Source organism: Aulonocara stuartgranti (genome assembly GCF_965226115.1).
Source record: "Aulonocara stuartgranti genome assembly, chromosome: 6".
NCBI lineage: Eukaryota > Metazoa > Chordata > Actinopteri > Cichliformes > Cichlidae > Aulonocara > Aulonocara stuartgranti.
In genome coordinates, this window is record NC_138944.1 from 6,196,971 (window position 1) to 6,269,059 (window position 72,089).

The following is a 72,089-nucleotide window of genomic DNA, read 5'->3' on the forward strand; positions in this document are numbered from 1 at the left end:
GTCTTTGTGCATCATTTATATCATGACATGTATATGATTTGCATGTTTTATTTTAGCCCTTTGTAATGCAGTCTGAACAGTGTTACACCAGAAAAGCTTACTAGACTTGACATTATTGATACCATTTGAGAATTTTCATTGCATTTGGATGCAACCCATCTTATTTCTTCTGCATTTTCACGTTAGTATAACTTAATTTTAACTCTAAGGAAATTAAAAGTTTCCCCCCAGATTCCCTATCCCTATCAAATACAAGTAAAGTATGGCATATTGTTTCCTATTATTGTGTTGAAATTGGGGCTATTTTTTTTAGCTATTTGAGGGTCATGTGACTGGCTTAATTGCCTTAACATACGCAAGAGGCTTCTCATTTTTTCACAGTTTTTGTTTTCCTAGGAAAGTTTGTGAATCTGCTATCTTTTTAATTGGGACTATTTATTTATTTTCTTATTTTAGGGTCATGTGACTGGCCTAAATGGCACCTTTTTTGTTTTCCTAGGATGGTTTGTGAATCTACTTGTTGATCTATAATAGACTGAGAAATCTAAACATAAAGAGAGAATGCTTAAAAAAATAACTGTACATTGTGCAACGCGGTAGTCGTGTGATGCGGTTATCATAAATCACTGGTTGCTAGAATACATGTATGGAGGAATACATGGGGGGAGGTACAGAATTGCAGAGAGATGAGAAAACCCCATGCAAGCAAACCTTGAGCTGTAATCATTCAGCAGGTATGCTAAGATTCTCTTCCATTATTCATTACTCCCTATCTCCATCCACTTCTCTGGATCTCTGTCATCACACATCACTGTCTTCACATATAGCTTTCTGTCACTGCAGCATTACAGAGAACACAGGCAACAGAAAAGTGAAAGTGCTATAGGACAGTTTCATATGAACTCCTGCTAAAGTCAAATCTATCTATCTATCTATCTATCTATCTATCTATCTATCTATCTGTCTGTCTGTCTGTCTGTCTGTCTGTCTGTCTGCCTGCCTGCCTGCCTGCCTGCCTGTCTGTCTGTTTATTTTTTCCTGCACACAGAGTACTTGATTGCTTTCCTGCTGTTTTGAGTGGGCTACCGGCATTGTACAGCACACCCACAATGGGAGAACTGCTTTCTGATGTTTATTGTGTGCTGCTTGAAGTGCATCAAACCTACAGGCCAAAATAAATTAGTAAACCAAATTACTGTGCTGGCTAAAAGGCAGCGCCACCTTGTTTTCTGAATTTTTTTTGAGGCGGCAAGAATCAACAAGCCTCCCAGTGTTGTTTACAGCTGTAACATCACATCGACGAAAATAGCTTGATGCACTTGTGTGGCCCTCCTTTCCGTTTTTTTGTGCCATAAGTCCATTTTAAGTAAAACCTACATCGGCTGGTGCATTTTACAGCAGAGCCCCTGCGGACTCAAGTTCCTCATGCATTAAATAGTCAACATTAGAATTTCAAACTTAAGTTAGATGACTCATGCAACAAAGCTGTCAGACAGCTTCTGCAACACATGATCCTTTGGCAACCTTGAACATTAAAAACGCTGGAAAAAGTAATTAATGTGTTTTCTAGTATGACCTGGATTACTCTGAAAAAGCGTCAGCATTAGATGAAGATAAAATGTGTGTGCATGACCACTGTGTATGTATCTTCATATCTATTTGAGGAACTCATTCTCTTGTATGTGACCTCTGTTTATTCTCAAAGGCTGGTGCCAGGATGCTCATGGATTTCATTTTCTCTCGCTCTCTCGAGCCTGTCTTTATCAATGTGTGAAGACCTCCACAGAGACCTCTACAATTGTGAATTACAGGCACATGAGCACAAAGAGAGCTCAGGTCGGAACCCCTGGTGATCACATGAGGGTGGTGTGGTGGATTAAAGGCCAGTAAAACTAATTCTGATCCTTCTTAAGAATAAAGGAAATGTAGGAGGTACTGGTTGAAATGGTAAGAATGGACTTACCACACAAAAAAGAGACACAGATATACTGCATACTTCTGAAGGAATAGAAAAGAATATCCAGTACAAATATAAAGTACAAAATAAAATCCAAGCAATTACTTATGGCACTGACAACACGAGCAGTACCCAATAGATTTACATTCCATGGCTATTACTGCTATTTTGTGGCTATTAACATGCAATTTCCTGTAGCTTCCATTATTTACATCCTAATATATCTTATTGGTATTGTATACCACATTTTTAAACACAGTGAATGTTTTACTAATATCCTCCAAAATCCTTTTAAAAGCAAGACTTTCCATCACGCTTCTGTATTTTGGGTTAATAAAACGAAACACATCCATATGGATATGAAAAATGGCAAAACTTTAATATCAGTGGTCACTGGGATAATGAAGAAGTCCACATAACTGCTACTGCATAGAAACTCATCCTGATAAACAATACACAGTCCTGATGTCCTCTAGTTTGTTAATGTTTAAGTACAGTATCAGAAACTGAGGGACATGTAAGATGCTGTCCCAAAACGTCCCTTAGCTGGATGACCTGACTGTCTCAGAGTCTTTTGAAGTCTGCCTGCCAGTACTGAAGCACCCACTGGAGAGGAATATAGATTAATTCAGTGAAAGCAGGTATAAGGAAGTTGCTGAAGTGGAAGTGACTTCAGCATACTGTGAGGTCGAGTAGGTGCCCCTTTGTCTCATACTTTATATAGTGAAGAGAGGTTTAGTCATTTCAAAACTATGGATTCTTAAACCAAAGCTTGAAGCTAAGACCACACTGTCTTTGAATTTCACTGATAACTTGTGTGACAGATACAGGAAGGTTTTGTCAGGTGTTGTCAATCCTTGAAAGCTGACGTCTTCTTCAAAGATTGAAAATGATTTTTAAAAGGGATAAAAAAAAAAAAGATTATTTGCATATATTTCATGTAGGCTTAGAGTGGCAATTATTCACATTAGAATAGAATAGAATAGAATAGCCTTTATTCATGATGCAGTGAAGGAAAGAAACCAACACATTGAATACTTACCATTACTACAGAACCTTAACAATGACACTGAGACTGAAATGAAGACTGATTACTGTATTTCACAAGGGGAATATCAGATGGAAATAATGCACTAGTTTTAAAGCCACTTCGTTTTCACCATAGAGAGGTAAGGCATTCAGTACGTTTTTCTTAAGTTTGCGAGAGTGTAAGAATTAACATTTCCAACTCACAGCTCCTGCAAAGCACATGCCAACAAGACCTGAATTTTAGTATAACAGCTTTTCAAATGCTGTTTTTTGTGGTCCTGTAAATGAAAGGAAGGCTGTGTTAACTACTGTGTCTCACTGCCTCTCCTTATCACGGCACCGGCATAAGTCGACTATGGAATGAAGCAATCCTGCACTTGATGGTGACCTGTGCACTTGGCTTGAAGTTGGCATCTAGTGTTTGTTTGCAACATCCCCATCAAATCCCTGATGAAGGTATTATTAAGTTCTGTTGGTATTGCATAGATCTAGGAATTCTAGGATGCCCCACATTGGGTCATAGGCTTACAGTTTTTCTCAGTCGCTTTGGTGCATTTCTCACAACAGAATTGAACTCTCCACCACTACTAAGGCACTTCTCAAAACAATTAGTGCAAACTGCAAAACATGGTGGATAACTTGCAAAAGTGAGTCACTCCATCAAAAAGAAAAGTCAGGTGTCCAAAATAAGTTGTCAATGCATCAACAACAAATCCCTTGAGCAAAACAGACAATACATTCATCAAAAGCAAGTACTGATACCAAACAAAGTGTCAGGGCTGTCACAATTACAAGTCATTACACCAGCACCTTTGGTCACAAAATCAAATGGTTTGAACATGTTCTCATTGTGACGGATTTCTTTGTAGGTGCTTCCCAATGACATGTCAAGTCTGGACAGCATGCATGGCATGTTGAAAACCATAAATTGTAAAGGAAAATCAAGACACTCCATATGCACTCTTGATAATATTTAATTGAAACTGTTCACAGCATTGTGCAAACTGGGGAAATACAGTAAATCAAACATTTTACAGCAAACATAAACTCACTTAGACAGTAAACCTCACTCCAGTGGTTATGAAACAAAAAAACAAAACTGAAAAACAGACACTGCTGCATATCAATCATTGATATCTAGACGCTCCCGTCTGTCTGCCCACATATTTGCATCAACATCACAGCGAATGTCAGCTCTATCGATGCATCGGGGAAAGTATCTTCTGGAGTGTCAACTCCACTCTCTGCAGGACTCTGCTGTGATGTCATCACAAGCTGCATCCATAGCTGCTAGCAGGGTCATTTGGGTATGTGGATGCCTGTCATATACCTTCCACCTCCAGGAAGAGAAAAACTCCTCAATTGGATTTAGGAATGGAGTGTAAGGAGGAAGAAACTCCATAAGTATCCTGTCGTGTGCTGCAAACCACTGCCCGACTACAGCAGAGTGATGGAAGCTAACATTATCCCAAACCACTACATACATTGTCCGATTGTCACCAGGATCATCCCTTTCATTTTGTGGGATTAGGTCCCTATAAAGAGCGTCCAGAAAAGCCAACCGGTGTTGTGTATTGTATGCACCAATACGAGGAATATGGGTGTGAACGCCATTTTCTGAGATTGCTGCACACATTGTAATATTTCCTCCTCGTTGGCCTGGGACATCAATGGTGGCTATTTCTCCAATGTGATTTCGTTCACGCCTTTTGCAAGATTGAATCCCGCTTCGTCAAGATATACAAACGTGTGCAGGGGTTTCATGGAAACTCCTTAAAAATAGGGTTTTCAAAATGGGTGTACAAAGTGTTTGACAAGATGTTCAACAATTTTGAGTGCACTGACACAAGCAATGCAATGAAGACTATTAGTTGTAAGGACAATGACTATTCAGCCGGTACAAGTATAAATAATTGTGACATTCATGATAAAAGAAAGGAGATAGTGATGAATAGGAAGTCAAACGTGACCATTCTTTAGATATTTGTACTCACTCAACTGCTTCATGTCCAAAGGCATTTGCCTTTGGACGCAGTGAACGTGAAACCGCCACAGGGTTGTGCCAAAACGACTACATGTTGTGGTGGTTGAACTAACTGTTGTGCAATGTTTAATTCTGTTGTGAGAAATGCACCAAAGCGACTGAGAAAAACTGTAATGTGGAGCATCTTGGAATGAGTCATTGACTTACTTGTAATCAATCCAGGCAGTGCATAGGTTGGCAAGCCCAGTCTTGAAGTTTCAGGCGACTGCTCTGTTTAATGGTAAACAGAGCAGTCCTTACTGTGCTTTGCTCATGTATTGAGCTACGTGCATGGTCATTTAGTCACTATGATGCCTGACAGGAGCTTCCATGTGATATGGAGACAGGTTATTGACCTCCGGTAGTTGGATGGAATCAGTCCCTTCTGGGGATCCTTGGAAATCAGGACTGTCCAGCCTTCAGTGAGTCATTCCGGGTGTGTTTCATCTGCTAGCAGCTGGTTCATTTGTGCGGCCATACGCTCATGGAGTACAGTCACATTCTTCATAATAATATAAGAGAATACCAGGTGCTACCTCACAGTCCATACAAATCTACCCTGTCTTTTCTCCTACTCCCATTTTTTTTTTGCCTAGCCTTTGAGTTGCTCTAATCTACATAATGCTACCTTCATCCCCATTCCTCTTTCCTTGTTCACTCTGACTGTACCCTTTGAGGGTCAAGTCTTCAAGTAAGACACAAGTAGTGTATTGTGTGTGCGTCCTTTAAATAACATTCTTCTGTTTTTCATCATAGATCCAGTGTATCCCTCCCAAACATGGCCTCCACCACCTACACACAGTCTAGAGGGATGTTAATATATTATCCATTATACATGTCTTTGGCTCCAAAGCTGCTATAGACTAATTTGTGGCGAGTAGGCTATAATAAACAGTCTTTGTGGGTAGGAGGCAGGGCATATTCTTTTAATTTAGTTGAAATTTGATGCTCCTTATGCTGCTTTGCATTTGCAATCTCATTATGTATTTATGCACTTTCGTGCTGCAAGAACATAATAATAATAAAAATAATGATACTGATTAAAATTTGAGCCCATATATTGCCTTCTTCGCGTTGTCTTAGTTTTTGGTGGAATTTTTACACATAATTCAAATATTGCAGACCTTGAAGGAGGAAAGGAGAGGAAGAAATAACAAGAAAATGAAGACAATAATAAAATTCCAACCATATCTGCAGCTCCAGATTTTCAAGTCTGTAAATAGCTGATGTATGGAGAAAAACAGGATATAGACATGAGAGTGATGGGAGGAAGAGATGAGCCATGTTTAAAATGAGAGAATTACAGTAGCACACACACATGCATCCACACACATCAGCAATGATTTAGGGCCATGGCCTGCCGTCTCTATGACTTTCAAAGCAGGCAGGAAGCGGAAATGAAAAGGCGATAACACATGAAATAATACACAAGCACAATAATGCACATAATATCACACACACACACACTTGTGTTAAATGTCACTCAGCTCTGGTTATATTGAAGTCCAGCGCAGACAGCATTGACTGACAGAGTCTGACTTCTGGTGTGATTTACACGACAGCCTGAAACAACTCCACACCGCAAGTACGCACATTCACAAAACCACTCGGACACACATATAAAAGGGCAATTTGTAATGATGGATGATCATTATTGAAGGTGGTGCTAATTGGCCGTTGGTCATTGCGGTCTGTCTATGTTGGTGTTTTGTGTGATTGTTTGTTATGACCTAGCAAGCATATCTCACTTAAAGTACCAACCGTGAACATTGGCAGGTTAATATTGTCCCAGTTTGATCAGAGAGTATAATAAGAATTTTGGATTGGTGTCAGAGTGGTACATTACGGCCTCGTTTCATGCAAATGTGTGTGTGTGTGTATGTGTGTTTCACTGGTACCAGACTGGAAGCCACAGCAGGTGGGCAAGCAGCATTTCAGAGAGGCATGCACACTGCTAATTACTATCTGGATCAGTCATATTGTTGGTTGGCATCTGTGTTCATGTGTCACCCTAGTGAGAGGAAACAAAGATAAAAACTGGATGCTGCTTACGTTCTTCATTACATGGCTGGTGGTAGCCAGATCGGAGTTAACAAAAAAGTCAGAGTTTCCAAACTCTGGTGCTGGAAACCCTATGTGGGATTGCTTTGTATAAGGTGTGGGGGATTTTCTTATATTAAATCCACGATCATTTCTATATTTCAAGGGCTGTAGAATTAGCGATGGTCTCTTTCCTGATGTTAGGATTTTTCTCATTTTTAATGAAATTTTGATTTTGATGAACAGCCCTGATGCTAATCTAAAAAATCATGTAAAAAAAACTGGACATTTTTCTTAATATATAATAATTTTATAGCATTTTGTAAATGTAAACAAGGGGTGGCCACTTTTGGCCACGAACAAGCTGAAAGGGGTTTTTTATGTTTTTCTGCCACTGCAGAAAAAAACAATGTTGCACAAATGTCATTGATGGTGTTAATTATTGCTATGCATCTAACCTTAATCATGGTTAGCAAATAAATCAGATGGCATGTATTATTTAGAAAAAAACTGGGATTTTATGATTTTCTCTATTTATGAGTTGTTATGATTATGTGCTCTAACTGGTATTTAAAGGGTTAAATTTCAGAATTTTAATGAAATTTTGATTTTGATGAACAGCCCTGATGCTAATCTAAAAAATCATGTAAAAAAAACTGGACATTTTTCTTAATATATAATAATTTTATAGCATTTTGTAAATGTAAACAAGGGGTGGCCACTTTTGGCCACGAACAAGCTGAAAGGGTTTTTTTATGTTTTTCTGCCACTGCAGAAAAAAACAATGTTCCACAAATGTCATTGATGGTGTTAATTATTGCTATGCATCTAACCTTCATCATGGTTAGCAAATAAATCAGATGGCATGTATTATTTAGAAAAAAACTGGGATTTTATGATTTTCTCTATTTATGAGTTGTTATGATTATGTGCTCTAACTGGTATTTAAAGGGTTAAATTTCAGAATTTTAATGAAATTTTGATTTTGATGAACAGCCCTGATGCTAATCTAAAAAATCATGTAAAAAAAACTGGACATTTTTCTTAATATATAATAATTTTATAGCATTTTGTAAATGTAAACAAGGGGTGGCCACTTTTGGCCACGAACAAGCTGAAAGGGTTTTTTTTATGTTTTTGCTCTCTCTGCACTAAAATAACAATGCATTATAATCAATGTTGATGTGAATCAATTACATGCCCCAGACTCTACTATTAATAATACAAGAAATTTCAGTAGCCCTCAGGGCTGTGTTCTTTCTCCTCTGCTCTTCTCCCTGTACACCAACTGCTGCACCTCCACCCACCAGTCTGTCAAGCTAATCAAGTTCGCAGATGACACCACCGTCATTGGGCTCATCTCTGACGGGGATGAGTCTGCCTACAGGAGGGAGGTTGAACGTCTGGTGTCCTGGTGCAGCCACAACAACCTGGTGCTGAATGCCCAGAAGACAGTGGAGATTATTGTGGACTTCAGGAAGCACACAGCCCCACTCCCCCCCATCATCCTGACTGACACCCCCATCACCTCTGTGGACTCATTCCGCTTCCTGGGTACCACCATCACCCAGGACCTGAAGTGGGAGCCCACCATCACCTCCGTCATCAAGAAAGCCCAGCAGAGGATGTACTTCCTGAGGCAGCTGAAGAAATTCAACCTGCCAACACGGACGATGATGCAATTCTACACTGCAATCATCGAGTCCATCCTCACCTCCTCCATCACCGTGTGGTACGCTGGAGCCACTATCAGGGACAAACAGAGACTGCAGCGTGTTGTGCGCTCTGCTGAGAAGGTGATTGGCTGCAGACTCCCATCTCTGCAGGACCTGTACACCTCCAGGACACTGCGGCGTGCAGCCCGGATCTCAGCTGACCCTTCTCACCCTGGACACAGTCTGTTTGACCTGCTCCCCTCAGGCAGGAGGCTCCGGTCCATTTGCACCAGAACCTCTCGCCACAAGAACAGTTTCTTCCCCTCTGCTGTTGGACACATGAACAATAACCACATGACTGCCCCCGCCACTGACACATGACCCTACGCTGTGTCACTGCATCATTTCATGTCTGGCACTGATCACCACCTGCACTCATGTATATATCTTTCTACGTAGCACTCATAATTCTTATTCTCATGTATATCTCATGCACATATCTTTCTTTCTACATAGCACTTTAATTCTTATTGTTTGCACTGAAGCACCGCAGCAATTTCCTAATGTTGTAAACCTCAACATCTGGCAATAAACCCATTCTGATTCTGATTCTAAAATTGCGAGATTTGAGGTTGTCGTCCAGCTGGTGCAGTGGACAAACAAACTGGTGTTTAAAGGGTTAAAAAATAAAAAAGTAATAATTATTTTATATTTATGGAAAGAACTGAAGTTACTTAAAAGCTTTATGCAAAAAAAAAATGGCAAAAAAACAAAAATAATAAAAAATTACAGACCTAATCTGTAGGTGGCCACTTGTGGCCATGAACAAGCTGAAAGGGTGGTGTTTTTGAACAAGGCCTGAGAGTTAAGAACTTAAAAAAAGAAAGAAAAGAAAGAATTAAGTTATCAATGTTAGAAGGTACCACCTTTTTTCAGTTTGTGTAGAAAAGCATCTGTTACTCCCTGAATCCTGGATTGATGTATATAGATATACTAAAGTGTTTGGTCCAGGGATTTTTCATCAGTGTATAACAGTGGAAGTTGTAGAAGTAGTCAGATGTCTCTAGCAGGCACTCAAGATTTCTCTGGCTAATCTGGCAACCGTAGCCGATCTCATGAAAACACCTGTACAAGACTTTTTTCTTTGTTTAACAGATGGAAGATAGCAGATTTAAAGCTGTCTACGAACAGCATGGACAGCATACTGTCAACTGTTGTGTTGATGTTGCTGTGAAGCAGAAAGACATGATGCTTGAGCATGATGCAGATGTTGTAGGAGGAGGAAGGTGCAAAAAAGTGGAGCAAACAGGTGGACTACTTCTTATGCAAAAGGTGATACATCTTATATACGTCTTACAGGTGGTGGCAGGGGAGAATGTACCTGGCAGTATCACAAAATAGTCTGCAGGATGGCTTTGAAAGTCAGGGAGAGGAAGCAAGTGAAAAAGGGAAAAGGATTTAATAGCTGAAGATAAAGACTGAAGGATGTTGCAGAGCTCAGGAAGTTGAGACAGGTGCTTGGTGATATAGGGAAGAATTACCAGATGACTGGGAAAGTGTAGCTGGAATTGTGAGGGAAAAACAGTAGACAGTGGAAACAGGAAAAATACTTGACTATGGAATGAAGAAGTCCAGTAAAGTATTTAAGAAAGAAGGTAACAAAGAAAAAGTGAAATAAGCAGAAAACTGAAGAAAGTAGACTGAACTACTAGGAGGCTATTGCACAGCAAATCAGAATCAGAATCAGAATCAGAATACTTTATTGATCCCTGGGGGAAATTATTTTTTGTTACAGTGCTCCATTTTAAACCAACATTAAGACAAGACAGACAATACGCTAACTAAGAATAGTACAATATATACATATATATACATACATACATACATAAGTCACTTATAAATAAATAAATAGTGTCATAATCTGGCTGTGTGCAGGCAGGAATTGGACCCAAACGCAAACTCACAGGAAACAGGACTAAACTCAAATACAGCTTTATTTCTGAAAGAAGGAAAAGGCGATACAAAGTAATACAAAACTAAACTGGGAGATTCTAAAGGAAGTGGCTGACGAGGAAACACATGGAGGGGCACACAGTCATGAGGGAGGACGCGACACAGAACTGAGGGAGACGCAGACATAAATACACAGAAGGATAATGAGGGACGTGGGAGCACACAGGGGACACAGCTGATACTAATAATTATAACAAGACAGGGCAGGAGCAACACAACGTGACGTACACTGACGGGAGACTATCAAAGTAAAACAGGAAGTACACAGAGACGTGGACGGGAGGGAGAGAGAGAACACGGGGCGAGCACAGACATAACGGGCTGGGGAAAACATGGAATAAAACGCAAGGTGGAGAAATGAGGCATACATGGAGGGGGACACATGGGGTAAATACACGAGGGGGAATCAAATAAACTAACTGAATAACCTAGGAACCATGGAGTAAATAATGAACAAAATACAAAAACACAAGAAAACTAAGAACACTGGGTCAAAATGACCCAGGACCATGACAGCAAAGACAGAAGTAACAAAGGGGGGAAAAGAGCTTGACATGACTAAGACGCCTGGGAGTGACAAGAATGGACAATGTTAGAAATAAGTATATCAGAGGGACAGCTTAAGTTGAGGAATTTGGACACAAAGTTAAGAGAGGCAAGGCTGAGATAAATCAGATATATACAGAGGAGGCAGTGGATATATTGGACAAAGGATGTTTAATATGGTGCTGCGAGATAGGAGGAAAAGAGAAAGACAACACAGGAGGTTCATGGATGTGATGACGGAAGACATGCAGAGGGTTGGTGTGACAAAGGAAGCAGCCAAATGAAGAAAAAGAGTTATTTATAGTTCTAATTTTATAGTAGATTTTTTTAAAACATTATTTGATAAAATATTATAATAAATTATGATTAAACATTGTTTCAGCAATATAAAGAATTTATAGTTTGTTATCTGCAGTAAGCCACAGATGAGTTTACACTCAGATATGAGAGCAGAATACTGTCCAAGTAGAGAGCTTTATATCTTCTCCTCTTATTAAAGATCAAGGTGCCTTTATCCCAAAAACATGCTTGGCATATCCAATGGATTTTATGGCCAGAAATATTTACTTGCTATTGCTACAAAAGCCCTCTAATTACCATATCACAAAGCCAAACCAAAGGAATACAGTTTTACATGGAGGATGAATCAAAACTTTTTTGTATCGAGCTGCTGCCAAGAAATATTTAATACAATAATAAGTAGTGTAAGAACTTTTTTTTCTTGGCTCCCAAATAAAACTCTGATTTTGGGTAATGCCAAAATGGAATTAAGGTTGATGTGCCCTCAATAGTCAGAGAAAGTAAACACACACTACACTGCAGTGACCAAAAAAATAATGTTACCATAGTAACAACATCATCCGTGATCTTAATAGTAGATTTTGTTAGGATTTGTGTTTGCTTTGTACAGTTTTCTTGATGGAATGATGTGAAAGTGAATTTTTAATTTGCTATTTTTTCACCCATATGCAACCTGAGGAAGGTGTATGATCTCAGCAAAAACAAATGTGTCCGTAGGTGGAATCAGAGTCAGGACTATTTCTAAGAATGCAAAAATTAGGTAACAATATTGCCTGATTGTAAAAGAAACAACTGCTACTGCAGTAGCACTTTTCTGTTTGTTTGACTATATAAAACCGTTTCTTAATACACGCCTAATTTACACAACCATATCTATATAAGCATGTTTTCCTATGCCTGAGCACTTTTAGCTTAACATTCACACACTCGCTCCTGATGGAGAGAGCATTGAGGAACTGGATAAGGCAGTATCCAGGATTCCCAGCAGTGAAGGACTGTACCTTTTGGAAGACTTCAATGCTAAATTGTGGGTCGATTTTGAAGCCTGAACATTTTGCCTATGTCACCATGGGGTAACATGGGCAGGATAAATGACAATGGACAGAAACCGCTTGACTTTGCTTTCGTATGGTCTGCATGTTATCACAGGAGACACTGTAGACACCCAGTTTCCTGCCACTGGACCATTTCAACCTTGCCATCACCAGGTATGCGGACCTGAGCAGCATCTTACACACTCGCTGTTACCACAGTGCTGACTTTAACACAGACCACTCCCTTGTTGTCACCAGTGTGAGACTGGTGTTCAAGAAGAGCCACCATCCCAGAACCAAAGGCTTTCAATACACATAACCCCTGCTGTGAAACTACCCTGTATGATTAAAGGCACTTAAAGACACCTTCAAAGAGAACCTGAAGACCTCAATAACTACTGACAATGATGCTGAAACTAAATGGTCCCAACTCCAAGATTCCAAGAATCCCAGGTTTTGGAAGGAAAGAGCACAGGAACACAGTTTGGTACAAAACACACTGGACAGAGATGCAACCAGTATCAGAAGCCAAGAGGAACATACTGCTAGAGAACAAGCAGAACCCCTGCCCTAGTACATGTGATGCTCTCCGAGCTGCTCAGAATAAGACCCAGCAAACTGCCTTCCAGTGTGCTGAAGCACACCTCTGAACCTCTGCGGGAGGATTCAGTCAAATGCAGACAACGGAAATATCAGGGGCAAGGGGTATCAAAACAGCTACAGGCCACACAGCCATCAAGACCACACTGCTGAAGTCCAAGATAGGAGATGTCATCACTGACAAGACCAAACAGTTAGAACACTGGGTGGAACACTAGCTAGAGCTGCATGCTACCCAGAATGTGGTGACTGATGTTACCCTGAGTCTCCCAGTTGTGGAGGAGCTTGACAACCTGCCTTCCTACTGAAGAGCTCGGCAAAGCCATCGACACCCAACCCTTAGCGCTGTATAATCATGTCATGAGATAAATAGAAGTATATCATACACTATACACTATTTTCCATGATCACAGTAAAGTTGAAACATCAAATGTAAATCAAATTCCAGCATGTGATGGCTCGAGGTAGCCAACAGACAGATGTTAGTGTTCTTCTTAAGATAGTTTATGCACGTGTAACTGAAGTTATGCAGAATTACACTTTTTGGTAGAGTGGAGTGGGAGGGTATAGGAATAAGAATGGTAAATAACTCATGTTATCACCAACTTGAAGATCCAGAGAAGGAGCTTACTGCAGACAAAAATTTTCTGAAATTTCTATACTAGTTAGGGAGATTCTAAGGATTTTAAAGAATATTTTATATTAATATTTAAGAATCGCTGTGCTATAGGTACTAATTCTGTATGTAAGACTCTTAAGCAAAAGTTCAATGAGGAAGCTATGTAATCACTCATGTGCCTGCTCTTCTGGGTGTTTGGGTCCTTTTCCGTTCTTTACATCAAATAAATGTTCAGTTCTTTCAAGTGATCTCTCCTTATTGAAGTGCATATGTGGATATCACCCAGCATTTCTGTGCTTTACAACTTCAATATGAAAATTAATACGCAATGATTTTTCATTTGTTTATTTATTTTTTTAACGTCGGTATAAAGAGACCACTAAATTAGGTCACTGTCAAACACCTCATCTGACATGCTATTGCAGTTTTAAACCTTTCCACTACTGATAGCAGATGGTTTTTGTTTCGTTTGCCAACACATCTAGATTTTAAATCATCGTACAGCCCTTTTACTGACATTTCACAGATTTTATCATGTTCATTTTAAGCTTTCCACATCCTGTAAACATGCCATGATATTTCTACATTGTTTAGTGCCTATCACTGACTGCAGAAAAAGCAATTAGCTGCAATGGCTTGGACTGTAAAGGACGTGTTTTTAATCGGTAAGGTCAGAAGCAAAAACATGGTGAAATAATGGAACCTGACTTTGAGTCCTTTCCACATTTTTTCCATAATGCCACTGTTTCACAGCAGCATTCTGCATCCATCACAGTATCTCATCTGAGGAAAATCATGACATTTACCAGACTGTGGTGGAGAAGGTCTCGTTTTTCAAAGACTCACAGTTTGATTGGTTGTTGTTTGACCTGCAGAATGATACAATACTACCGTATTTCAGTTGAGGTATACGTGTTATTTGTAAGACGTATGTGCAAAGTTTAAGTATGTAGAAGAGAAGTTTAAAAAAAGTATTTACCATAATGACTACTGGGCTGGAGAAAACCTCATGTATTTATTTTAATTTTTCCAGCATTTTTCTTTAAATACACCTATTTGATCTTTTTTCTTTGAGGCTACTATTTAGATGTTTTCTTTTTCTTCTTTTTTTTTGTTGGATTGTCCACATAGGGTTCTGGGTTTCAGGGGGCAAGGGAGGACTCAAGAGTGCTGCTAAGAGTGGAAATCACACAATTGTAGGTCATTCTTTGTTGATTTCAATGTTTCGTAGTTTTTGTCTCAAAAAATGTTTTCAGTTTTAACCACTGTGATTGCTTGCAACACAGAAAAATAAGAGGTGCCGTGAATAGACAGCTTCTTCATAACAATACTGCATTATCTCTACAAACATGATGCCAGCCAATTTCCAGTGAGGAAACAAATGTTACCCCGACCTTTTAAAGCTGATAAAAAAAAGCAGTTTCATTAGAAATGTACTGATTGCCAACTTTTTGCTGCCACAAAGGATTTACCAGTACCAGATGCTCCTTAAACAGGCGCTGCTGTGAGTTTATCATATGGTATTTAAAGTGTGTCTCTCTCATATATATAGATTGAAAGAGAAAGACCACCCCACAAGTTGGATTGGGAATGTATTTATTTATTTTTTTAATTTACCCTATTTCCCGCACTATGAGGTACACTTAAAATCCTTCAATTTTCTCAAAAATCTACACTGCGTCTTATAATCCAGTTTGCCTTATGTATGAATTCTGGTTGTGCTTACTGACCTCGAACCGATTTTATGTGGTACACGGTGTTCAAAAAATGTTCTAGTACGACTATGGTAAGCTACGAAGCCACACTGCTTGATAGATTGACTGAGCATTACTCCTTTGTGAGGAGCCTCACAAAGTAATCTGGGTCCAAAACTCCGCCACTTCAGGTCACAAAGTGAAACGAACACCGCGACATCACTGAGCGTTAAAAACTGTCTAAATTCTTTCATCTTTAATAAAATGATCGGTGTTGCTGCTTTACCAGGTGTAACAATTAAAACAGAATGAAAACAGAATTTATTACATTTAACGGAGTTAGAAGTTAGCAGGAAGTTAGCTCGCTACACAGTAAAATTCACTGAGTAAATTTTACTCAAACTGAATAAAACTTTACTCTAAGAAAGACAGTATTTGGTCCCAGTCTAGATGGAGTAAAATCATGACTCTGGCAGAGTCATGAGTTAAATATACTCTATTTAGTGCAAATATTTCCAGGGTGCTGGAAAGGAGAGTTCGTCCGTTAGTTGAACCTCGGATACAGGAGGAACAATGCGGTTTTCGTCCTGGTCGCGGAACACTGGACCAGCTCTTTATCCTCTCCAGGATACTTGAGGGTGCATGGGAGTTTGCCCAACCAGTCTACATGTGTTTTGTGGACTTGGAGAAGGCATTCGACCGTGTCCCTCGGGGTGTCCTGTGGGAGGTGTTGCGGGAATATGGGGTGTCTGGCCCATTGCTACGGGCCATTCGATCCCTATACAACCGTTGCAAGAGCTTGGTTCGCATTGCCGGCAATAAGTCGGACTCGTTCCTGGTGGGTGATGGGCTCCGCCAGGGCTGCCCTTTGTCTCCGGTTCTGTTCATAATTTTTATGGACAGGATTTCTAGGCGCAGCCAAGTGGCGGAGGGCTTTCGCTTTGGTGGCCTCAGAATCTCATCTCTGATTTTTGCAGATGATGTGGTTCTGTTGGCTTCATCGGGTGAGGGCCTCCAGCTCGCACTGGAACGGTTCGCAGCCGAGTGCGAAGCAGCGGGAATGAGGATCAGCACCTCCAAATCTGAGGCTATGGTTCTCAGCCGGAAAAGGGTGGAGTGCCCACTCCGGGTCGGGGATGAGTTCCTGCCCCAAGTGGAGGAGTTCAAGTATCCCGGGGTCTTGTTCGCGAGTGATGGGAGAAGGGAGCCGGAGATCGACAGACGGATTGGGGCTGCAGCTGCAGTAATGCGGACGCTGCACCGGTCCGTCGTGGTGAAGAGGGAGCTGAGTGTAAAAGCGAAGCTCTCAATTTACCGGTCGATCTACGTCCCTACCCTCACCTATGGCCACGAGCTGTGGGTAGTGACCGAAAGAACGAGATCGCGGATACAAGCGGCAGAAATGAGCTTCCTCCGAAGGGTGGCTGGCCTCTCCCTTAGAGATAGGGTGAGAAGTTCGGCCATCCGGGAGGGGCTCAGAGTAGAGCAGCTGCTGCTCCACATCGAAAGGAGCCAGCTGAGGTGGTTCGGGCATCTGACAAAGATGCCCCCTGGGCGCCTCCTGGGTGAGGTGTTCCAGGCATGTCCCACCGGGAGGAGGCCCCGGGGCAGACCCAGGACACGCTGGAGAGATTATATCTCTCGGCTGGCCTGGGAACGCCTTGGTATTCCCCCGGATAAGCTGGAGGAGGGGGCTGGGGAGAGGGAGGTCTGGGCCTCTTTGCTTAGGCTGCTGCCCCCGCGACCCAGACAAAGCGGATGAAGATGGATGGATGGATGGAATAAATAAACCAGAAAAATATATTTTTGTTTTAGCAGCTACCTTTATTGTTCAGAGGAAACAGTATGGTACAATATAAAAACTGGAATCACCATGACTTTATGACACCTGTGAATCGAATGCTTTATAACAGAAAAGCTCTTTGGCATGAATTACATGAGGTCTGTCTCTTTTACACAGAACTTGAAAATCATTGAAATGCTCATTGAGACACGCTGTTTGCAGTGCAAAAGTAATCAACAATAACCTCTCATCCTTCACAACAACATGGTAGAACTTGGCATTTCACAATGGACTTTTATACAAACAACTAAATCTTCACAATAAATATTTCCATGGTGTTTTGCCCAGCTAACATTTAACACCTTGGTGTTGATTGGTAGCTGAAGAGTCTCTGCCATCTCACAGCCCCAGTCCAATGCATTTCAAGAAAGCATTTTACCTAGTCCAGTGGTCAGTCTCTTGGGGTCAAATGTCTGCCAACTGAAAGCAATAGGACTTTGATGTTTTGTTGCCAATGTTTTAATTACATTTTTGAAACTTTTCAATTGTTTTTTTAAAGAAGCTGCGTTTTGCTTCATTGCGTATGCACCAGCTATGCAAAAGTGGTCCTGTTTTAAGTATACATGTAGGATAATGCATCATGAAATGATGCTTTGGTAGCAGCTTCTTGTGTGGAAATAAACCTTTGAATAATCTGTGGTGTTTGGCGATCAAGTGTTTCAAGAAAATAGTGATACCTGTTGATAACACTGCTGAAAATACAATATTCACTATTTGAAACAACAGCAGTAGCAAATACCAGTGCTGATTGTTTGGACAAACTAAGTCTCCAAAGATGAGTAGTAGATGCCGATGTAAACACCAGGACTGGATGCCATTTAACTCCAAGTCATTTGAGTCCTTTCCCAACTTCACTTTAGGTGGCTTGTTGTTTTGTTCCATTTAGCCACAGTTAAAGCTCTTAATTCTCATGTCCACTTCTTTTGATGTTGTATACTGATCTATTGCATGTAACATAATCAGTTTTATTTCATATTGTGTGACTCCCTCCAAGATATTGTGCATAATATCAACAGAGAAATTTTCACATGTATTGAAGCACTGCAATGAGTTTAGAATCCAAAACTGTTTAACACCCATCACATAAGGCAGTCTGGGATTTGCCTCCATTTTTTGGCAATGTTCAGTATGAAGTGCTTGAGTTCGCATGATTATCTTGGGTGAATCCTCTGTAAACTCTTTCTGAAAGTCCTCTTTCTCAGCAAGACAAAAGTAGCAACAATATCTGGCACTAAATGATTCTAGAAAACCAAACAGACAGTGAAGACCAAGGTTGTCAGTAGTAACTTGGTCAATAGTTCCATGTACTGGGTCATCATACAGGGCAATCGTAATTCCATCCCCTCCAGGATTTTCATATGATTCACAATTGGATCAAGTATCTTAGAGAAGCCATATGTTCGGGATGTTGAACTTCTTGGCAACTGTGAACATAATAAAATTGCATTATACATTTGAAATAAACACCAGAACAAGGCAAAGAAAGTGAAATTAAATAAATTGAGCAAAATAAACCTAAACAGTTGGTATAGCAGCTATTATAACATCATCCCCAAAGCTTGACTGATTCACACTATGAAACACGCAGGAAATGTTGACGTTTTTTACTCACCGCATTCCAAATATGATCTGTAGGTCAGCTGGCCCTCAAAACTGATGTACTTCTGTTGTTCTCTGCACTTCACACGCACAGCTTGCATCCTTCATGAAATGAAAAGGATATTTTTAAATAATTAGATTTACTACAAATACTTACAAAATTGAACAAAACACAGGCACACACAAAACACATAGGGCTTAAGAAACATCTAAAACTGCACACTTGTGCAGACTGCAACCATGTATGTTTTTCAATTTGAGTAAAACACACGTGCTTGCTAAACTAACAGCAGTACACATACAAGATTCACTCCATTAAACACACATGCTCCTAACCAAAGATCAGGCGAAAACAGTCGTGTATGTGACTCAATTTAGAGTAAACCACACGTGCTTTCTAACTGAACAGGTGAAACATCCACAAACGTCAATCCTCGATAAAACACACATATTACTAACAGAACATCAGGTAAAAAAGTCAATTTTCATGACTCAGTTTGGAGTAAAACACATGTGCTCACCGACCTTTTTGGATAAAACATTGGTGCACTGGATTTGCTAAAAACACACTACTCTGGTCAATTATACTACCTAAAGCAGCTATTGAACAATGCTAAACTTAGTTTAGTGATATATACCTTAATGCTGTCTGTGAGTCTAACAACATTAATTTAGCAGAAGCTAAGGTAAGCATCAACCTTGCCAATTATGCAGCATGTAAGACCCACAAACTCTCAAGCTGTAATGTTACTTACAGACCTTTCAGATAAACAGAAATCCCCCATTTTATCCTAAATTCAATCATTATTGAGCACTTTACTCACTTACGTGGCTCACCGCTGACAGTTGTCTCTGTTCCACTGTGGGATAGTGGGCGTGGTCATGCCATATTACTCCAATGGAATTTCCTCTGTTTTTTTGCTCCAACTCTGGCGGCCAATCGAAATGAGTACAATCCAAAATGAGTGAAAATGACTCTTTTAGAGGAAAATAATGTTAACTCTGGAGAAATTACTCTCTCCATTTTCCTGTGTAGTTTCCACCTAAACATGATATAGCATGTTCTGACTAAGAGATTTTTGAAAAAAAACAAAAAAACGTAGAGCTCTGCTATCACTTTCAACATAAATGAAGACAGAAAACTAAACAGCAGTGACTTTTGTAGGGTTAGTGAAGTTGGACTAGCTGGTATATAATGATGTGCTCCGTGATCGCTAGCTCACAGCTATGTTAGCATAACATAAACACAGTGAAGCTGGAGGATGAATGCTAACTTTTTTCCACTCCATAAAAGTTAACGTGAGGGTTCCCGATGGTTAGGGACTAATGCAATAGCATGGCAGGATGCTATAAACGGACCAAACTTCAGTCAGGAGAACAACTGAGATAATCCATCCACAATACGACAAGGTTAGTCATTAATATACTGCAACAACATGGGAATAGAGCAGCTGCCAGAGAATTCAACATTAATGAATCAATGGTAGGGAAGTGTAGTAAGCAAGAAGAATGAGTTGAGTAAAGTTTGACTTATCTGACTGTTTTGTTTCGCTTAATGCACCTTATAATCCGGTGTGCCTTATGTATGAAAACAGACCCGTTCATCAAAAGTTGCTCCTTATAATCCGGTGTGCCTTGTGGTCTGAAAAATACGGTATCCTTCAATTTCAATTCAATTCAATTCAATTCAATTTTATTTATATAGCGCCAAATCACAACATAAGTTGCCTCAAGGCGCTTCATAGATACAGAGAAAAACCCAACAATCATATGACCCCCTATGAGCAAGCGCTTTGGCGACAGTGGGAAGGAAAAACTCCCTTTTAACAGGAAGAAACCTCCGGCAGAACCAGGCTCAGGGAGAGGCGGCCATCTGCTGCGACCGGTTGGGTCAGGTCCTTTACCAGAGGTCTAGGAGCTTGAGGGTCCTGCACACTATCTTTCTATTTCTATGAGACAACGATCTTCTAGGCAATGATCTTGGAAGTCGTTCTTGGGATCTGTTCGAGCTACTTGCCCAGTTTGGGCAATATTTATTGATATACAGACATGTTTTCTCAGAGTATTACAAATTATTCATATAGAATTATCAACTTAGTTCAGAACAACCAGACCAAGAAAGAGGTGAGGCGATTCTTGGGGCTGGATGGCTGACTGTTACCACCGGTTCGTGCCCGAACTTTGTGGACCTGACCGGCCCCCTGACTAACCTCAACCAATAAGGTGCTTCAGATCTGATGCCAGGAACTACTGTGATACTTGCAACACAGAAATGGCAGTGTCCTGGCAGTGCTTGTGCAGATAAAGAATGCTTTAGGCATGTGGATAATCCCTGCTCCACACACCTAACTTTTCCCTCCCTTTCATTCTGCAACAGAGGGCAGTTTTGTCCAAGTAGGCAAGTTGGGTTGACCGCCCAATTGTGTACATTAACTGGAAATTGTCAGATCAAGAAGGCCGGTATACCACTGTGGAGAAAGAGTGCTTTGGTAGGTTGTCGACTCTCTTTGTTATTACCTCCTGGACTACAAAATTTTTACCCTCTGCTCGGATCATGCACAAATTTGAAGCCATGCCAAAATACTACTAATAATAAAAGAAAATAAAGCTGCATCAGATACATGCCAAAGGCAGCACATATTCGTGGGATTCCATCCATCCATCCATCCATCTTCATCCGCTTTATCCGAGGCCGGGTCGCGGGGGCAGCAGCCTAAGCAAAGAGGCCCAGACCTCCCTCTCCCCAGCCACCTCCTCCAGCTTATCCGGGGGAATACCAAGGCGTTCCCAGGCCAGCCGAGAGATATAATCTCTCCAGCGTGTCCTGGGTCTGCCCCGGGGCCTCCTCCCGGTGGGACATGCCTGGAACACCTCACCCAGGAGGCGCCCAGAGGGCATTCTTGTCAGATGCCCGAACCACCTCAGCTGGCTCCTTTCGATGTGGAGCAGCAGCTGCTCTACTCTGAGCCCCTCCCAGATGGCCGAACTTCTCACCCTATCTCTAAGGGAGAGGCCAGCCACCCTTCGGAGGAAGCTCATTTCTGCCGCTTGTATCCGCGATCTCGTTCTTTCGGTCACTACCCACAGCTCGTGGCCATAGGTGAGGGTAGGGACGTAGATCGACCGGTAAATTGAGAGCTTCGCTTTTACACTCAGCTCCCTCTTCACCACGACGGACCGGTGCAGCGTCTGCATTACTGCAGCTGCAGCCCCAATCCGTCTGTCGATCTCCGGCTCCCTTCTCCCATCACTCGCGAACAAGACCCCGAGATACTTGAACTCCTCCACAACCCTTACTCATTGTTTGGTAGATTTTCCAGTGAAGCCTCTACAGCCAACTTCCATATGGTTATTGTGCGTACATATATACATCTTTTTGTATATAACCCCCCACACACCCCCACCACCACCACCACCAGCAAGATCATGCTTTGGGGTAAAATAGACCATTTAACAAGATTAACTACAACACAAATCTTCATTAATTATTTTAAAAGCTTGCAAAGGTGGTATTCTTAGAATATTTCCAACCTGATAATGCCATAACTGTAAAAACACTATGTTATTCACCGTGGAGCATCATAGAAATTACACATTTTGCTGTGATATCTGTGCTCCCCCTCTTCATCAAACTATATAACATTACTCAGCATTACTGGGATACACAGTGTCTGTACCTCTGCCAAGCATCCACCTTTTTATCTCTCTCTCTCTCTCTCTCTCTCTCTCTCTCAAACACACACAAACACACACTTTGCATTTCCCATGCAATCTCATACACACACAGCCCCACAAGCAGAAGTGACCTTGCCTCCCATGGGAAGGACCATGTTTAATTGTTCATCAGCACTTTCCTCAGTGTTCTGCGGGCTGGGAATTAAAGGAGAGGAGGAGAGGGAGAGAAAGGGGAGTGAAGTAGAGAAGTTAGCTCCCAGGAGGATACCAAACACAGAGGGAGAGGAGAATACAAGAGAGAAGAGTAGAGAAAACCAAGGCATGTGCCTAATTGTTTTGGAAGCAGATGGACAAACAATCAGGCAAACACATTCTCTAACGTAATCAACTTCAGCATGATGAGCATCCTGAGAATAAGCCCAGTAGCATTGTGAGTAATTGTTCTATATGTCTAGTTAGATTCCAATAAGAGCGCAGTAGCATTGATGTATTGTTAACAATATGGTGAGTAACTGGGGAATGATATGCTATTTAAACCTTCGTAAATCACACTGAAACATTAAACTACTGCTTTAATGGTACATATATTGGTCCCTCAGCTCTTTTGTACCATGTATGCTGACTAATCATCTGCTGACCAAATAGACTGTGATGTGTGAAGTGATATTCACTGATTTATTTCCATCTCTTTTCTCTTCTCTCCCTCCCTCTATGTTCGCTCCTTAGAATGTCTTCTATCACTGCTGTTTTTCTTCCCTTGCTTTCATTGTCTGTGCACCTCACCCTTCCTCTCCTTTTCACTCTCTCTCCAGACTTGTGACTAGATAGGGTGGCAGATAGTGATGAGCCAGCAGTGGCCATGCTCGGCTGCTTTGGCTAATGGAACTCTCCTGTCTCTACAAGGCCTCACAATGTAGTCCAGAATAAAGGCCTTATCTTGTGATCTTTGTGTGGGTGTATTTTCTCCCCCCGAGCATGTGTGCATCATGTCATCCCACAGTGAGCATTGTAAGGGGAAAATAGCACAAAAGAAACACAAGCATCAAGTTAATCATACATTTTAACAAGCCACAAAGTCGTTTTGAGAAAGAAAATGTGTTTGACTTTGACAGCAGGTTTTATCGTTTGCTGATGACCAATAAAAACTGCACAAACAGCAAAACTTGTACAGCTCCCTTTCGGTCAAGTGGAATTGTGTTGGTCAGGCTGATGAAAAAAGGATAATAAACATGGTAAAACTATATGAATGTTGTTTGGTTTATTCAATGACCTAAGCCTCAAGCTGATGTTAAACTTGTTGAATTGAGTAAGAATCTGCTGGGTTAATGCAAGCCAGTTGCTGCATTTCAGAGCTGTGAACACTGTTGACACTCAAAACCAGTGGAATTCAAACACGACGTGCTTAATATGAATTAAGATGTGTTAAATAGTATATTAGCAACACTGCATCAGGTATAAAATAGATTTTAGCAGTGGCAGTAAATATTGAAATAATTCCTGGACTAATAAACGAGGTGGCAAGATGTGTGGACAAGATTTCCAGCAGTGAAGCTTTTTCCATTAGCTCAACTAACATTGACATTATAGAAAATACATGAAAATTCACTTCTATGTTATGGAGAAAATATGAATGCTTTTAACAGTTATAACCACTGTGGTTAAGGCTACAGCCAACTGGGCAACCAGTTACAAGAGCTGGCATTTGTCTCAACTCAACTTGCTCTTTCAAGAGAAAAACAGAGGGTACATTCATATACATACACAATGTTGTCAATACAGTCACACATGCTGTAGCCACAAAAACATATGCTATAAACTAGGATACATGGTAAAACAATAAATCTGTCTTAGATGGCAATCTGTACTAGAGAGATGTTTTCTCAAGGTGCATATGTGGATTAATTAACTCACCGTATACTAGGAAAGTGAAAAATATCCTCAAGCACATTTCTATTTGCCATTTTTGCCAGTGAGATCAGGCTTCAAAGCTAGCCTCATGAGCTCACAAATTACCTCTTTTCAGTTCAAAAGAACTAATGAGAACATGCAAGGAGAAGAACATGTGAGTGCTAACTCCCTGAGTTTAACTTGGATAGGTTCATGCAAACAAAAAACAGTGTTTTTCTCAGTCATGCCACTGCAATTATTGCAGATGCACTTAGCCACTATTATCCAAATAATTAACATGGCTGTTGAGGCAATAACTTATTGCAATGTTTGTGTTGATCTTTTTCATTAACAAACTGTATGACTTAATTTCACTCATCCTCAAGGACTGACCATAAAAGTTGGGCTCAACTGTAATATGCTTTTATTTCCCAAGTAGTACTGATTTATCACCTGCTCAGACATGATAGGTACATTGCAGTGCACCTATCATTCCAGTGAGTGTGAAAAACAGAAGTTTTTCATGCACTGGCAAACAATCACACAGCCGTCAGCTATTGTCAAAATATTTTTATTAGTTTCTTTTAGCTTGAATTTTTTAAACAGTGAACGTGTAGAGGACATCTTGGCCCCAGAATATTCACTGGCCCCGAAATATTAGCGGTTGTCCTCTGAGGCTAAATCATGCGCTAAGCTTTCCATATTGTAGTAGGTTGTAAAAACGTTGGGAAAAATGTTTTTTTTTTGTGACAAAAACATTTCTCCGGATTAAAATCCTACTTCAGATGAACAGTTTTTTGGATTTTCTTACCTTAATGATTGAGCATGCATCATGATAATAAGTTAGTTATTAAAACGTTTTCCATGCACCATTATTCTAGTTCACACATGTTGTTCAAGGTAGTTAGCAAATAGAAGCTCATCTGTTTTGATGATAAATGACTGGAGCCTTTTTTCTGCTAATGCTAGCTGTTTTTTTACACAAGGAACAAATTGTAACGGATCTCAGAGCAGGTGAGCCAACGGCAGCTTGCCTCACACACTGCTCTCCTGTCAGTTTACTAGTGCTTCATCGACAGTGTGCAAAACCACCAGACAAACACTGCTGGCCTCTCAATTTGCTCAGTTCAAGTCATTGTTAACAGGAGATGGACACACCTGTAAAACAGTGAAAGCTATGATTTCCTTTAAGTAGAAAACAAGTACAGGTTTTAGCAACGATAGCCCACTGTGGCAGTATGTCAAGGATGGATGTGAAAAGGTGAGCAGTTTCATGATTGTGCTGTCTGAAATAAAAGGAGACAGATCACTTTACTTTAGTACATTTTAGTTTATGTCAGTTTTTAGATTTGACAAAGCAAGCAGTACTTGCCTTGCTTGTTCTGACAGAAACCCACTGACCTGTACATTGTTGCATTCATCTTTCCCTGATCCTGAAAAGTCTCCCAGTTCCTTTTGCCAAAAAACATCCCAACATCATGATGATGCCACCGCCATGCTTCACTGTAGGAATGTTGTTGGCCAGACGATGAGTGGTGCCTGCTTTTCTCCAGACGTTTCACTTGGCATTGAGGGCAAAGAGGTCAGTTATTGTTTCATGAGATTATATAGAATGCAATTAATTTTGTTATCTTTTCATGAGCAAGCAATTGAAGACCTGAAATTAATTCAATTCAATTCAATTCAATTTCTTTATTGTCCCACAAGGGGAAATTAGTTAACTCAAACAAAGAAGTAAATCATTGTAAAAGCAAGGTCAAAGCCATAAAACTTTGATTAAAAAATGTAGCCTGTATATAACAGACAGTTGCTACAACAGGCAAAGTGCTACAGAGAAAAGACAGAATAATTTATTACCATTTATCATTTTTTCATATTCATCTATTTTTCAGTTTCTCAATCTATAGGTTAACCTCAGTATGATCCACATCAAGATGATATACTGTGCATACTGTGAATGTGTTGGTGTGTAAATGTGTTTATAAATGTGTCTATGAAGATGCTACAGGATGGAAAGGAAGAAATGTTTGGTGGATCAATGTGTGTATTGTGATGCTCTCAATCTTATTCCCTCTACTCTTTGCTTTAATTCACGCCCTTGCCTTGCTCAAGGCTTTATGCAAATGCACACTTAGGAAAACAAATGATATATGAGTGAAATGAACCCCACATAGTACATAAATAAATGTATGGGAACAGCAGCACAGATTGTTTGCACAAACCTATTTTCCCTCCTCTGCCTTCTTCCATTTCCTCACACTTCTCCTGTGAGCAGAAGGAACTGCCCTGTGGCCTTATTACTGCAGTTAAACATGTTTAACTGTGTGTGTATTTGTGCAAATTTGTACTTGTCTGTCTGATGAACTGTTTGTGTGAGCTTGTATTCATTTATGGGGCTTTTTTGTATAAACCTCCTTTACATTTGTTTTGTTGATGTGGTTCTTCATGCAGTACTGTGTGACTTTATTTAGAGAAGTGAGTGGTATGATCCGAAAGAAAGTGAAATAAGGAGATCAAAGGAGGATACAGTTAATGCTGATGATACTTGCAAATTCTGTGGCCGCTAACATGGTTTATTTACTTAATTTTGCACTACAGAGAACTAGGGCTGCCACGATTAGTCGACTAGTCACGATTATGTCGACTATTAAAATCGTCGACGACTAATTTAATAGTCGACGCATCGTTTGAAGCTTTGTAAGATCACAAAGGACGCAGGAATGAGTAGTAGGATTTAAGAGTGTAATAACGGACTGAAACAGAAGATGGCAGCACTGCATGTACAAGGATGCCAGCTGCCGTTAAACCCCGAAGAAGAAGAAGCTGTGTCCCAGAATTCATAGCGCAGCCCAGCGCAGTTGTCAACAATGGCGGCAGCTAGTTAGTTTTAACTTTACTCTTATTATTCTTTCTTGGTCACAAAATAAACGTTTAACATATTTTCAGGCGAGAATGTAGCTGTGTAAACCTCAAATATCTGCTCAGTTTATCAAGACACCACATATTTTCAAAAGCGCTCCGACGTTTTCGGAGACGTCTGTTACCCACTAGCTCGTTAGCTAGGCGGGGGCAAGGCTAACTAGAGCCGTGAGAACACCGGACTCCCGGCAAATCGTTTTCAAACCCACCGCCGTCTTTCGCTAGTCAGGTTAAACATATATATAAGTCACTTAGATAACTTAAAAATGTTATTGTTTGGCTTTCTTTAGTATTTTATTTGTTCCTGAGTAAATCGGTTTGGCTGAGATTAAAGTTATAGTTTTTGCACAGCTAAAACTGTCAAGCAGACAGCTGATTATCAGAAGTGTGAGACGCTGGAGAATATACTCCGGTGTCCTGTTATATTTTAGAAAGCAAGGAGTTTATTAAACTTCACCGAAACAATCTGCAAATTTCATTAAAAATTAATAAACTACCATCTTGTCTTTATTTTTAGTTAGCACAAACACTTCAAGCTGTAAGCTAATGATAGTTATATAAGACCAGATGCTGCTGGTGCAATAAGCTGTACGTCCAATGGATGATGATCTGATTAGTCGACTAATCGCAAAAATAATCGGTGACTAGTCGACTATCAAAATAATCGTTTGTGGCAGCCCTACAGAGAACTTACGTGTGCATGTGTCTACATAAATAGGAATGTTAATCTCTACAGTGCATTGATATGAATGGATTGGCCTGGTCACAAGCTGTAAAGTATGACACATGAACGAAGAAGTCATATCTCAGCTCAACTTTCAGAGGAAAAAAGAAACCGATAGAGCTGAAAACACTCTTCATTGTAATCCTCACAGCATAAAATGAAACCACATCACAGTCACACTCTTTTCTATAGATAGAATAATCAAAACAAACATTCATATGTTTTGAAGACTCAAATACTCTTACTAACACACACAAACACAGGGTTAAATAATCTCTAAATAACTGCTACAGTATGGTCTAATTATCAATTACAGCAAATGTCTGTTAAACCTTTTAACTACTTTGGTCCTCATTAACTCAAACAAAGGCATTCATTAACGGCTTAGCCCTCTCAGGTATGAAGCCACACACATTTATACAGACACATGTGCAGTACTCATATAACACAGTGACATACTACAGTGTGGAGGTTCAGGGGCTACAGCTTCTTACTTTAGTGTACTTGTGATTCATTTTTTAAATATGCATTTTACATGTGATCTTAAAATGAAAAACCGGGCAAATGAACCTTTCATTCCGATCAGCTCCTCTAGTTTTTCTTTCCTTCTTTCTCATCTCTATTCCCTTTGTGACTCACACAGCTCCAGTATGTATTAAAACTGGTATGTTCAAGCATATATTTTTTAGTCAGCTCAGTGCAAATTCCTGTATGATCATGCCCTTCCAATGCTGTTTACACCAACTTTAAAACAAACTTTTCATTAATTCTTGTTTTGTTCAAAACGTACGATACAAAACATGTTACATATCCGATTATGGTATGACATGGTATGACGGTGTGAACAGCACAAATCCGTTATTTTACAATCTGATCCAGGTCATTTTCGTATGTGGTACTGAATCCGATACATATCTGATGTTTTAGAAAGCGACTGCTGTTTGAATGGTCATGTCGCATTAAATCTGTCTTTTACGTTACTGACACAAGACAGACACCAATTATCAGCGCCGGAGAAGACATCGTGAACGCTTACTGGCCATCCAATGTAGATGTTAGTGAAACTGTTGGGAAGACAACGTTGGAGAAACGTGAACATTTTATTTGTACTGTATAATCTGCAGATTCTGACAGAAATTTCCAACTATTCTTTGAAGCACCGCTCCTCTCTAAAACAGCAATAAGGATAATTATTAGGCCACATGTAAATAACAAAATAACTTTATAACTTAAAGCAAAATTGGGAAACGTAAAGTCCGAAACAAGTCTTTATGTTAAGGGCCATCAGTCAAACAATACTGTTTGGTTTGGGTCTAAATAGAGAGCGTGGGGTTGTACATTTCCGGTAGCTTTACTTTGCGGTCAATCGCTACTGCGAAGATATACTCCAAAATCATGTCCAAAACTCGAAAACGGAAAGATCACGTTAAGTTACAAAGAGGAGAAGGTGGGAACACTGACTGCTGTTGTGTCATAAAAAAATCTAATGATCAATTTTGACCTTTAAAAAGTTTAGATCGATCAGTTGCTTACATCACTCAACACAAGCAGAACTGCATTACAAAAATCAGAAGACACATCGTCCACATTCAGAAGAACATCTCTGTATAGTGACAGTTATTATGATTTAAACAGGCAAATGTTCAGCATTCAAACTACAGGTGAAGTCAAACCAGATGTTTCCCCGTTATTGTCGATATCAGCTAGTCAAGTACACACCTACACAGCATGTTAACAAACCGTGAAAAAAGCCACACAAAAAATGAATGATTGCTGGTAAGGGTTTCTATACATTAGTATTTACGAAGGGTATGTTGTGACATACCTTAAAAATTACAGTGGTCCCTCGCTATAACGCGGTTTACCTTTCACCTTGCTGTTTCGCAGATTTTTTAGTGCAAGTTTGCATGCTTTTTTTTTACGTCACATTGTGTCCTGCGTCCTGATCGCTGCAGACGATCTCCTCCGTGACGTCTCTCCTGTACAGTACAGAATCGCTGCATCGATCGCTAGCAGTGTGACTCTGCAGTGCAGTACTGTATGTCCACGATGTCCACGAAACGTTTTGCACCGTCAAAAAATAAAATTGGCTACTTGATTTCACCTATCGCTGGTTATTTTTAGAACATAACGCCCGCGATAAACGAGGGACAGCTGAGAAATATAACATTTGAATCCCTTTTCTCTTTTGCTCTGAGGCGCGGGGGAGAAATATCGACAAGTCGATGAACATCATTTACAGATATATTCGGTAAATGCCCAAGACATCTATAGAAATGTAAATCGCCGCTTGATTCATTCATTTGCTTAACTTGTTTTGGACTGTAAACAAGGTGTGAATAGGACACTGGAAACAAAGCTCCCCACGGGAGTTTCCGCACCGGAAGTAGCATATGCTAACGTGCACATAGTCAATTTCCCCCTCCAGAGGTGGGACCAAGTCATTGTTTTGCAAGTCTCAAGTAAGTCTCAAGTCTTTATCCTCAAGTCTCAAGTCAAGTCTCAAGTAATGTCAGGCAAGTCAGAGTCGAGTCTCAAGTCACTGGTGTAAAAGTCCGAGTCAAGTCACAAGTCTGAAACTTTGAATTTAAAGTCCTTTCGAGTCTTTAAAAAAAAAAACGAAAAAATAATGTTGCAGTTATATGCTAAAAGTAAATATTAGACCATGTAGTTTTTAAATCTGTGTTTTTCTCAACACATGACAAAATAGTGAACTTAGAAAATATACACAAATTGTGAAATTGCACCTCTTTAAAATGCAGCTCAATTAAACCTAGCTCCAAGAATAATTTTCACCGACAGTTCTGAGATAAGCTGCATGTTATTCTTGGATGCGGTTGTAGGACCGGCTTTAAAATCGCATGACAAAAATATCATACACATTAAAAAAAACTGTATCTCCAACGTAGCCTGTACAACATTTGCTAGTTAGATGAAGTCAGCTATCTCATCTTAGCATATTTATAATCATACGGTTCTTGGAGTGAGTGCATACACTCATGAAGTTTAGTAACTTCAGGTCACTGCAACAAGCCCAGGTACAGTTTACCGACGGATGGGTACAGGACCTTGAAATGCACTGTGTAGAAAGTAAAGACCATCGTATGTATCATAAGTTTACCAGTCTCACAAATTGTCGTCATAAATACACATTCCTTAACCGTTTATTAATAGGACCTTTGAGCTCAACGGTAATTAATTAGTAGTGGAAATAATTTCTGGTACCCATCACAGAAATGTAGCAGTGACAATAATACTGTATGCTGTAATCGTACTGGGCAATTAGTGATACAAAAAACCTGTTTTATCCTGTGAATAAAAGTATATGTTTTTGTCAATGTACCATAATAACAGAAGCGAAACGCAATATTGTGTCAGGACAATTTACTATTTATGCACAATAAATAAAGGAGCATAGCGCGACAATTTCTGTTCAGCGCCAGACTTGCTTGTAACCTATATCACTAATTATGTTATGAAAATGACGTATTAACTACTAAAAAACACTGACCTTCGTGTAAATGCTTGGAGCAGACTAACCTGTGAGCTGGAGGGTTCTGGGACGTTATATTTGGTCTTTGAATGGCTGCAATCCAGGCCATCCGTCCCGTCTTTGTTACTTCGGAAACATGGCTAGAACAATTTCTCTTCAACGACGTAATCCGATAACAACCGATCTCTTTACCCGTCGGCTTCCCGTGGCTGTCATGCGACCGGCTATTGCAGTTAATAATACAACAGCTTCTTGCCATTTTTGTGTTTCTTTTTATCGCTGTGTAACTGATTTTAATTGAAAGCCTGCGTGCGCTAGTACCGCTTGCCACGAGTTCCCAGAATCCTTTGCGGTTCTACCCGTGAATGACGTCACATTTTCAATCTCTATATAATATGCATGTTAAATTTTATATTTGGGGTAAAATATCAAGTCTTTTCAAGTAAACCGGTTCAAGTCCAATTCAAGTCCCAAGTCATTGGTGTAAAAGTCCAAGTCAAGTCACAAGTCTTAGAACATTTTTTCAAGTCAAGTCTAAAGTCATAAAATTAATGACTCGAGTCTGACTCGAGTCCAAGTCATGTGACTCGAGTCCACACCTCTGTCCCCCTCCACCAAACTTTACATTTGACAAAATGCAATCAGACAAGTACCATTCTCCTGGCAACTGCTTGAGCTAATCTGAAGGCCAAATTAAGTTTCAGAGGTCATTGTAATTGACACTGCAAAAAGTTGGTGACCGCTGCACACTATGGTACTGAGCAGCCGCTATTTTTTTATCTACAGGTTGGATCATGGAAGCGTTGTCTTTTGGATATTGAGGCCAGAAATCTGGGTGCTTGTTTTAGTGGTGATCAAACTATATTTCTTAGATGCACAGGTTATCAGAAGATACTCTAAATTTACTTTTTTTTTGTTTATGTGGCTAATCAGCTTTGTTCATAGACAGTAAAAAGCTTTATATTTGATTTTATTCAGTCACAAGTCTACAAGTGACTTATAACAAATGAGCACTGATAAATAATTTGCGACAGGGTCTGGTTTGTAGCAGATCAATAACTTTATCTCAGTGCTGATAGATGTTATGGAAGTCACAGTTCTTTACAGGACCATTATATTCCTTCCCACCAAGCTTTGTTGATGGAGCTTGATTTGTTCAAAGAAGTGATTGTCATTTAAAGAGGAATGCACTTTGTCCAGTGTGATACCAAAATGTCAGATGTACACTATAGTACTATAGTGACATTCTCTAGCAATGGGCTTTTCTTTAATAAGAACAACCATGAGGAATGGTCCTCACAAATATACATAAAAGTATAAAAGGTAGCACAGACTATTGCTGCCACACAAAAGGGGAAATGCTGAAAATTTAAAACTAATGGTACATTTTAAATGTTTGTCCTTATTTTCAACAAACATACTTTATATTCTTTCCATATTTTACATTCTGATTGCATCTTATCACCCTCTCTTCTTTATAGCTCAGATTTTGTATTGCAGTGTTTTATCCCTTCATGTTTTTGTTTTGTGGGAAATATAATGTGTTAAGTCACTGGAACTACTGCCAAGCACCACACATAGGCAGGCCATTTTACAACTCATCCACAATTTGATAGTAATTTCACACTTGAGGAAGGCAGTCATGACAATACCCTCTCAATGCATGTGGAGATCCTCGCTTGTTGGATAGCACAGTTCACAACATTAAGGACAGCTTGAGCAGTTATGATTTATGTGGTTGGTTAATTTGGCTGTCTGGTATTTTGGGATAAAGGAGATCATTATGCTTTTGAAAGGCAATGCACTAAGCTTCTTAAAGTAACTAATTCAGCATCAGGGCAAGTACAGTACTGCCTGAGATGTGGTGGTATATTGTGTTTATACCAATGGGGACAAAAGTATGGCAAAAGAAATAAAAGAGATAAATAAAAGAAACTCAGTGTTTTAGTTCAATTTAGGAATTTAAACAAAACAATGTCAAGCACTGTATAGCAGATTCTTAAATATATGTGAAGATCAAAGTGGTACAAAATAAACTTTATCACACAATGTTTTAACATGCAGCACCAAGGTATTTTTATATGTTGGATGTACTATCATGATAGGCCAAAGTCAGCAAAAAATGAGTAAAACTTGCCATGTTTCTAGCATTAATCTAAAGTTTTATTTCCCCCTATTTTTGTTCTCTACCCACAACTTTGATTTTCCATGAATACACTCATATGTTTACCTTCTCACATTGCCTGCAGCGCTTTCTTTCACCTGTGCATATTTCTACGTAGGGATAAATAGGTAGATTTAGCTGATTTTTATTTTATTTTATTATTTTTGTATTCTCAGCACTGAACTTGATGCATACGCTTGAACCTGCCTGAGAGAAAAGGTAGACAAATATTTTAATTAGGGGTTATTTTTTGTGTCATTTTTGATTGACAGGCAGATAAATGCAGCGCTTTAGGCAAAAGAAAGTGTTTGTGTGACAATAAGGAACAGGGATTTTAGAAACAGAAGAACACAAATAAAATCCTACATAAGAAGCAAAACTTGCTAAAGTTTAAGCAGCTCCATACGGAGAATTCAAAAGGACTATTTGGAACTATTACTTCTTGTACTAAAGTCTAAGGAGCTTGGAAAGAAACGCGTCTGGACTTCTTTGAGTTGCTTGAAGACGTTTCACCTCTCATCCGAGAAGCTCCTTCAGTTCTAGGGTCAAATGGTGGAGAGTCCAAGATTTAAACCCAGTGGGAGTTTCCCCCCAAAGTGGGACAAAGGACCCCCTGATGATCCTCTACCTAATCATATGAACCAAGGTGTGAAAACGGGTGTGGGTCACAATCAGCCAGGGTTTCGGGTGAGCTCATTGTGAAACCTGGCCCCACCCATTCATGTGATTTCCTGAGGTCAGATGGCCCAGGGTGTGAGTGGGCATCTGGGAAGGGATCTCAAAACTGGATTATAGATGGCAGAGAGTTGGTGTCGTAAACCACCGCCTCTGTTCAAAGATGGTCGCTCACAGTGGACGTAAATGGCTTCTTTCACTACTCTTTCAAACCATCTGTCCTCTCTGTCCAAAATGTGAACGTTGGCATCCTCGAAAGAGTGACCTTTGTCCTTTAGATGCAGATGAACTGCTGAGTCTTGTCCCGTGGAGGTGGCTCTTCTATGTTGTGCCATGCGCTTGAGAAGTGGCTGTTTGGTCTCTCCGATGTAGAGGTCTGGGCATTCCTCGCTGCACTGTACAGCATACACCACATTGTTAAGTTTGTGTTTAGGAGTTTTGTCTTTCGGGTGAACCAGTTTCTGTCTGAGTGTGTTACTGGGCCTGAAGTACACTGGGATGTTGTGCTTGGAGAAAACCCTCCTGAGTTTCTCTGATACACCGGCTACATAGGGGATGACAATGTTGTTGCGTCTGTTTTTCTTATCCTTCCTAGTTGGTGTCTGATTTTCTTTTCTGTACATCTTTTCTGACTTTATGAACGCCCAATTGGGATAACCGCATGTTTTAAGTACTTCCTTTACATGTGTGTTCCTTCTTTTTCCCTTCAGGCTTAGAGGGAACATGTTCTGCCTGGTGGTGTAGGGTCCTCATTACCCCAAGTTTGTGTTCCAGGGGGTGATGGGAGTCAACAGTGTTGGGTAAGTTACTTTAAAATAGTAATTTAGTTACATTACTAGTTACTTCTCTCAAAAGTAACTCAGTTACTTCAAGTTACTCGTTACTTTCAAAGTAACTAGTTACTAGGGAAAGTAACTTTGGTTTTACTCAGAATTCTCTTGTTAATGTGTTGCTTCCATAACTTTGCCAGTCTTCTAGCTTGCTTACTTGCCACAAGTGCACTGTGCCACCTACCAATAGAAAGGAAAAGATAATGTGCATATTTCCACGAGAGAAATCCCACGCCTGGACCGTCATTGACTACTGCCATGATTCTAGCCTACGTCACAGCGTCATGTGCGCCTTTTACATCCAACACAAAAACTGCAGTCGTGGTGCTTTCGATTGTACTCAGAACTCGGAAATTCTGCCTTCTGAATAGGAAGATGTAGGTAACACCAGACTGCAGATGAGCTGCATACAGGGCTGGACTGGGACAAAAAAATCGTCCCGGGCATTTTGACTAGAGACGCCCACCATTATAGGAAAAATCATAAAGCCTTTGAATGAAAATAAACACTGTTGTGAGAGTGATGTACACTGTTTTGATGGTATATATGCGTCAATCTATCAATCGTTTGTTGTAAGATTCAGATAATTATTTTTTTAAAAGCTAGACATTTTAAATGAGAATAAGAAAGAAAAGTATTTGTTTGTGCCCCCCATTCCCTGTTAATGCCCTACATGCCCCCCTGGCAACACTTTGCTAGACCCGCCCCTGCACAGTTACCAGCTGTCAGCTACCTAAAAAAGGATCCTGGTGTTATTTGTCTCTCAGAAACCGTTCATAACTTCCCTTCAACTCATTCATGTCACCTAAAAGGTAAACCTGTTTCTCCATCACAGCTCTGATGATTCAGTAAGGACATCTCCTGGTTTCATCTTCATGTTTCCCTCTCACCAGATAACCAAACCATATCATGACCAGCAGCTTTTTTGCAGCTGTGGCTCCAGCAAACATCAGCTGATACTAGAAATTAATATTAAATAAATTCTAACAATAGCTGATCAAGCTTAAACGTGCTGCTGTTGTTTAGCGCGACATCCGCTGGTTTGAGTGAGCGATAAACAAACAAGAGAGCCGATCAGCTGATCACTGATCAGTTTTCATGATTGAAGTAGAAACGGGAGAGGGAGGGGGGAGAATGAAAGAAGAAGAGGCAGCAGTGCAGCGTAAAGACACAGAATAACTCCAGCTTTGTGCCTTTTTCATTGTAGCTGAATTACGGGACAAACTGTTCCCTTTCACCTCAATAAGAAACGCGTAATATTTTCTCTGAATACCAGACAGGACGGTTGGCAACTCTAATAACTTATGAACAAAATAAAGTTCAACATCAGTAACATAGCACCCACCCAGCTGTATAGAAACTCCGTCATGCTAGCTAGCACGCAGTACGGAAAAAGTCAGAATAACGAAAATAAACTCCACCTAAACTTGGTTTATATCTGACCCAGAGAGACTGCAGGTCATAACTTCTTACCTGAAGTTCAGTTCACACTTGGACCGGCGGCCGCCTCGGGTCTCTTTTCCTTCTGCGTCCCTTTTCCTTCATCCACCTGCTGGCCTCCACCACTTGCTAATGTTACTGAATCTGTGGAAGCTCCGCGATAGCCACCACACGAAGTAACGAGTAATGAGCCTATCTAAATCCCAGTAACGAGTAACGCGTTCCTGATTTTGGCATAATAACTAGTTACCGTGCTCGTTACCACAATAATAACGTAGTTACTGTAACGCGTTACTTAATAACGCGTTAGTCCCAACACTGGGAGTCAAAGAGGAGGTACTGGTCCGTGTGAGTGGGCTTCCAGTAAACTTCAATGTTGAGGTTGCCATTCTCTTCAATGTGCACAGCGCAGTCCAGGAAATGCAAACAGTTATACTTTCTTCTTGAGGTGTTGTTTACATATCTGTACCAGTGGCTGGGTACTCTCCCAGCCCTTTCTTGGCTCATGCGATTAGGTAGAGGACCATCAGGGGGTCCTTTGTCCCTCTTTGGGGTGATACTCCCACTGGGTTTAAATCTTGGACTCTCCACCATTTGACCCTTAGAACTGAATAAGCTTCTTGGATGAGAGGTGAAACGTCTTCACGCAACTTAAAAAGTCCAGACACTTTTCTTTCCAAGCTCCTTAGACTATGATGACCTGGATGACTGAGAACCTTCACAGACTTCTTGTACTAAAATCATTATCCATTTTTCTTAGTGAAATTCAACCATAATGTAACAGATGTTACGTTTGCTGCAATATTTTTGATAACATCTGGAGTCCGCATGTGAAATCAAACACTGACAGAAGTGTGGAGAAAAAAAAAGTCTAATATCATGATAGTTTAATATCTTGGTGATGTGCTATTACTTGTTTAATTTCATTTATGTATAATGATTAATGTTTAATTTAATGGGTTCTAACGGTTGTGTGCACTTATGTGGTGAACAAGAGTTGAGATTACAGGGCTTTTCGAATACACCTTCTTAAATTCACTATCTTAATGGGGAACAACATTCTCATGGGACCTGGGACGTTGTGACTGGGAGGAACTGCCTACATGACCTGAATCTGAACTCTATTTCATTGCTGAACTTCTGTGATAATCACAGTTTGCCTATAACAAACAACTTGTTCAAACAAAAGGGTAACAGGTCAACCTTGGCCACATGTGATGATCACTTTTGTAATCATATCATATTATCACATCTACAGACACGTCATATGGTGGTAGAGGATGCTGGACAAGCCTGGTTTGTCGAAACATATTGTGAGGGATTGTCTGGGCAAGGCCCCGGTCAATGAGATCTTCAATGATGCATTGAGTATTTCTTCTTCAGTCACTTTTCTCACTCACTATGTGTTAATAGACCTCTCTGCATTGAATCATACTTGTTATTAATGTCTGGCTCTCTTCCACAGCATGTCTTTTGTCCCGTCTTCCTCCCCTTACCCCAAGTGGTCGTGGCAGTTGTTCCCGCCCTCCCCGAGCCGGGTCCTGTTGAAGGTTTCTTCCTGTTAAAAGGGAGGTTTTCCTTCCCACTGTTACCAGTCAAAGAGCTTGTTCATAGGGGGTCATATGCTTGTTGGGTTTCTCTCTGTATGTATTATTGTAGGGTCGGTCTACCTTACAATATAATGTTGTAATTTCTTGGTATATAAATAAACTGAATTTGAATTTAAAATTCAACTCCCGCCTCAGACAAAACGTCAAGAGGGAGGCTAGATTGATTGAGTCTGAATGAACCACATTCCACACCTCCATTGCTGAGGTGGCTGTACGGAACTGCAGCCACAAGGTGGTTGGAGATAATAGCCCTCAATCTTGCTAAGTAAGTTAAATGTGTAAACTAAGTTTTAAAGGATTGATAGTCTACATACCAATTCAGAAATGTTTACAGTTGTAGCATGTATAAATGAAGCACTATATTTGAGTAGGCTTATGATTTACAAATAAATACACAATTAAATCATTCATCAAAATTTTTTTCTAGCACTTCTGATGTGTGTAATGAATATCCAATTCAAAACATTTCTGCAAGAAATAGTTTAGAAATTGATGTACATTAGATTTTTCAGTTCATAAAAAAACAAATTATCTTTAGAAAACAGTCAGTGCTTTCAATCTGTGTTACACAATTTGTTTTTTGACCTTCAAATGACTTGTTTATCTGCAGGGAACCAAACCCTGGTTATGATTATAACCCAGACTACTTGACTTCAGTACAAACAGAAAACAGAAATCCCAAATCAAATATTCTAATTTCTTTCCTGCACATTCTACATATTTATATGCAGATATTTGTCTATAGAGAAAATCTGTACGTTTCCTTTAATTAACTGAAATAACACAAAGCCAAGTTAATGATAGCTGTTCTCAATAAAATGTGTAAGGTAAACATTTGTTTCAAGTGTAAACAATATTGACAATTTGTACAATATGTACTTTCTTCCTTTAAAGTATAATTAAGAGAATTATTTTTCTTTAGACTTTCTAAGTGACTAAGCCACTGGGACACAGATTGTTCCTTCTTAAAATACAAACAGGAAATGAGAAAAAATAGATATATGTGTGTAGTTCAATTACACAAGCTTTGACCTTGTGTAATCAAATGTCAAACTTGAACATGTTTAAAAAACAAAAACACTGAACCACAAATTGATTAAACTAGTGTAGAAGTGCTTGAAAAAAACTCAAAGTAAATGCACTACATTTAACATTAAACTAATATGTAGAGATAAAGATTACTTACGTTGTGCTCTGTCTGCTAAGTATTTGAACAAAATAAATGTAGAACTGTTTATCATTAAATACCCAGTCAATATCAGAGAGCGTGTCAGTTTGACCTGTAACATATCACAAAGATTTATTTAAAGTTTAACTTGCCTGAAATTGAAAATTAAGAAGAACATGAAATAAATGTAGTACATTCCTACGGAAACGAGACCTTGGATATCAAAACATCTTTTCAGGCCACGCAGAATCTATGAACCTTTAAACCAACAGTAAAGATGTGATCACAGAGCAGAATTTTATTTTAAATAAATGGGTTTTTGTACGTTTTTGAAGTAGGTGTTTAGGAATTACAGCCATTTTTTATATATTCACCTATTTTCAGAGGCTCAAACCAGAGGTGTGGACTCGAGTCACATGACTTGGACTCGAGTCAGACTCGAGTCATTAATTTTATGACTTTAGACTTGACTTGAAAAAATGTTCTAAGACTTGTGACTTGACTTGGACTTTTACACCAATGACTTGGGACTTGAATTGGACTTGAACCGGTTTACTTGAAAAGACTTGATATTTTACCCCAAATATAAAATTTAACATGCATATTATATAGAGATTGAAAATGTGACGTCATTCACGGGTAGAACCGCAAAGGATTCTGGGAACTCGTGGCAAGCGGTACTAGCGCACGCAGGCTTTCAATTAAAATCAGTTATACAGCGATAAAAAGAAACACAAAAATGGCAAGAAGCTGTTGTATTATTAACTGCAATAGCCGGTCGCATGACAGCCACGGGAAGCCGACGGGTAAAGAGATCGGTTGTTATCGGATTACGTCGTTGAGGAGAAATTGTTCGAGCCATGTTTCCGAAGTAACAAAGAGGCGACGGATGGCCTGGATTGCAGCCATTCAAAGATCAAATATAACGTCCCAGAACCCTCCAGCTCACAGGTTAGTCTGCTCCAAGCATTTCCACAAAGGTCAGTCTGCTGTTGTAGTTAATACGTCATTTTTCTTAACATAATTGGTGATATAGGTTACAAGCAAGTCTGGCGCTGAACAGAAATTGTCGCGCTATGCTCCTTTATTTATTGTGTTTATTGTGCATAAATAGTGAATTGTCCTGACACAATATTGCGTTTCGCTTCTGTTATTATGGTACATTGACAAAAACATATACTTTTATTCACAGGATAAAACAGTTGTTTTGTATCACTAATTGCCCAGTACGATTACAGCATACAATATTATTGTCACTGCTACATTTCTGTGATGCTACCAGAAATTATTTCCACTGCTAATTAATTACCATTGAGCTCAAAGGTCCTATTAATAAACGGTTAACGAATGTGTATTTATGACGACGATTTGTGAGACTGGTAAACTTATGATACGTACGATGGTCTTTACTTTCTACACAGTGCATTTCAAGGTCCTGTACCCATCCGTCGGTAAACTGTACCTGGGCTTGTTGCAGTGACCTGAAGTTACTAAACTTCATGAGTGTATGCACTCACTCCAAGAACCGTATAATTATAAATATGCATATAAATATGCTACGATGTGATGGCTGACTTCATCTAACTAGCAAATGTTTTCCAGGCTACGTTGGTGATGCAGTTTTTTTTTTAAATGATATTTTTTAAAAAATATCTTTTTTTTATGTATCATATTTTTGTCATGCGATTTTAAAGCCAGTCCTACAACCGCATCCAAGAATAACATGCAGCTTATCTCAGAACTGTCGGTAAAAATTATTCTTGGAGCTCGGTTTAATTGAGCTGCATTTTAAAGAGGTGCAATTTCACAATTTGTGTATATTTTCTAAGTTCACTATTTTTTCATGTGTTGAGAAAAACACAGATTTAAAAATTACATGGTCTAATATTTACATTTAGCATATAACTGCAACATGCTTTTTTTTCGTTTTTTTTTTAAAGACTCGAAAGGACTTGAAATTCAAAATTTCAGACTTGTGACTTGACTCAGACTTTTACACCAGTGACTTGAGACTCGACTCTGACTTGCCTGACATTACTTGAGACTTGACTTGAGACTTGAGGATAAAGACTTGAGACTTACTTGAGACTTGCAAAACAATGACTTGGTCCCACCTCTGGCTCAAACATAATTTGGGCAAACTAAAAAAAATGAAATACTTATATTAAAATATTTTGCAGTCAGTGAAGGTTTTTTTTTATTATTATTGTGAAACGGTCTGCAAAACAAACGGAGCTACACTAATTTATGTGTATATGTTAGCCAAGCTAATGTCAATTATGGACAACACTACTTGCCTCCTTCATGAGACTATGAAGACCCTGAGCAGCTCTTTCAGTAGTAGATTGCTACAGCAATGGTATATTATTTTCACTCCTACTGCACTTTATGTATATATAAAAAAGAAAAATATTGGTGTTTCTTACTGCATATAGTAATCAACTATACATGGCATAGTATTCTGTCTTTTTTTGTAGACTTTTTTTTCCTATTTTTATTTCTCTAATATATTTCCAGTTCACCTTTTCTTTTTGTCCCTTGTGCTGCTGTAATGAGTGAATTTCCTCAGTGTGGGATTAAATAAAGTCTATATCTTTGCCTATGTCTATTTGGCGATATATAAAAATACAATTAAATCCAGTCTTAGTAGTCCCACAGAGTGCCTGTAGGGCATGGAGGTAAGCTAAATTCTGAAATAAACATACAGTCGTGTGAAAAAAAAAAACATTCTATGTAGTCCTGTGTAAAAACCTAATACCCCATGATTCAGTATTTTGGAGAACCAATTCTAGCAGCAGTAATTTTAAAGTAATTATTTTCTGTATGACTTCATCATGTGTCCCACTTCACTGTTGAGGAATTCTGGCCCATTCTGCTGCTTTAGTTCTCATTTAGGTTTGCAGGCATTTGTTTGTGCACAGCTCTCTTAATGTCTTGCCAAAGCATTTTAGTTGGGGTTGGTGTGGACTTTACCCTTTTCTTTTTCAGACAGTTTCTTGCAGAATTGCTTGCTTTATCCTGGCAACTTTTCCAGTTTTTTAACAATTAAATGGTCATGAAAGTAAACAGTTAATAGGCTAACTGAAGCCTGACATGTAGCTCTTTGGATTTTTGCAGTTTCTCTGTGAATTACATTGTCTGACCTTGGAGTAAATTGGCTGGGTTGTCCACTCCTGGGAAAATTATGGTTTCCACCCATCTGATGAGCAAACTGTCAAAACATCTGCTGTTATAGAAATTGTAACACTGTAACAAGTACGTTTGATTAGCACTGCATAAACTGGTTATTGTTCACATAAGGAAGCACTAAGGGAACAATAAAGATATCATTTGTTTTTCAGAGGACTGCGTGTGAACACTTGAGTCCTGTGAAAACTTCAATATTGATAACATAGTGTAGCAATTATTATTATTTTTTAGGGGATGCTGGACAAGTTTTTTATATTTTATATGTTTTTTTATATTTTATTTTTTGACAATTTCAAGCAATATAATGTAGTAAAGTGCAGCTCTAACTATATAATAATGTATCGAAAGTAGTGCTGTTGAGCAATAGAATATGTAGTTTTTTTTTTATAGATAGCAGTTTTACATTACATTACAAACCAGGTGGATTCATATTTAAAGACTTTTTTTCTCAACCTCCATAGCAAAACTGTACACACATACACGCACATTCATTTGATAAACACTACTCATGACACTGCATAAACAGCAAGGAGACAGTCATGACCATCTTGCAATCTCCTTCTTCATCTCTCGGGATTCTTCAGCAGCAGGGGAGTGGGTGGAGTTCAAAGCCGAGTAAAAATAAAGAAACAAAATGTAAACTGAAGAACTGTGTACTCTGGCAGCTTCCTCCCAGTAACCGTCTGGCAAACCGTTATTAGCTGTCTATGTGGGAAATCATTAATTTTAGAAAAACAAAATATGTCAAGTTTATCCCTGGGGCCAGCTGCTATTTCTGTGTGTTCAAGACAGGAAATGTTGAATGTGATGATATCCTGAAGGCAATTTGTTATTTATTAATTTCTTCTCAAGCATTTTATTTGAGCTGTGGGTTGAAAGAAAAGCTGTAATTTGTACACAAACACACGGTTTATTTACAGGCTAATGCAAAAAAAAAAAAAAAAGGACTCACAGAAGGGAATATTTAATATCTCTGCTTTTTAAGTATATTCATTATTTCCATTTTGATGTGTCACCTCAAATTCAGTGTAACTCCACGGAAATTGATTTCTACTGCTCTTTTCCATACTTGTGTTTTGCCCCTGACATCACAACCTCAGATTCAGCCTTGAAAATATTCATGCATTCTCACTCCTTGGGAAATCTTGCCTTAAACCAAGCCCATTCATCCATGATGGCAGTGACAATACAATGGTGACAGGCACCCAGAATCCCAAAAATGTAGTACAACTCCAAACTCAAAATGCAGCACAACATGAGACCTTTCCTCACCAGAGATTCTGTCAAGTTCCTCGCTCAAATTTAGTCACCTCTTGTCTGGGCTACTCTGATTCCCTCTGTGACCACACTCCATCCAACCTCTGCATCTAATCCAGAACACAGCAGCATGCCTCGTTTTTAACATGCTCAGACCCTCCTACGTTATCCCACTCTTACAGTTCCTCCACAAGGCTGCTTGTATTGCATACAAAATCCTGTTGTTGTCAAACAAGGTTGCAAAGGGATTCACACATGCATACAACCAGGGCACTGTCCAGGTCTACACACACCATCTTGCTCTGCTTGTCAGTGACGAGAGGCCACTTAGTTCATCATTTTGATTCCTTCCCAGACTTCCTGATTTCTCCTTGTATTTCCATCTCTTCTCTCATTCCTCTCTTCAAATGTGTTGTATTTATTTCATAACTTTTTATTATAATTCTGGCGTATTACCAGCCTTTTTTTATGAATTCAACTGTTGAGCTCCAATTAAGTTACTCGGAATGAGAATGTCAGTCAAATTAATGAAATCTAAATGTCAGTCTTTTTGCCTACTACTGTTTTTCATTTTCTCTGCTCTATTTCTCTTTTTGGGCTTCTATAAGAGTGTTGTTAAAGCACTGAACATACATCTGAAAGTTACAAGCTGAGTTATATGAGCTCACTCAATCTTAAGTTGATAATTGCATGCTTCCTCCCCTGAATATATCTGGAGACTGGTATACATACCAGTCTCCAGATGCGTGTACAGTTTTGACTCACTCACATTAACCCTGTGAGCCCTAGGCGTGAGAAGCCTACTCGAAGGCTTGTTAGGTGTGGTAAATGTTGTGCATGTACATGGATTGAGCGCACATCACGATAGGAGTCAAAGCATTATACGATGACCATAAAACTTGGGGAAGACTGTAGCTTGATTGCCTGCTGTCTGTGCACTAACCTTTTCATGGTTTGGCTAGGAATCAGTGGATTTAGAGAGCCATCTGTCCCAAATGCAGTTTCTTCTGCAAGAAGAAAGGCTTTCACTGCATAACTATATGGGGCCATTTTTAATTGGTGTTGTCCTTTGACAAGTGACAACCTTATTTAGAATTTTAAATTTTGTCAATGTTAGTCTATGAACTTAGATAAAAATAATCTAAGAGAGGTACATAGAGCACCACAAATGTCTCATCTAGCTCCTTAATAGAAAACAAAATAATACATAAAATTCTCTTAATAAAATAAATTTAATTGTGCCAGTGTATTAAAGCATGGCTAACATTCGGATGCAGTTGCCGAAGTTCATTTAAAAAGCTTAATTCTTTCCACTGCTTTTGTTCATGGAGAATTATCTTCTACATTATAGGCATTCATGGTTCTCAGGAGAAGAAGTGTTCTGTCTTTCATCACTATTCCCTTGTGCTAACAATGATATGATTTTTGAGGTTTTCATGACATCAGAAAATTAAGTATTGTTTCCATCAAGTTTTAGACATAAATTCATTGTTCACAGAGGATTCATTCCAGTTACTATCTACCTTCCAGTTTCCCTGGAATATCTTCAGCAGGTCAAAGGTTGCCATATTCCATTGGTACAGCTGGTGGATTTTGTACTGACATTCACTTGGAAAAGTATAATGTCTGACTGTCTGTGAAGGTTCTCAGTCATCCAGGTCATCGTAGTCAAAGGAGCTTGCAAAGAAAAGCGTCTGGACTTCTTTAAGTTACTTGAAGACGTTTCACCTCTCATCCAAGAAGCTTCTTCAGTTCTAAGGTCGAATGGTGGAGAGTCCCAGATATAAACCTAGTGGGAGTATCCCCCCCACAGAGGGACAAAAGGACCCCCTGATGATCCTCTAATCGCCTGAGCCAAGGTGTGAAACTGGGTGTGGGTCACAATCAGCCAGAGTTTCGGGTGTGTTCATTGTGAAACCTGGCCCCACCTTATCATGCGAATTCCTGAGGTCAGATGGCCCAGGATGTGAGTGGGCGTTAAGGCGTCTGGGAAGGGATCTCAAAACTGGATTATAGATGGCAGAGAGTTGGTGTCATAAACCCCCGCCTCTGTTCAAAGATGGTCGCTCACAGTGGACATAGATGGCTTCTTTCACTCCTCTTTCAAACCATCTGTCCTCTCTGTCCAAAATGTGAACATTGGCATCCTCGAAAGAGTGTCCTTTATCCTTAAGATGCAGATGGACGGCTGAGTCTTGTCCTGTGGAGGTGGCTCTTCTGTGTTGTGCCATGCGCTTGTGAAGTGGCTGTTTGGTCTCTCCAATGTAGAGGTCTGAGCATTCCTCGCTGCACTGTACAGCATACACCACATTGTTAAGTCTGTGTTTTGGCGTTTTGTCTTTCGGGTGAACCAGTTTTTGTCTGAGCGTGTCTTCAAGTAACTTAAAGAAGTCCAGACGCTTTTATTTGCAAGCTCCTTTGACTATAATGTCTGACTCTTTCCTAGAACCAAACGCCAGTTGATTTTAGAAGAAAAATTTGGCTCATGGTTACCAGAGGAATTCTACTATTCTCACTAGCTGCTTTTGCCCATTTATTATTCTTGGCACATACAAAATAGTTTAGCACATTTTGTAAATCATTTATAGTTCACAGAGAATGTCCGCTAATGACTTGTTTCAGAGAATCTGTTGGGAATATCACCACAAAAAACATTACAATTCTCATTTCCTAAATACTGTTAAGAGAATTTTATCAAGGTGTAAAGCTGCAATTCTTCTAACTGCTTGGCTTAAAGAATTCAGGCAACACTTTATAGGCCAGTAAGAACTGTCTACATAAAAGATCGGTAACCAGTAGGAGTTGAGTAAGAAATTGAACAATAGTCCCTCCTCATTGCTGTTCACTTTTTCCTGGGTCAGTATTAGGCAAATGTCACAGAAAAGCTGTTAACATGGATGTTAAATGTGCTGCTGACGACAGTCGGCAGCATGACATATTTTTCCAAGAAGAATCATTATCAGTTTCTATGTGTATTTAAAGTTATTTTGGACTTTCAGCTCCTTTGTGGATGAACTGACACTAACCTCTTGGTTGGAAAAAAGAAAAGAAAAACATGCAACCTGTTGCTGCCTCATTAGCTTAGTTTCTTTTTGTGATGAGTATTTTAACATAATTAACTAATGTGTTAAACTTCAGTCATACAACAACCTCTGCTATTCTGAGGTAAATTAATGTGCATGTGTGAATGTGTGCTTTTTTGTTGTTGTCAATGCAGTCTGGTCAGTTTAGCAGAGATATAAATTCACAATATAATATCTAAAAGGGCTGTATGACACCATACAGGGTGATGAAAATACTCTTAATACACCCTAGGAATATCCAAACTAACACGTTCATGTTCTCCAGTCACTTGAAGAACTAAAAACACTATGGAATACTTTAATCCTTCATGCATGAATTACGACAACCTCAATCTGGATTTTTTTTTTTTATTCATCTTTAGACATGAAGAAAAGACTTTTGAACTTCATGTTTTTAAACATGTACTTTTCAAACAGTTTTTTACATGTCCACTTTGGTGGACATTATACATTTTGACTCATGAATTTGGTATGGAGTGCCACATCAGTGTCCATTGTAGTGTTTTATGTGCAAGTATACCATCAACACTGACACAAATACAAGAAATCAGGCTTTGAATAGCTGTCCACTGTAGTGACCACTATGCGTGAAAGGGCTAAACTAAAGATACCTCCCAAGTAACTGGACACCTGTGTTGTTGCCTAGTGGGGCTAATGCAATTAATGGCTTTCACTGCATGCACACAGTTCAGACATCTGTGGAAAATGCAACATGAATAAAATCTGGAAACGACTGATTTATAAACACCAAAGATACTGCATTTGAATAAAATCAAATTCACAAATCTTTCCTGATGTAGACATAAACTGTTGTCAGTGTGATAGCTGATGCAAAAGACTCATAAGCTGGGTCCACTGGAAAAAGTTTAAGGACTTTAATTAACTCTTTTAAATTCGCAACAGGTAGAGGTTCACAACAGAATATGCAGCTTTTCAGAATGATACAGAAGTTGATATTCAACTTTCAGTCTTTCTTTTTGTAGATTAAAGGCCAGTTACGACACGGTGGTATGACAGGTAAGTGTTCAGTATCCACGCAGGTTGCAGGCACATGTTGGTTGTGGTTACTTTCACAGGTGAAACTGCAGGTAAGATAGATTTCTGATTTGTAAAGATGTATTCTCTAGTAATGATTCTCTTTTTCTCCAGAGTCTCTGGTGCAGGTAAGGTCTCTCTTTATGAGTGAGAATGGGTCAGGCAGGTTTTTCCAAAAGCATGGCAGGTAAGCACACTAGGACAGAATCTATGTTGAAGGAGGGCAGATCAGATGCAGCAACTACCTACAGAGCATGAGTTAACAGGTAACAGGCCTCAAAGTAAGATGTGTGAAGAACTCTATCACACTGAATAACTGGGTATACTGTATATACACACTACCAGTCAAAAGTTTGGACATGCCTTCTCATTTAATGGTTTTTATTTATTTTCACTATTTTCCACGTTGTAGATACATATTGAAAACAGTGGATATATGAAACAAGATTTAGGGAATTATGTAGCAAAGAAAAAAATGATCAACTCGGCTGAGAGACATATTTGACAACTGTTAGAATTCATATTATGGCAAGAACCAATCAGCTAAGTAAGGAGAAACTATAGTCCATCATTACTTTAAGAACTGAAGGCCAGTCAGTCTGGAAAACTGCTAAAACTTTGAATGTGTCCACAAGTGCAGCTGCAAAAACCGTCAAGCGCTACGACGAAATTTGTTCACATGAGGAAGATGAAAGGAAGATCAAGAGTCACCTCTGCTGCTTAGGATAAATTCATCCAAGTCACCAGCCTCAGAAATGGCAAGTTAACAGCACCTCAGATTAGAGCCCAGATAAATGCCACAGAGAGTTCCAGGAGCAGACAAATCTATACATCAACTGTTCAGAAGAGACTACACAAATCAGGCCTTTATGGTCAAAGTGCTCAGATTACCACTGGGACCACTGTTGCCTTCACTCTCGATATCTTCTTGAACTCTTCTCTGAGCCCTCTGATCTCCTTCTCCATGGAGGGTACTGACACTTGTGGCTGCTGTCGTAGTGTAAATCAGCTGTTTAGTCTCTGTAATGGTCGCGGTAGGTATTGTCAGTAGTGCTGCATTCACATCAAGTAGTACCCTTCTAAGGATACTTCATGTAGTCTTGGTAACCGGCTACAGAGGGTCGAGGTTTCAAGCTTCGCTATGATCCTATCTTTCAAGTCAATTCCTCTTGCACTCAACAATCCTTCTTCTATCACACTTGGGGCTTGGTACTTAATCTCGGGTGCGGGTGATGATATCTCCCCCCTGACCTCCCCACTGAGTGTTGTACCTCGTCAATATCTAGCTGTGAGAGCAGTCCCTTCTTCCGAAGGGCTGAGCTACTAGTTGTTTTGCCATCAATGAGGATGCTGGGTATCGAAGATTCAATAGATCCCTCGTCCTATTCATGAAACCCCTTCCGCTGGGGTTACTTGCATAGTAGCATTCCAACGGCGCCCTATTTTCATCTCTTGCCCACTAATGTCGTCTTGTTCCAGTAGTCCACTTCTCCATGTGTGGTCATCAAGTCAAAAGCCTTCTTGTAATCAGTCCAGGGCGTGCACAGGTTGTTCAGTCTGATTCTACAGTCTCAGGCAACTGCTCTGCCTACCAGAAACTGCTGTTTTGTCCCTTTGGTATTCCTACCAATTAGTTTCTGTTCCTCATCTTATGCATTGAGCCATGTGCCTGTTCATCTCCGCCGCTATGATGCCTGACAGGAGATTCCATGTGGTACTGAGGCAGGTTATTGTCCAGCTTTCAGTTAGCCATTCTTGCCGTGTCTCGTCAATTAGCAGCTGGTTCATTTTTGCTGCCAGACATTCATGGAGTGCAGTCAGCTTCTTCAGCCAGTAGGTGTGAATCATGTCAGGGCCTGGTGCTGTCCAACCCTTTCTTGGATATCTGCCACTCTGATGGTTACTGGACCCTGTTTAGAGAGGTTGCTGTGGTCTGCTCTTGGATCCACTAGCCACTGAGCATTGCTGTTATGGGTCGCAACCTTCTGTCATAGGCTCTTCCAGTGTCGGTCAGTCTTTAGCCTTGGTGGGGCTTTTCTGTATGGTTATGTGGAGAACAGCTGGGTTATCCGCCTGCCTTCTATTTTTCTGGTACAGCTCTTCAAGCGGCTGTCAAAGGCTGTGAGTCTTTGCTTGGTATTTTCTAAACGCCCCAGGTATGAACAGCTAGCTATACTTCTTAGGCACTTTCTTCAATGCACCTTTCTGCAACTCAGATAGTTGGCTAACTTCGCTTCTGATCTTGTCCAATGTCCTTCTCCATCAAGGGTTCTGCTCGTGGCTGTTCACTTTGTGGCTGATCACTGCTGCCATGGTGTAGATCAGCCCGATTAGTTTCCATGATGGTTGCAGTACGAAGTGTCCCTAGTGCTGCATTCACATCATATAGCAGACCTTCAGAGGGCACTTCATGTAATCTTGGTAAGTGGCTATGGAGGGTCCAGGTTTCAAGCTTCACCATAATCCTGTCTTTCAGGCCAGTTTCTCTCGCACTCCTTCTTCCATCATACTTGGGGCTTGGTACGCTATCTCCGGTGGGGGTGATAATAATATCTCCCCCCTGACCTGTCATCTTGGCTCCCTGCCATAGAATTTGTGTTGTACCTCTTCAATCTCTAGCCGTGAGAGCAGTTCCTTCTTCCAGATGTTGGAACACTGAGCTACTACTTTTGCTGTCAGTCTGGATAGCTGTGTATCGAAGATTCCATAGGTCCCACATACTATTCATGTAACGCTTTCCACTGGGGTTACTTGCAGAGTAGCATTCCAACAGCACCTAAAAGGACAAGGGGCCCGACAATCACTCAACCGAATGACTCTGAAATATTGACATTAACAGGGCATTAAACTACAAGTACTACTAATGAAAGCAATCTGACAAATTCTACATCAGATATGTTAAAAACAACAATACTGAGAATTTAGCTGTATTAACAAGTAAAGTTATCATCCATGATGATATCTCTACATGCAAAGTTGGCTGCTTCTCTCTGTCATTCACAGATCTCTTCATCAAAAACAGTGGGTAGCAACTGTACCAGTTTTATTTAAAGTTCCAAATAACAACACACCATTAGAAATGGAGCTTAAAACCAGGAGCATACAGGCATGACATAAAAAAAAATTATCTCTGTGGTTTTTCGGGTTGAAGCTTGGAATCTACAGTCTGTGCACACGTGAGATTAACAATAATATGTCTTAAAGTGGTACAATATGGAACCTTTTATACATACACGTAATAGTTATTACTTTGATGGCAACTAAATTATTTTTTACAGTGTAATCATCAGGCGAGAATTTCTGCCTATTGTATCATTTGGTTTATAACATGACACAAAATGCAAAACTGCACTATTTTGTCAGTTTTCTTCAGTAGATTAGAGTTGGCTAGAAAAAAATGTAAACAAGTATCCTTAATATCACTCCGTATGAGTGCATATATGCATCACTGTGAGCTTGTTCACCTGCTAAAGTTAGCACATAGCTCAAAATTATTCACTGCTTAAACACATCATGAAATATTTTTGAGACTCTTACTCCTCTTGGAAGAAAAAGTGAGAGAAGTGTGATTATTTCTTTGTCCTTGAGTTGGAAAATTAAATTTCCCTTCTTACCTTTTCTATACCCTGTTGCTGCACAGCAAAATAGATTTTCTTTCTGGGCCTGAGTTGTTTTCTTAAAGGGGCTCAAAACATGAAATGGATAGATGAGGAAAGAAATAAAGATAGAGACAGGTGTAGTTGAAGAGATGGAGAGATGAATAGAAGATGGGGAGTGGGGTGAAAGGGGAAATGGAAAGATGGATAGAAAGATGGATGCATGATTAGGTGGGTGGGTGGTTGTAGGGGGGGGCAGTGAAGTTAGTGGCATCTATAAATAGGTGAATGAATGGATACCTGGCTCGTTGCTGGCTGAATGAGTGGATGGATGGATGAATGGATGGATGGGTGGAGAGATGAAAAGCCTTGAGGTGAGGAGAGATTTTAAAAGATGAATGAATACCGAGCAGTTCACTCTCTGCACTTCTCCATTTTCTTTCTTTCCCCCAGCTCTCGCTCTCTTTTCTCTGGGTCTCTGTCTCGCTCTGTCATTGTTTCTCTCTCTGTTATGGACTCTCTCCCCTCCTCGCTCTCCCTCTCTTATTCTGACCAGATGAGTAATAGCTGTGATGCTGTGGCTTGACTGATTAATGCACTCAAAGAACCGAGGGAGGTGGAGCACAACAAACAGACGGGGGAGGGAGGAAAAAAGAGGAAGAGAAAAGATCTCAGAGAGAAGCCTGAAGAAGAGTTAGTGAGAATGAACATGTGTGTCAGCATGGAAATCTTAATGCTGCCATTCAGGCTACTGCATCAAGTTGTGTGACTGTCAGAAGGTCCTTTCTTTTTCCTCATCTCTCTTTCTCTCTTTTTAATTTTAGAAAAATCATGCTCGGTGGTACTGTGAGGGAATGAATTGATAATAAACAGAAAGTGAAAGAGTAAAAACACGCACACACAGGTAAGGCAAAGTTAGAAATAAGTTACTATTTTATTTTATTTTTTTTTAATTTTGGGTTGATGAGGCTGAAGATTGAAGTGAATACTGATTGACTGTTTTTGGTTGTTTTTTTCTCTTGACCATCATTGGTAGCTCTTTCTTCTGTTACTTCTCACTTACTAATTAGCAAAAAAACTACTATGTCTTGATTGTTTTTACTCTCATAGAGCGAGGCACTTCTGCCCGTTTTTGCACTATTAAGATTAGCAAGTATTAATGAGTCATGAACAAGATTTCTGAAACAAAGTCAGCCTGTATGTCTTAAATAAAGCAGGAAAACTTCTTTGATGATAAATGCCCCTTCTTTATTTGTCACATGCATAGTTATACAAGTATAACACGCAGTGAAATGTAACCTGACACGCTCCTCGACTTGTGCAAAAACGGTGGTGGTGGTGGGGGGGGGGGGGTAGAAGAAGAACATTACATATATAATATATACATTAGGTGAATGTGCAGTAGTAGCATGTATGCAGCAAACAGGTGAATTTTGTACATAAAGTGAATTAAATAAGATTGTCTATTCTTATTTAATTCACAATCTGACTATTTTACAGAATAGATGATATAAACCTTGATAAGTGAATCAAGGTACACAACTGCAATATCCTTCATAATTTTGCCAAGTTGCAGTATTAGAGTATGCATTTTGCACAAGACTCATTTTGCATCCCTGAAAAACCAGAAACATTGATTTCACTGTGATTATGTGACTTAAATTTGGATGCTTCATCAGATCTTAAGCTTGTGCAATGAGAAAACATCAACTGCTCACTGTACCCCAAGCTTCATGCATTTGTTTAATGTAAATATGTTGTGTTCCATCATGCCGTTGTCAGCCTGTGCTTGGTTACAGCACAATGTAACTGCAGGAGTTGTCACAGTGGTCAGTGGTCAGAAATGGACTTCTAAAAATAGAAGCCATGCTGGAAGTGTGACAGTGCTGCCCAAGGTGACTACCTTAAAGGGTAGACTAGCCAAATTTAAATTGGATATGATTTTTGCTTTTTATGAGCAGGGTTATAGGATATTTCGAGGTGTGACATATTTGTGAATATGTCATTGGTGACAAATATATACCTTCGACAAACTCACATTCATATTGTTTTGTTTGTGTGCTCATCTTGACAGACATGGCTTGAAGCTGTTTACCTTGTCGACAATGAGAACCAGTGAGACATGAAGCACATGCTGGAAACTAACTGCTAGTAAGGCTCAGCGGAGAAGTGGCATCTCTAACTCAGGCTTTCGCCCAACGGATTCCACTGCCCGACTACCCGCTTCCTGCGGCTCCTCCCCAGGTAACACATGCTCCTGCCGTCACTACAGCAGCCACAGCTACTCCGGCCGCTAGCGCGGTAGCTTCAGTAGCCTCCCCAGTTTTGCTGGATCAGCTTTTACCTTCACCTGAGGCTTTTTCTGGAGAGATCGGAAAATGTGCGGGATTTTTGTTGCATTGTTCCATGCAGTTTCAATTACTACCTCATGTGTTTGTTACTGACGGGGTTAAGATCGCTTACGTCACCCAGCTACTACGTGATCGAGCCCTGGCCTGGGCCCAGGCCCAGCTGCAGGCGTGCCCCGGAATGTCTTACGATGACTTCCTGTCTCGCTTCAAGTCGGTGTTTGATAAAGGCTCTAGTACGGAGGCTGCCGGCTATCGTTTGATTAATCTGAAGCAAGGTAGGCGAAGCATGGCTGACTTTTCTGTTGATTTCTGGACCCTAGCTGCACAGACCAAGTGGGGACCTGAGGCCCTGAAGACCACTCTGCTAAATAATATCCGCGAAGAGCTCAAGGATGAGATAATGATGCGGGAGCTTTGTGTGTTTAAGGCACCAGTGACCCCGCTCGTACTAGGTTATCCATGGCTTTCACAACACAACCCACACATCGACTGGAAGAAAGAGCAAGTTATGGGGTGGAGTATGGGCTGCCACATGACCTGCCTTCGGGCCGCCACGCCTTCTGTCCCTTCTTCCCTCTCCGGGAAGCCTTCTAAAGCGCCAGAGCTATCTTCAGTTCCTTCCGTCTATCATGACCTCGCAGCAGTTTTTAGTAAGGATGAGGCGAGCTCGCTTCCACCACACCGGCCCTATGACTTTGCTATCGATCTTCTCCTTGGGGCGCCTCTGCCCTCTGGCCGACTCTACAGCCTCACACAGCCCGAAAGGGAAACCATGGAAAGATACATCAATGACTCTCTGGCTGCCGGGATAATTCACCCGTCATCTTCCCCGGTGGGGGCAGGTTTCTTCTTTGTTGACAAGAAAGACAAGACGCTCCGGCCGTGTATTGATTACCGCGGCCTCAACAAGATCACTGTAAAGAGCAAGTACCCTCTTCCCCTCCTGAATTCAGCTTTCGAGCTACTCCAGGGGGCCACGGTGTTCAGCAAACTAGATCTGCGAAACGCTTACCACCTGGTGAGAATCCGGGAAGGAGAGAGTGGAAGACCACTTTCAACACACATATTGGACACTTCGAGTATCTCGTCATGCCCTTTGGCTTAACCAATGCGCCCGCGGTCTTCCAGGCCCTAGTTAACGATGTTCTGAGGGATTTTATTAATCGATGTGCTTTTGTGTACCTTGATGACATTCTCATTTTCTCTAAGTCCCAGGCGGAGCACGAGAGTCACGTGAGGCAGGTCCTGCAGCGCCTCCTGGAGAACCAGCTGTTTGTGAAAGCGGAGAAATGTGAATTTCACGTTGACACGGTGGCCTTCCTTGGCTATATCATCTCTCGGGGGGATCTCAAACCTGACCCTGAGAAGGTCCGGGCCGTGGTGGACTGGCCTCAACCGCCGAACCGCCAGCAACTCCGACGGTTCCTAGGATTCGCCAACTTCCACCGACGCTTCATAAAGGACTACAGTAAGATTGCCTCACCTCTCACCGCACTTACCTCCCCCAAAGTTCCTTTTCAGTGGGACCTCTCTGCTCAGGAGGCCTTTTCCCTACTAAAGGAGAAGTTCACAACCGCCCCCATCCTCCATCAGCCCAACCTCAGGCAACCGTTTGTGGTGGAGGTGGATGCTTCGGACTCTGGAGTGGGAGCAGTTCTGTCACAGCGATTCGAAGGTACGCTCCATCCCTGTGCGTTCTTTTCTCGTCGTCTCTCACCCGCAGAACAGAACTACGGCATCGGTGATCGGGAGTTGCTAGCGGTCAAACTGGCCCTGGAGGAGTGGAGGCACTGGCTTGAGGGCACGGAACACCCGTTCATCGTGTGGACCGACCATAAGAACCTTGAGTACATCCGGTCTGCCAAACGCCTAAATTCACGGCAAGCCAGGTGGGCCCTCTTCTTCATAAGATTCAATTTCTCCATCACTTACAGACCAGGGTCGCACAACGTGAAGCCCGATGCACTCTCCCGTCAGTTTTCCAGTACGGAGGGGGACTCCGATCCTGAACTGATTCTTCCAGCTACTTGTGTTATTGGAGCTGTCACATGGGAGATCGAAGCTCTCGTGCGCGAGGCCCAGGATACTGACCCTGACCCGGGCCCCCCTGGTCGGTTGTTTGTCCCTGCTGCTGTCTGACCCCAGGTGCTCCACTGGGGCCACACTGCCCGGTTCACCTGTCATCCAGGAGCCCGCCGCACCTTCACCTTCCTCCAGCGGTTTTTCTGGTGGCCCTCCTTGGACAAGGACGCCAGGGAGTACGTTATGGCATGCACCACATGTGCCCGGAACAAATGTCCCAACCAACCACCCGCCGGGCTTCTTCAACCGCTCCCCACGCCAGGACGGCCCTGGTCCCATATAGCGCTGGACTTCATTACGGGGCTCCCACCATCATCAGGTAATGCCACCATCCTCACTATCGTTGATCATTTTTCTAAGGCAGCTCATTTCATCGCCCTCCCGAAGCTCCCTACGGCCCTGGAGACCGCCCAGCTGCTCACCACCCACGTATTCCGGCTTCATGGCATTCCTTTTTTTTTTTTTTTTGCCTGTCCCGTTTGGCTCTTTTGCCATCAGAATTGTTGTCTAAAGGCAAAGAAAGATGCCCAACGGATTTACTTTACCAAATTGACCATCCCAGCCTTGCCGTAATGGTCAATTTGATTCACCTTTTATTGTTTATTTTATTTTCACTTACTGAATACGGGACAGACTTGACTGGGGGAAAGAAGGGGAGAAAGAAAGAGGGAAAGAGAAACAGCTGAGAAGAGGGACGGGGGAGAAGGGCAAAAAACAAAAACCAACAGAATGAGCAGAAAAAAAAATGCATATATCAATCACCTGGATCACCTGCTGAGAAAGAAAAAAGAAAACAAGCAGAAGAGAACAAGAGTAATAGAATAAACAACATCACAATGATATATGGGAATATGGCAGTAAATACTAAATATTAAACATTATTGTGCAGCACATAAGATCAACAGAACACAGTGTGCTTTGAGGTAGGAGCCAAAAAGGGTGTAGTTTGTGGGTGTGATCACCCGTGTGTACACCTGTGAGCATGGACGCGCTTGTTTTTTTTTGTTTTTTTTAAAAGGTTCCTTCATGTAATGATCTGCTAGAGGGTGTGGGGGGGCCACAGCCCCGTCCTCCAGGGCATGAAGCAGGTATGGAGGAGATCAAAACTCCAGACATCCAGAGGCCCCCAGAACACAAGAGACCAAGGAAGACCAACAGAGGGCCAGCCACGCCACTGTCCCAGAAAGAGCTGAGGAGAGTCCCAGATGAGGGCTCACTCAGCAGCCGCGGAGCAGAAGCCAGGGGGAGTTGCAGTGACGCGCCCGTGAGCTCCGCCGGCAGCCAGCCATGCCTGAGTGACCGAGCCCCAGGCCGAGAGGCCGGGGACACCCCACCTCCGAAGTGGCCCGAGCGAGCCCCAGGCTCCAGGCCCCGATAAGCGGCCGCCAAGGAGTGAGCCGGTGTGTACCTGGACGCCCATCCCCGGACACAAAGAACCACCAACGCACCGATTTCTGAGGGAGTCCGCCACTGGCAGGGGAAGTGGTGGTAGGGGAGATAGGCCTCCAAACCTTGGAGGGCCTAAGATGTCCCCAGAGAGGTGGTGGCTTCATGGCATTCCGATGGACATCGTCTCCGACCGGGGACCCCAATTTACCTCTCGGGCTTATAAGGAGTTCTGCACGCAGATGGGCGCCAAGGTCAGTCTCTCTTCGGGCTTCCACCCTCAGAGCAATGGACAGACCGAGCGTACCAACCAAGAGCTTGAAGCAGCACTCCGCTGTGTCATCTGTCACAACCAGACCACTTGGAGCGAGCAACTCCCCTGGATTGAGTACACCCACAACTGCCTGACCTCATCAGCCACTGGACTGTCGCCGTTCGAAGCCTCACTGGGCTACCAACCACCCCTGTTTCCGGCCGTGGAAGGTGAGCATACCGTCCCATCAGTGCAACATCATTTCCGCAGGTGCCGCCGGGCCTGGCGGTCCACTCAAGCCTCTCTGCTGCGGACAGCGGAGCTCAATAAGGCGCTCGCCGACCGCCGCCGGATCCCTGCACCTGCCTATACGGTTGGGCAACAGGTATGGCTCTCCTCACGCTTCGTTCCCATTCGTGCTGAGTCGAAGAAACTTTCCCTGGCGTTCATCGGTCCGTTCGAGATCGAGGCCCTGGTCAATCCGGTGTCTGTCCGTCTGAAGCTGCCTCGCAACATGCGTATCCATAATGTTTTCCATGTCTCCCAGGTCAAACCCGTGCTCTCCAGCCCGTTGTGCCCTCCTTCCAGGCCCCCTCTGCCCGCCCGGCTCGTGGATGGGCAGGAACATCACCTGCATTATGGACTCTCGGCGGCGGGGGAGGGGCGTTCAGTACCTGGTGGACTGGGAGGGCTACGGGCCAGAGGAACGTTCCTGGGTGCCCCGGTCGGCAGTTCTGGCTCCTGGTCTGCTCCGCGAGTTTCACCGGCGGCATCCGGGTAGGCCGGGTGGGTCGCCGAGGGGCTCCCATTGAGGGGGGGGTACTGTCATGACCCTGTGCCTTCTCGGCTGACTCTGTATGGCTACAAGTGTTTTTGTTGTGCTGCGTCTCTCTCTCTCCCCTCCCACGCACTGCGCTCTACCGGGGCGGAGTCATGACGGCTCCAGCCCCTGGCTCGGACACCTGCAAACAATCGTCTCATCTCATTCACTTCTTAAGGCGGCTGCTGAGAGTGCTTCTTCGCTGGATTATTGTGTAACACTCGTCAGTGTCATTGCAAATCTGAGCTTTTTCCCGAGTTTCTTTCGTGCTGCAACTTACCTGTTCTTCCTTCCTGTGCCAGATTTCTCGCCAGCCTGAGGACCGCTGTTTGGTGAGCTAAAAGCCGGAGTCCGAGCTACCTGAGCTTCAGTGAAGGATTGTGTACATAGCCCGTTCCCTTCCCGTGCCTGTGTTCCCCGGAGACCCTCTTCCTCTGCCCCCTCACCTGTATATATCCGCACCTGGTGTCTGTGTGTAAATAAATTGTGAACTTAAGTGACGGTCTGCCTCCGAGTCCCTCCTTAGCCTGACAGAGATAAACGAGGGACAGCTGAGAAATATAACATTTGAATCCCTTTTCTCTTTTGCTCTGAGGCACGGGGAAAAATATCGACAAGTCGATGAACATCATTTACAGATATATTGGGTAAATGCCCAAGACATCTATAGAAATGTAAATCGCCGCTTGATTCATTCATTTGCTTAACTTGTTTTGGACCGTAAACAGGGCGTGAATAGGACACCGGAAACAAAGCTCCTCACGGGAGTTTCCGCACCGGAAGTAGCATATGCTAACGTGCACATAGTTAATTTAGTATACAGAACTGTTTTCCTAACAAAACCACTGTTATAATTAAGTGAAGATGCTCCCATCTAATTTGAACCTTTGGCCTCTAAAATATGTGGTTCAATTGCGTGCTACGTACATAACGTAATGTCAGCTAGACCGAAATGAAATTTTATTATATTGTTAAAGTCATTAAAATGGCGCCTGAAGCTTGTTGTGATGTGAATTGTGTGTCTGCTCTAGAAACTCAGAAATTCAGTAGTGCGGAGCCGTACGTTAAATACTCACATCAGCCTGTACTTTGAATTCTGTAAGAGCTGTATAAAATACAGCTATGCATAGGTGTTTTGAATGAATAGAAATGTGACACATGAGAAGGTGTGTCTTTGACTGTTCCTGTATAACTTCTTTTCGGACTAGTTAACAAGTTATGCTCCAGTCATTTCATGTTACCAAGATGCATGTCCTTTTGTAATATAGTTACATTTTCTTTGTACATTTCATTTATCCACCATCATACATTAAGCCAAGAAGAGGTCATTATACTAACAAGAGGTATCAACACTGGGCCAAAGTTCAGCGCGTGGTTAAAGTTTGTAATCCAGCCGGGGTGTAAATATGACTCAGCAGCCAGTCGTAGAGCTGAAGCAGGCAGCATCAACACATAAATCTACTCTACCCAGCTTAAATCACAAGACTACCTCTGACCGAAAAGCTGTAGATTTTTCTTGTTTGCACAAATTAATTCAGATTTGCACTAATTCTTTTCACAGCTCCAACAAAATGAGGAAGAGGAGGGGGAGGAAAAACAATTAGATTGAATTACAAATGTATGGAAGTCGAGGACAAGGAGAAGGAATTAGGATGAGGAGGAAGAGAAGCAGCAGGAGCATCTTTAGTGATATCTATGATGTCATTGAGGTTTGTTTCATTAATATGGTCCTCTCACAAAAAAAGATGACTTGTTTTAGTTCACCTACTTCCTGTAATAAATAGTGATTTGCAAAACGTGGAAAACCACAGAGCAGGCGCATATAGTGCATCTGCAGGTAAATGAACATCAAATCTCTCAGACTAAAATCTGTATTATACGTTTAGTCTTATCCCCCTTATGATAAAACCCATGTCAGCCATTGGTTTATGGACTTTGTATTTTGAAGCCTCAACATTTGTTTTATTGCTATTGCTATGTTGTTTTTTGTTAGCCTTTTGGGACCATATTAGGATGAGGGATCAGAATCTTTATCATGTATCCATAAGATTTGTACAGCAGATCTAAGTTGTGCCTTGAAAACAGGAACGTTGTCTGCATAGAGGAGAACTTTAATTGCAGGCTTGTACAAAGTGAGGCTGTGGGGCGATTGTGGCTCAAGAATTGGGTGTTCGTCTTGTAATCGGAAGGTTGCCGGTTCGAGTCTTGGTCGTTGTGTCCCTGGGCAAGACACTTCACCCACTGCCTACTGGTGGTGGTCAGAGGGCCCGGTGGCACCAGTGTCCGGCAGCCTCGCCTCTGTATGTGCGCCCCAGGGCAGCTGTGGCTACAATGTAGCTTGCCATCACCAGTGTGTGAATAGGTGAATGACTCAATGTGTAAAGCAGTTTGGGGTCCTTAGGGACTAGTAAAGCGCTATACAAATACAGGCCATTTACCATTTGTGCTCACATTTGCTGCAAACACTCGTTTTAATTCTGTTACCCTGTTTTGATGCAAAATTCAGTTAAAATCAGGCACTTTCTTTTATAATGTGTTCTTGTAAATTGATTGTGTATCGCACACATTTGATTTGACTTTCCGCGAGACAACAGTCGTCCGCTGGCCAAAAACGTTTTCCAAATACCCCCACGTGATTAAGCCTGGATTTAGAAAAGAATAGCAAAAGAATCTGCACCTCCTGCTTCACATGCAATTTTTGTATGTGTGTTCAGAGGTGGCAGCGAGAGGGGAGACCTCGGGTCACCCAGCTGGAGAGCCTGACCAGGAGGAGTCGAACATTAACTATGCTCTTCCAGGGCACCCTGCAGACTCTGCTGCTGGGAACAGCGAGGGAGTGCGGCCGCTGCTGGGATGACGTGAACGCCAAACAGGAGTCCATCACAGGTCGACTGCAGGTATGCGAGTCAGACCTTCTGAGGAGGGTTTCGGTTTTCTCTCTTCTTTATAATTGACCCTTGTTTTCTCTATCTCAGCTCCTTGTCTCAGAGTGGGAGGGATTTGAAGCACAAAGGGAGGAGCTTGTCGTTTGGTTGGCTGATATGGATGTCCACCTGAGTGAGGTTGACCAGCTGACAGGAAACACCTGTGAAAAACTGAAACAACTGCAGGTGTGTGGTTGTTTTGATATGACATATATTTAATATGAGACATTGTCCTAAACTGGACTAACAAAAGACAATGAGTCCAACATGAAACTTGTCTTACATAACGCTGAAGTTCATTAATCATTTTAATCATAAACTCGTTGAAATATTTTTACTGAACATGCAAACATCTGCTGATGAAAATGTGTTGATTTATTGGTCCGTTATGACGCTATTGCTATTTCTAATGTTGTTATCACTTTCTGATGTTTTATTAATTAAACAATACATGTTGTGTTATCTATAGATATAGTATTTATATATGTATATATATTTATTTAAAGTATAGTAAAAAAAATAATTATTACTGTTTAAATGACTAATATGTGACATGTATTAGTAGTGATGTTGTGCTGAGGGTTAAAATGCCCTTTTGTCTTTTGGTATACTACGAAATGGCAATAAACCATTAATATATGTCTATGCTGTACTCGTATTTATTTTACCCTACTGAAATTACATTTTATTTTGAAAGATTTAAAAGGGTTCTTAAAAGAACCATTTTAAAAAAGTTCTTTGAAAAACCTATAAAGGTGCCCCAAAGAACCATTTCTTCATGGTTCTTTGGGGCACATTTAAAGGTTCTTCAATGAACCACTGAAAGAAATAGTTCTTCAAAGAACCATTGTTTGAAAGGTTCTTTGTGGCACCAAAAAAGGTTCTTCTATGGCATCAGTCTAAAGAACCACTTTTGGTTCCAGTTGGCACCTTTATTTTTCTGACCTCCAAACTCCAAAATTTAGATTATCAGAAATGTATATCTCTGACATATAATTTATATGAGATATTTAACTCACAGTGTAGTACTAACTATACAAACAATAAATTAATGTGCAAATATAATAAATATACCAATAGCCAAGTTTTGCTGGGTTAAGGGAACACTAAGAGGAAGGCTCACCACATATGTGTTGACAGTTATTGGAAATTTCTTGTGAGAAAAGGCACTTCTAGAAAAACAAGTGTTTAAATCAAAACCTGAAACTGTCAGTTCATCCTTTTGTTTTCATCCAATACCTGCATGCAAATTTAAATGTAGTGTTTTCTTACTCTCTTCCTGTTTTATTGCTTACCTTGTTTTTCTTGATACTCAATAAACCATCTTGAGAAACCAGTGAGCATATTTTTAAGGTTAGAATCTAAATTTAATCGAAGTTAAAAGCCTTTTTTTTTTATCAGAGAAGAACAAAAGATTGAAGTTTTGGAAGGGGATCATTCAGAGGAAATTGTAGGCTAACATCAGAAGGGCCAGCCTTTCCTGAATAGGAAAAAGTATATTTTAGATGGAAACAAATCTGCAAATTATTCAAGGTGATGAGTGATAGATATTAGAATAAAAAAAGCACTAAAACGGTTATGTGCTACCTTGTGTCAAAGGATAATTTTTAGAGATAGTCATTTGGCTGTGAGTGTTTCAGTACATGCATGTGTCTGTATTTGTAGGTTTGTGCATTAGTTTCCAACCTAGCCTTCTGGCCTCATGGTGGCAGGGACAGGTGTTCTAGAACAAAGATATGGTTACGTTTCTACACACAACGAATCACCGAAGAAAAAGAAAGCATATACAAAGTGATGGAGAATTGGAGTGAATTTCTTTCATTCTTTTTTTTTCTTTTGGCTTCATTTTTCTTTATTCCTCTGACCTATCTGGAACAACCCTGACATATTACAAAACAATAATATGATAAACTTTTCAGATTGGAGTGATAAAGGAATCAAATATTTAGAACATATACTAGAAGGAACAGAATTTATTTCATTTGACGGACTAGTTACACAATATGGGATCAACAAGAAAAGATTTTTAGAATATCAACAAATTAAATCCATAGTAAAAAAGAAATTTAAACCGGGTCAAGTTGAACTACAAACACCACCAAGTGTGGTTCAATTTCTTACTCTTAAACCCCCCAAATTACTATCCAAAATATACAGAATGCTTTCTAAAACAGATGAATCAATATCACTTCCTATTGCAAAATGGGAAGCGGATTTATCAGTTAACTTAGACCTAAACTTCTGGTCTCAGATTTGCTTAAAAACCTTTCATCTAATTAGAAATCCCAGTCTTCAATTAATTCAATACAAAATATTACATAGAGTGCACTATACAGGTCATCGGATGTTCAAGATGGGCTTTACGTCTACCAACAACTGCTCACACTGCCAAACCAATTCACCGGACAATTATATCCACGCTCTTTGGTTCTGTCCACCAGTTCAGAAGTTTTGGCGCGAGATATGTGAAGACTTATCGAAGTGTCTGAAATGTAACATTCCAACTTCCCCCTTAGTGTGTTTGTTGGGCAGCTTAGATAATGTCACTTCAGAAAAGAATATCGCCCATATGGTTTTCACTGCCCTATGCATAGCCAAGAAAACAGTCCTCATGAACTGGAAAAATAAAAATAATCTTAATTCTAACCAATATAGAAATTATCTATTAGATTACATTAGTCTTGATACAGCCTCTGCCACCACATCAGATCAATTGCTCTGGGCTCCTTTGATCAGCTCCATCACCTAGTGGGGGTGGGGGGTCATAGTTTGGTCCCGCCTTCACTGTTGTGATTGGTGTGGGGGTAGGGACAGGCTTAGGGCGTCGGGGGGTTCCCCGGAGGCATCTTCCTTGGGGGGCTCAACCCGGGGTAGCGGTCATGTCCGGTTAGGGGCTCTGTTGGCTCTCCGGTGACTGTTTCCTCGCGGCTGCGTGCAGCGGGGCTAGGGGAGGGTCTGTGCTGACGGATGTGGGTTACTGACCTGGTGGCCTGGCTGCCCTGGGTGGGTCCAGGATGGGCGTGAGGTTCTGGGGGCGCTCCGTCTCTGGGCTGGGACCCGGACCGGGCCTCGGGGGCTTGGGTCCTGGTTGGTGTGTTGCCGGGGTTGTGGGCGGGTGGGTGCATGGGGGCCCAGCCCTGGAGCAGGGTGCCGCCGGTGCGTCGAGCCACCTGGGGGGCTCTTCAACTGGTGGGGGAGATTGTCACATCTTGCAGGAGCTTTCCTCTCCTCAGGAGCTCCCTCTGCAGGAGGGGGAGATACAGGAGAGGTGGAGGAAGATCTCAGCCTGGGTGTTTATTGTCTTATGTAGTCTGGAAGATGAGTGGATGGTGGGGTGGGTGCAGTTTTCTCTGTGGTGGGGTTGGGTGGACTGTCCCGGGCTCTGTGGGGCCGGGCGGCGCTGCTGCACTGGGCCCGGTCTGGATGGGCCTGGGCCCCCTTTCCCTGGCGGGTCGCGGAGTATGGGGGTGCCTACTGGGGTCAGCGGGGGAGCTGGCCCCAGGGAGGGGTCACTTGCCCCTCCCTTCCTTCCCTCCCCATCTCCAGCTGCCTCCCTCTTCCCGCTCCACCACAACCACCCACACATGCAGGGCCTTGGAGTAGGGGTATGTCACCAGGGTGCAGAGGAGGCTACCCCCCCCCTCTGTCCCCTTCTGGCTGCCTCTGCCTCAATTTTATCCCACAACTTAGACATTCACATTACTCACACTCTCATTACACATACATATAGGATCTTGGGGGTGGGCACGATACACGGAGTCCAAAGTACCATCAGGGTGTACACCCCACCCCTGGCATCGTTGCCCACCTCTCAATTTTAAATACACGTAGACATTGAGGGCTAGCAGGAGGGACCATGCGCTTACCTGCTGCTCTCTGGCAGGTAGCTCCATGCCCTCCTGGGTTTTAAATGCACCTTAGAACACACATGCATCAACATTACAATGAGCGGGTGGAGGGAGGTTTGGAGTCTTCTCTCACCCCCGTTCTCTGCGACCTGCTGGAGCGGGGGGGCTAGGACTAGGAGGAGGAGTTGGCCGTCCGACTGCGGTCTGGAGTGTGGAGCCTTCCTGCTGCTGCGGAGTCGGGGTGGTCTGCCTCCCCCCACCGCAGGGAAAAGGGAAACACCACCTGGGTCTGGGTGCAGTTCTGGGGCACCTAGACCCGGTTTGTAGAGTACGCTTGGGGAGTGTGATCGTGTGTACAACGTCTCTTTATGTCTGTCTCCACGTTGGTTGAGTGTGGAGTAAGTGCATATGAGAGCATGAGGGTGGGAATGGATGTTTGTATCTGTGTGTGCCTGTATGTCTGTGTCTATATGTCAGGTTGGGTGTCAGGCGCCACCTCTCTGGGGACATCTCAGGCCCTCCAAGGTTTGGAGGCCTATCTCCCCCTACCACCACTTCCCCTGCCAGTGGCGGACCCCCTCAGACATCGGTGCGTTGGTGGTTCTTTGTGTCCGGGGATGGGCGTCCAGGTACACACCGGCTCACTCCTTGGCGGCCGCTTATCGGGGCCTGGAGCCTGGGGCTCACTCGGGCCACTTCGGAGGTGGGGTGCCCCCGGCCTCTCGGCCTGGGGCTCGGTCACTCAGGCGCAGCTGGCTGCCGGCGGAGCTCACGGGCGCGTCACTGCAACTCCCCCTGGCTTCTGCTCCGCGGCTGCTGAGTGAGCCCTCATCTGGGACTCTCCTCAGCTCTTTCCGGGACAGTGGCGCAGCTGCCCCTCTGTTGGTCTTCCTTGGTCTCTTGTGTTCTGGGGGCCTCTGGATGTCTGGAGTTTTGATCTCCTCCACACCTGCTTCACGCCCTGGAGGACGGGGCTGTGGCCCCCCCACACTAGCAGATTATTACATGAAGGAACCTTTTAAAAAAACAAAAAACAAGCGCGTCCATGCTCACAGGTGTACACACGGGTGATCACACCCACAAACTACACCCTTTTTGGCTCCTACCTCAAAGCACACTGTGTTCTGTTGATCTTATGTGCTGCACAATAATGTTTAACATTTAGTATTTACTGTCATATTCCCATATATCATTGTGATGTTGTTTATTCTATTACTCTTGTTCTCTTCTGCTTGCTTTCTTTTTTTCTTTCTCAGCAGGTGATCCAGGTGATTGATATATGCATTTTTTTTTCTCTGCCCGTTCTGTTGGTTTTTGTCTTTTGCCCTTCTCCCCCGTCCCTCTTCTCAGCTGTTTCTCTTTCCCTCTTTCTTTCTCCCCTTCTTTCCCCCAGTCAAGTCTGTCCCGTATTCAGTAAGTGAAAATAAAATAAACAATAAAAGGTGAATCAAATGGACCATTACGGCAAGGCTGGGATGGTCAGTTTGGTAAAGTAAATCCGTTGGGCATCTTTCTTTGCCTTTAGACAACAATTCTGATGGCAAAAGAGCCAAACGGGACAGGCCAAAAAAACAAAACAAAAAAAAAAAAAACAAGTGTTTAAATCAAAACCTGAAACTGTCAGTTCATCCTTTTGTTTTCATCCAATACCTGCATGCAAATTTAAATGTAGTGTTTTCTTACTCTCTTCCTGTTTTATTGCTTACCTTGTTTTTCTTGATACTCAATAAACCATCTTGAGAAACCAGTGAGCATATTTTTAAGGTTAGAATCTAAATTTAATCGAAGTTAAAAGCCTTTTTTTTTTTTTTATCAGAGAAGAACAAAAGATTGAAGTTTTGGAAGGGGATCATTCAGAGGAAATTGTAGGCTAACATCAGAAGGGCCAGCCTTTCCTGAATAGGAAAAAGTATATTTTAGATGGAAACAAATCTGCAAATTATTCAAGGTGATGAGTGATAGATATTAGAATAAAAAAAGCACTAAAACGGTTATGTGCTACCTTGTGTCAAAGGATAATTTTTAGAGATAGTCATTTGGCTGTGAGTGTTTCAGTACATGCATGTGTCTGTATTTGTAGGTTTGTGCATTAGTTTCCAACCTAGCCTTCTGGCCTCATGGTGGCAGGGACAGGTGTTCTAGAACAAAGATATGGTTACGTTTCTACACACAACGAATCACCGAAGAAAAAGAAAGCATATACAAAGTGATGGAGAATTGGAGTGAATTTCTTTCATTCTTTTTTTTTCTTTTGGCTTCATTTTTCTTTATTCCTCTGTCCTATCGATCCAAGGCTCCCCTACCTCTTTGTCTTTCACCCTCTTTCATCAGATGATTCTGTTTCACATGCGTTGGTTTCACTCAGAGCACCCGTTAACTGTTAACCTTCATATTCTAACTCTACAGATCCATCATCACACTGGGTATGTGTGAGCATATAGAATAAGTGCTTACAGTAGATTCTTTCAAAGACAGTCATGTTGTTATAAACCACTTGGTGGCACTGTGGTACTGGAGCCAGACAATAGTCATTTTTTTCTGTATTACAAATTTTTGCTGTCTTAATGAAGGTCCACAAAATTAATGTAAGCTGTGAGAGAGACAGGAAGAGCAAGTGTGTGAAGAAGGCAGGGAATCTGAGTTGGGAGATGGATAACTAAAAGTGGAATAGGGAAGCTCTGGCATGGTGAGATCTGTTGTATCCACAGCCATGCATAGAGAGCAGGGATAGGGGAGAGATGAGGCATTTTGCATCATAGCTTAAGCCTCATTTCCATGCCTAAACCCTGCTACCTCTTTTACAATACAAGGGATGCTGAGATGTGGGGTGATATAACATAACAGCAGCACATAACCATGACTACCCGCTTTCAAAATGTCAAGTCTCTAATATGAGCATGCACTAAAACTCCTTTTTATGGCAGATATTGCAGATTTTCAGATGCAGTACCCTGCAATTAACTGTCATTCCCTCTGTCTCAATTCCAAAGAGATGAAAATGGTGATAATCATTCTCCATTAATACTTATCGCATTCGTGATCAGTGAGCAAGATTTCATGAAAAAGAAGAAGCTCAAATTAAAGTTTTGGTTTTTTAGTCTTTATTTATCTATGGAAAGTTGAGCAAGTAAGACAGTGTTTCTGTTCGTAAAAGCTGCCAGAGTGTACAGCTCACATAGCATTTTCCAACACTTATCCGTTATCTCTAAAAAGCCACAGTATATAGGTAATGCTGCAATTTCAGTTGCTTCAATAGATCCAGTTTTCATTGTTGTAGGTATGAAAACTGTATGTCTTAAAACACTGTGTGGTGCCATCCTTTACATCACTACTTAGATGTAATCAGAAATAAATGTATCAAATATGATAAAGCTGTGTTGGGCTATCAGTAGAACTTGCTATTTCAGATCATTTGTGCAGGCAATGCTTAATTGTTGTACATGTCAATAGACATGTAGTATTCATATAAATATATTATAGATTATATTAAAGCTGTGGAACAAAAAGTATGAACTAAAAGACAACAACACCTTTTGTAGATTTAATTGAATACTTTGGTGATCATCTTATGTGGGCTTTTCACCAGTGACACCCTCTCGGAAAATAGAGTACCGTAATTGTCAGGCTATAAGCCGCTACTTTTTGCACAAGCTTTGAACCGTGTGGCTTTTAGTCAGGTGCGGCTTTTCTATGGATTGTCCATGATTTTTGTGATATCGTAAGACGATTTGTTTTGTTTGTTCCGCTGTTGTACGGCACTACGTTGTCTGGCGGAAGGGCATGTGATCAGACACACAGTATCGGGGTTCAAGAGTGGTATGTTGGTCACATGTCCGTTCGCCAGGCAACGTAGTGCCGTACAAAAGTAGCGTGAAAAACAAACTTCAAAGTAGGGCTACGTGTTCAGCGGCGAGCGGCGATAAACTTGCAAAAATCAAGTTATGCTCAACTCCACCAGTGGATTCTGACAGCGTGGAAAAGTGTGAAAACATCCACGATCACCAACGGATTTCGAAAGGCTGGACAGCTGCATGATGGAGAGGAGGACACCTCCACGGCCCTTCAGAGGGTGTTCGACTCCGACACTGACAACGAGGATTTCTTTGGTTTTGAAAGTGACAACACAGGAGAGAAGCGGAGAGTGGATGACGTAGCCATCCTGAGCCTGTTCGTTTCCGACACTAGAGAAGAGGACTTTGGTGGTTTTAGTGCGCAGGAGGAAGAGAAAGATGGTGGTGAATGACTGACTTTCCGATCGTTAAGTCTGACGTCACTAGCCGTGTCTGGGCCTAAACTCCACTGCAGGTCCATATATCAAACGATCACTATGGCATTACTGAGAGTTGAAAAACTGTCTAAAGTCTTTCATCTTTAATAAAATGATCAGCGTTCTGCTCTACCAGGTGTAACAATTGAGTTTAACATCCAGGCATCCATGAAAACGGAATTTATGACATTTAACGGAGTTAGAAGTTAGCAGGAAGTTAGTTCGCTAGCTTCTATCTAAATACAATATAGCATGTCCTGACTGCGGGGTTTTGGAAACAAATTAAAACGTACAGCTCTGTTATCACTTCCAACATAAATGAAGACAAAAAACTAAACAGCAGTGACTGTCAGGGTTCCTGGGTCGTTGACCCAGTGATTTCAGTTTGTTCATGTTCAGTATAGTTCGCCACATTAATGCTCTCACTTCCTGTTTTTTCCCCGTGTCAGCTTGTCTCTCATGTCATTAGTCAGATTATGTTCAGCCCTGTACTCACCTGTTTCCAATCATTGTCATCATTCAACCTGTGTATTTAAGTTCCTCGGTTTCACCAGTTCTTTGTCCTGTCATTGATGTTCATGTCATCTCTCCGTATGTATGTTCAGTCAGTCAGTCAGTCAGTTAGCCAGCCAGCCAGCCATTCATCCATCCAGTCTTCCAGTCTTCCAGCCAACCAGCCAGTCAGTCCTTTGTTCCTGCTTTGCTCATTCACCCGCTCCAATAAATCGTCATCATTTCTGCACCGTGAGTCCTGCGTTTGGGTCATCTCTTCCACGCCTCCACACACAACCCCTGACAGTGACGTTTGTAGGGTTACTGAAGTTTGGCTAGCTGGTATATAATGTTGTGCTATGTGACCGCTAGCGACACAGCTATGTTAGCATAATATAAACAAGCTAACTTTTTTCCACTCGATAAACGTTAATGTGAGAGTTCTCGGTGGTCAGGAACAAAGGTAATCGCATGCCAGGATGCTGTAAAAGGACCAAACTTCAGCCAGGAGAACAACTGAGATAATCCATCCACAATACGAGGTTAGTCATTCATATACTGCTGCATGGGCTGGGCTGTAGTTACATCCTAAGGTTTTTAAAAACTGAGCTTAAATAAATGATTAGCGGTAATAAAAGCTGAGGGAGGTCAACAGTGATCACTGACTGTTTTAGGAGCTTTTTGAGATTAAATAGAAGAAAATACAAAACATTAAACATGTTAACAACACAAAAGCCATATTAAACGCAGACTACTTTAGGCCCGGAAGTAGGATTCATCACGCCATCACTTAACGACCGGTTTCTTCTTGTTAAAGCCGTGTCACTGCACCTGAGCCTAAAAGGTAGGCCGAATCTATTTTTCTGGTGTGCTGTAGGTTATTGTTATGTACTACATCTGTTACTCGTTTATGAAGCACAGTACATGTTTCGTACTTGTAATTACCGGTACTTGTACATATACCCTAAAAAGTTATGCAAATATGTACCCGTAACTTGTTGTACCCGTTAAACCAACAGTGTGTGGATTAAGGGGAACTTGCCTTTGTGTGTGATGTTAGATATTGCAGCAATGACAGTAATACATACAAATATGCACAATTTTCCCAGTGATGACCCCAATGAATTTTTTTTTTCTTTTGGCAATTTTCTTCCATGAATTTGAATTATCTTGTGTAAAAAAGAAAATAGGACATCATTTATCCTCAGTCCTAAAAACAAGACCAAAAATTCATTCTAATAAGCATTATTTTTACAATACTTTTTCAAATTTAATACACAGATTTTTCCATTTTCAAAGCAGTTATTTATAAAAAAAAAAAAAAAAAAGCTTTTCAAATGAAATTTTAGGATCCTTTTTAGGGATCGATATATGCACCCCAATGTCATTGGCAAAGTGTCCACCGTATCCATTTCATGCCTTGCCTCTCAAAAATGTAAAATGGACATGCATGCAGAAGTTGCAGTACCAGCAGAGGCAGGTATGAATTACATCCCTGGGTCCTCCAACGCTAGAAACTAAGCTAGGTGGCTAATATGTATTTACATGTAAATGTGTCAGCAATATCTGTTTAAACACGTTACCATGTTTATTCTGATATTGGCTTGAAATAAAATATCTTCCTTACAACTTACTGCATGCACATCTATTTCACGCCTTGGAGAGGAAAAGTACGAAATGTACACAGTCCCACATAGCAAGCAGGTCTGGCCCGGATCTGGTATCAAGCCGGCACAGCTGGCTGACTTGTGGCATGACAAGAGACGTATGTCATCCAGATATGGGCCAGGCCGGGCATAGATGGCACTGTCTATTGTGGTTTGGTTTATGTGGCCCAGGCCCATAGAAAACATGGTTTGACCTGGATCTGGCATCAAGCTGGCACTTCTGACTGACTGGTGTCATGGCAGGGTGTATGTCAATCAGATGTAGGCCAGGTCTGGCAATGATGGCACTATTTATGTTCCTA

The 72,089-nt window shown here is 41.4% G+C and overlaps 1 long non-coding RNA gene across 2 annotated transcripts; it reads right to left on the bottom strand.

Annotated features, from left to right (window-relative positions):
• Window positions 1-17,895: 17,895 nt before the first annotated feature.
• On the bottom strand, window positions 17,896-31,719 carry LOC309707839. 2 transcript variants are annotated; one of them, XR_014277084.1, is made up of 4 exons: window positions 31,698-31,719; window positions 19,781-19,881; window positions 18,966-19,054; window positions 17,896-18,777 (listed from the first exon to the last, which is right to left on the bottom strand). It is a non-coding gene; the product is annotated as an uncharacterized lncRNA (long non-coding RNA). The 2 variants fall into 2 exon arrangements; XR_014277085.1 differs by having other exon boundaries at window positions 19,777-19,881.
• Window positions 31,720-72,089: the final 40,370 nt, after the last annotated feature.